Source organism: Labrus mixtus, chromosome 10, assembly GCF_963584025.1.
Source record: "Labrus mixtus chromosome 10, fLabMix1.1, whole genome shotgun sequence".
NCBI classification, from domain to species: domain Eukaryota; kingdom Metazoa; phylum Chordata; class Actinopteri; order Labriformes; family Labridae; genus Labrus; species Labrus mixtus.
Genome location: NC_083621.1, coordinates 11831826 through 11903914, shown reverse-complemented (window position 1 = coordinate 11903914; position 72089 = coordinate 11831826). Strand labels below are relative to the sequence as shown.

At 40.1% G+C, this 72089-nt stretch overlaps 3 protein-coding genes across 4 annotated transcripts; all 3 read right to left on the bottom strand.

Moving 5' to 3' along the window:
• Positions 1-14070: 14070 nt before the first annotated feature.
• Positions 14071-58392, bottom strand: ccdc88b (coiled-coil domain containing 88B). 2 transcript variants are annotated; one of them, XM_061048270.1, is made up of 27 exons: positions 58163-58392; positions 55228-55376; positions 53712-53820; positions 47460-47529; positions 47203-47261; positions 45702-45785; positions 44711-44851; positions 43000-43145; positions 42087-42168; positions 40606-40764; positions 38741-38887; positions 38280-38445; positions 37951-38066; positions 37441-37509; positions 36061-36765; positions 35569-35748; positions 32657-32997; positions 32235-32394; positions 31300-31698; positions 29207-29368; positions 28245-28522; positions 27894-28037; positions 24766-24952; positions 22203-22348; positions 19084-19191; positions 16433-16587; positions 14071-14572 (listed from the first exon to the last, which is right to left on the bottom strand). In XM_061048270.1, exons 1-27 carry the CDS (start codon positions 58220-58222, stop codon positions 14211-14213), a joined length of 4884 nt encoding a protein of 1627 aa, XP_060904253.1. In that variant the 5' UTR covers positions 58223-58392; the 3' UTR covers positions 14071-14210. The 2 variants fall into 2 exon arrangements, with proteins under 2 accessions (XP_060904253.1, XP_060904255.1); XM_061048272.1 differs by lacking the exons at positions 47460-47529; positions 53712-53820; positions 55228-55376; positions 58163-58392 and adding an exon at positions 47403-47459.
• A 1352-nt stretch (positions 58393-59744) lies between these two features.
• rom1b (retinal outer segment membrane protein 1b) lies at positions 59745-65726 on the bottom strand. The gene is made up of 5 exons (XM_061048269.1): positions 64953-65726; positions 63550-63792; positions 63128-63315; positions 62352-62598; positions 59745-60929 (listed from the first exon to the last, which is right to left on the bottom strand). Exons 1-5 carry the CDS (start codon positions 65100-65102, stop codon positions 60663-60665), a joined length of 1095 nt encoding a protein of 364 aa, XP_060904252.1. The 5' UTR covers positions 65103-65726; the 3' UTR covers positions 59745-60662.
• A 2204-nt stretch (positions 65727-67930) lies between these two features.
• LOC132981520 (uncharacterized) lies at positions 67931-71615 on the bottom strand. The gene is made up of 4 exons (XM_061047465.1): positions 71484-71615; positions 70684-70750; positions 70436-70543; positions 67931-69164 (listed from the first exon to the last, which is right to left on the bottom strand). Exons 3-4 carry the CDS (start codon positions 70457-70459, stop codon positions 68550-68552), a joined length of 639 nt encoding a protein of 212 aa, XP_060903448.1. The 5' UTR covers positions 70460-70543; positions 70684-70750; positions 71484-71615; the 3' UTR covers positions 67931-68549.
• Between the last annotated feature and the right edge of the window lie 474 nt (positions 71616-72089).

Genomic DNA, 72089 nt, shown 5'->3' with positions numbered 1-72089 from the left:
TGTACCCTTATACTGAGATGGTTATTATTAGCTTGTTATTGAACTGAATGAGATTTAATATGGAAAACTATCTGATTCTCACAACTGAAGATTCATTGGATATATAAAGTTTATGTTATAATTTACAATATAGCAAATATATTAAAATTCCATATATAATCATGAAATGGTAATGAACTACATTTTACTGTTAAGCATTATATTAGCTAAAATCTTAGCTAGCTTTGAATTACTAGCTCAGTATTTCATTTATCATAAATGACTACCTGAAATAAAAGATAAAATAGAATATCAAGTTGGGTTCATTCTGCAACATAAGTACTTTTATTTTGATGCTCGTTTCTTCTCTTTTTTTTCTTTTCTTTTGACCTTTGGTGTCACTACATTGACTCAGTTACACAACTAGTAACTTCATTACTTATTCATATGGAATATGTTTGTACCCACTTGATGATTTATATATCAGTATTAACTCTTATAGCTCTGGTTTTGTTCTCCACACTCTGAGTAATAATCTCTAACTCTTCAGCCACCTTGTGTTGCACAGCTCGTCTCACAGGTCTACTCTGTGTGTCTGCTGTGAGGGATGAGCAGGTTGTGTGTAATTGTCAATGACCTGCATCTCTCTCTCTCTCTCTGAAGCTCCGTGAGTCTGAGGTGGGATACATTCAGGTGATCATTCTCTTCAGGTTCATTACATGCAACAGCTTTCACAATTTTTCTCGCCTCATTTTTTTACACTCGTTCTTTATAAGATATCGACTTTGGTTGTAATACTTCTGATCTTTTCTTCAGTCAAATATTGAATTAATAATTTTGTATTTAGTATCACATAGTAATGCTAGTATTTATACTTAAGTGGAGAACCATGATGCCTCTACTGCCAACAATATCATTTTACAGTTTTTTTCTTTAGCTTCCCTTTTTTGGGACGACCGCAGCACCTGTTCACTTTTCAACAGCATCAACCGTCCCCCCTTACTCTCCTTTATTTTATTTTATTTCCATGCTGTCCAAATCCCATCTACCCAGGCTGCCTGTCGGCCTGTCAGAACCCCACCATATGTGTATTTATGCCAGCACCATCGTGCTATTCCCTGCAGCGCATTTGCATGAGTTTTTAATTGTTTGTTGCAGGATGTAAGCGTCACGTGTCAGAGGGACTCGGGCGGTGATTTGTGTGAAGTGAATTGAGTGTTTAGCAAGACTCCGTCCCACCCCTAGACTCTCATCTGCCAACAAACATCTTTATTGATTCCAAACAATATGTCACAGAGGCACAGACGCACGGGGAGGAGGAGGTGGGACAAAGGAAGGAGAGAGGCATTAGAGGAAAAAATGAACTACAAAGAATATCAACAGGAAATTGGGGGGAAAAGACGTCTTTTTTGTTTTAAAGCATCATCTGTCGCAAAGGGGTTTGTCTTTTCCTCATCTGAACCCTTTGATTCCCTCCCTGTCTGGGTCTTCCTCCTCCTCCGCCTCTAAATCTCGTGCTGTTTTACTCTACAGGATGGTGGAAAAAATAAACAGATGGAGGAGGGAGGGATAAAGGGATGGCAGAGGAAGGATGTAGGAGTTCAAACTGAGAGAGGGGGAGGAGAAAAAGGTGGGGACAAGAGGATGCAGAGCCGGCGGGAGGATGGAGAGATGGTGGTAAAAGAGGGATGAAGCGCCTGATGAACTCATCTAAAGGCGCTCAGGGTTTTTTTTTTTAATAAGCAGCAGACTGTGAAGCAACTCGGACCAGTCACTCTGAGTAATGAGAGAGAGGGAGGAGAGAGAGAGGGACATAGGATGAGAGGATGAAAAGACAACGAGACTCATTATCCTCCAACCAGTTTTCATCACTGTCCTGTCAGTAACATCTCTCTCTCTCTCTCTCTCTCAGGCCCCCGATTCTTTTTGAGATGACAGATGAAGACCAATTACGCTAACCGTTTCGTTAACTTGAGGGGTGATTCCTTGCCATCTTCCAGAACACACACTGATAATCCTGTTGGCCCTGGAAATTACTCGCTGAACACACCTCTAAGTGTGTGCAGCCTTAATCTCTTCACTACTTTGTGTGGGAAGAGTGTGAAAAGTGTGTGTTTGTGTTGAAAAATGTCCACCGCTTGTTAGGTTGACAGTATTTGCTGGCCGTACATTCTCCAGTGTTTGATGAAGAATTATTTCAGACTGATGACTGCTGGTGCTGACTTGGTTCTTTGCAGTCTAATAGCTTCTTGCCTTGTCAACATTTTCTTGGCTCTTAAACGTATTTGTTGTTGTTCTGTCTGAGTTTCCTCCAGCAGGGAGACAGAAAATAAACTTCACATCGCTAGTTTCTACCTTTCCTGCATTACTCTGCATTGCATTGTTCTAGCCTAAGTGGCTTTTATTCAACCTGTCTTTCTCGGTGGGTGCACTGTTTCCGGTTTGGCAGAATTGTTTTATATATGGCATAATGGGAAAAATCAGTGCTTTTGCAATTTTTGCCTCAAGCTGTTTTCCTTATTGCAGCAAGAACTCTCTATGTGGTTGTCGTCATACTGTGTTTCAGCTGTTCGTTGTGCTGTTCTGGCAGGTCAGTTAACTGTAGTGTGACAGGCTCACTTGCTTGTGTGCAGGGTGTTTTGAGTTTCTACATAAGTTCCCAGAAACCTCCGTCTGAGTTTGGTGAAGATTTACTAAATTATAAAGTGCTTACTTTAGTGGGATGTGGGACGACACTTGATGTTACACTTAGGGACTCCATGATAAACTCACACAGGTGATTGTCACTGACTTTATTGTCCTTTATAACTTACTGTTCTACCTTTATATTAAATGTCTTTCCTGTGACATTTATGCTTGTTTACATTTATCCCTGTGTAAACACCTCAGTTCAGTGCAACAAATAGTTGCCATTACGTGCAGGCTATTCTGCTTACAATCCCATTGTTTAGCTTGTTGCATTTCACAGATGCAATTATTAAGGCTGTGTGTGTTAAGCTGTAAATAATCAGCAAAAAGGTGATAAATACCTTTATGTGTGTTCACTAAAGAAAAGACAACTGAGTGTCTGTTTTAGAAGAAGTTGTGCATAAGGGAGTGATTTTTGACATTGCTCTCCTCAAGACTGTCTGTATGTGGATGGTATATAGTGTGAAATGTACTGACTTTTAATATTTGTTTCACCTGTAACTGTAGGATGGGAAAATAAACTTACGATATTTTTGCTACTTCCCTTTGAGGATCCAATGCCCTATAGACCATTCTCACTTCTTTAGCTAGGTAAAATATTGCCAAAGAGGTGGAGTATGCAAAGTTGAAAATTCAGATACTGAGCTTGATACTGGAAGCTTCCTGTGAAATATGTGGTTAGTAACTTCGATTTACAGATAATAACATGCAGAAATGTGAATGCACAGAGAGAGAGGGAGAGAGATAGAAGCTCAAGGTGCCATTTCCCCCAGTAGTCTAATCAGATAGCAGCATAAATAGAAGCTGGTCCATACCTGTATCAGTCCTAACTACAAGCTTTGTCAAAAAGGAAAATCTATTCTTATAAGCACAGAGTGTGTCTGCCTCCCAGACCCTGACTGGTAGATGATTCCAAAAGAGAGGGGCCTGATATCGAAGGCTCTACTTCCCATAGTACATTTAGAGACTGTAGGTACCATAAGCAGGCCTTTATTCTGGGAGCGTAATGTTTTCGAAGGGTAATACGGCACTATTAGCTCTTTAAGATAAGCTGGTGCTGATGAGCCATGTGTGGACCGGCAGAGCTAAGCAGGTAATAATTACCTTTTTTGTCAAAAGGGACAGAAGGACTTATTACAGTTCTGCTAAAGACACAGTTTCAGATTTCCCATTCTTCCCATTTATGTGACAATTAGTGAATTATAAGTCTGTACGACCCCCCAATAAAAAAATTAAAAAAAATGTCAGGACCAAAAAAGTCAAATTCTGTAGCATAAATTTGAATACAATGTTTAGAAAATCAATTAGTACACCATTAAGAAGGGACTCAATAACACCTATCAGCAGTCATCTTCACTCCTTCATTTGCCTTCCTGTTGCAAACATTTCTCCGGCCTCTAGTCTGGGAATGTGCAGTTTAGGGATTTGATCTGCCTGAAGGGGCCTCTCAAACCTGCAGGCTGTTAGCAGTGTTACAGCCCGATGTTGAGGTTCAGGTCGTCACAAGTTTAAGATGGGAACCTGTGCTCAGAGCTAAGCATTGAATCAATCGCTTTATAAAAGTCAGTGACACAATAAGGAATTATACCAGCTGGATCCTGTTAGTAAAAAGTGCACTGAGCTGCAAAGTACATAGTGTTTAGGGCACAATTAATCACGATTACTTAATCACATTTAATCACAATAATAAAAACGCCGCTATAAAGAGGGCACATATTAGACAAAATGCCAATTAGCAGTGGCAGTCACTCTCGAGGGATGTGAGTTTTTCAAGTTAAAAAAAAAAAATGTGAAGAGCCTCATGGACTAACTTTTATTTCTACCTATTAAAAGCCTGACATGATACGTCAAACCAACCACATGCTGTTTGGAAATAAACGACTGTAAACTAATGATGGTCATAAACAAATTGAACTCTCCATTAATTGTTAAGGACTCCTCCACCATGAGCTGTGATCATGTTCTGATAGTTTTAATCATGCCAAAGGATTGTAATCAGCAGGTGGAGCTTCCTTAAATGGCATCAAATTGCAGCTGTTCTCTTTTTCTCTGAGGACTTTAAGGACTTTGTTGTTGGAAAAAGTCGAGGGAACAATTTTACTGTAAAGTCACCATTAAAGTGGTCTTCTTATCACAAAAAGACATTGCCTTTACCTTGCTACACTAACATGAGTGTTACTTTTGTAAAACACAAGTCAGAACCTATCGCCTCTCAAATAAGCAGAAGTATAAACTGCTGTCTTGAAAAGTGACTCATCCTTTGTGTTTGCTCTTTATTTCAGTGTATTCATCCAGAGAGGAACTGCCAGCTTTCCCAGCAACGTTTTTTAATACATAACTTGATAGCTGGTTGGTATGGCAATGCAGAATACGAATACAAAATGATGATATTGTTGATTTTAACTGTTGATCCATTGCCTCTGGTTAAACGTATTAGCAACATGCTAGTTGCAGATGCTGCATTGGCTCATGTGTTTGACCTATGAGGTCTTATATTTTCCTTCTCTGCTGTGAGAGATGTGAATGTCTCTCTCTGCCAACTATGATTGTCCCCTCGCCCTGCGTTTCAAACAAAAGAAAAAAGGGCAGGGGCCTCGCATTCTTAAAACTATGATAAAGTTCCTCCAGTCAGGTCCTATTTATATGACGCTCCTTACATTTTTACACTTAAAGAGGCAGAACAGTGTAAGAAACTGTTACTGTGTTTATCATGTCGCACTGTGCTGAAATGTATGGAGACTTCTTTTATCAGAGGATTTTGTAAAACAGATGCAAAGGCTTTCGTTAAGTTCATAACGAGTACAAAAGTATGATACAGATAGTCCGTTTTCCACTGGAAAAAAAAAGGTAGAGGTTGCATTGAAAATCACATGCTTGAAAGCAAAAAAGTTATTTGAAACAACTGTAGTTTTACAAACTTTCCACCAATTTGCATTAAATGGAAACACACTGCAAAGCTCTCCCTCCAGAGTGTCGAGATAAAAGTCAGATCTCTGATGTTTGGATGAAATGTAGCTATACTGGGACACAACAACATCTCTAAGAGGCTTTTTTTCCCTCTTCCCCAAGAAGTCAAATACAATCTTAAAGAAATGCTGTAAATAGGTTAAGAAGCCATGTAGACAGAAAAGCCTTTATGCCTAGTTGCCAAACACATTTCATCATTATGCTGATGTCAGACAAATTATAGTGAAGTTAAATTTGTCTGGGTGTTGCTGGAGTCAGATCTCTTGGAACCCATTCAAGACCCCTGCTGAGCTCTGAACTGTGGAAAGTGTAGTATACAAACGTGTGTGCTTTCTGTGTTGATGTGTGTGTGTGTGTGTGTGTGTGTGTGTGTGTGTGCGCGACCAATAAGTATATGTCAAACCTTTGAGGTCTTTAGAGGTATTTTTCATCTTAGAATTGTAAGTCGGCTGTGGAAAGTGGGAGGAAAACAGCGGGCGGCACTCAGAGCCGATGAGGCTTCGGCAGTTAGGTGAGACGGGTGATGTGTATGGATGAGGCCATGACGGAGAGAGCGAGAGAAGAGGGAGGAGGGCGATGTTTACGGGTGGGGAAGGAGGGTGAGGGGTGTAGGGTGGCGAGGCCAGTAAACTGCTTGTGAAATGAAAATGGCTCTTTAGCAGAATCCAGGACACTTGGGCGCTGCGCTGGATCAATGTCTCTGATTTACTGTCTGAAAGCCTGTCAGAGAGAAAGAGAGGCAGAGGGGGGAGACAGAGGACGGGGGCGGGAGGGGGGGCGGGGGGCTGTGCAGGGAGAAGTTAGGGAGAAGAGGTAGAAGAGTCCTTTAATGGAAGGAGAAAGAAGAGGGCCGGGGAAAGGTAAGGATGGAGAGGGAAATTGTCCATCAGAGTGACAGTGCGTGGAGGCAGAATCAGAGGGATTGCTCCTCGAGTCCTCACGGCCGAGATACAAAATCAATCTGTCAGAGCGATGGCGAAGGGCAATCTTGTTTTGTGCAGGGAATTGGTGCGGCCATTTGGGGTAAAATCAATAGGGGACACATGGTGCTTCTTAAATCCTTACTATTCCACAGAGGCCAGCTGTATTGACAAACAGGGAAGCGAACGTATGCAGTACACAAATCTTTAACTTGACCTGTCTGAAAAGAATCTGTATTCTGTTGGTGGCCAGAGCATCAGTGGAATCAAGAAGAGGTGATGCTTTCTGCTGCGCACTCAGGACATTCATGCAAATGATACAAAGACTCCTTTTATAAGTCTTCTACTGATATTGATCATCTATCTCTCTATCTATCTATCTCTCTCTCTATCTATCTATCTATCTATCTATCTATCTATCTCTCTCTATCTCTCTCTATCTATCTCTCTCTCTATCTATCTATCTATCTATCTATCTATCTCTCTATCTATCTATCTATCTATCTATCTCTCTATCTATCTCTCTCTCTATCTATCTATCTATCTATCTATCTATCTCTCTATCTATCTCTCTCTCTATCTATCTATCTATCTATCTATCTATCTATCTCTCTCTATCTCTCTATCTATCTCTCTCTCTATCTATCTATCTATCTATCTATCTATCTATCTATCTATCTCTCTATCTATCTCTCTCTCTATCTATCTCTCTCTCTATCTATCTATCTCTCTATCTATCTCTCTATCTATCTCTCTATCTATCTATCTATCTCTCTATCTCTCTATCTATCTCTCTATCTATCTATCTATCTCTATCTATCTATCTATCTCTCTCTATCTATCTATCTCTCTATCTATCTCTCTCTCTATCTATCTCTCTCTCTATCTATCTATCTATCTCTCTATCTATCTATCTATCTATCTATCTATCTCTATCTATCTCTCTATCTATCTCTCTATCTCTCTATCTCTCTATCTATCTCTATCTCTCTATCTCTCTATCTATCTCTCTATCTATCTATCTCTCTATCTATATCTCTCTCTATCTCTCTATCTATCTATCTGTCTATCTCTCTATCTATCTCTCTATCTATCTATCTCTCTATCTATCTATCTATCTCTATCTATCTCTCTATCTATCTATCTCTCTATCTATCTATCTGTCTGTCTGTCTCTCTATCTCTCTATCTCTCTATCTGTCTGTCTGTCTATCTATCTATCTATCTCTCTATCTATCTATCTATCTATCTCTCTATCTATCTCTATCTCTCTATCTATCTCTCTATCTATCTATCTGTCTGTCTATCTATCTATCTCTCTATCTCTCTATCTATCTCTATCTCTCTATCTATCTCTCTATCTATCTCTCTATCTATCTCTATCTCTCTATCTATCTCTCTATCTATCTATCTATCTCTCTATCTATCTCTCTATCTATCTCTCTATCTATCTATCTATCTATCTATCTATCTATCTCTCTATCTCTCTATCTCTCTATCTATCTCTCTCTCTATCTATCTCTCTATCTATCTCTCTATCTATCTATCTATCTCTCTATCTCTCTATCTATCTCTATCTCTCTATCTATCTCTCTATCTATCTCTCTATCTATCTCTATCTCTCTATCTATCTCTCTATCTATCTATCTCTCTCTCTATCTATCTCTCTATCTATCTATCTATCTATCTATCTATCTATCTATCTATCTGACAATGTGTGACAGTCTACATTGTGTCTACACTGCATGAGTGTGTGGCTGATTGTTTCCTCCTGTTAGAATCTCCTCGTCTGAGTGGGTTAAACACACACACACACACACACACACACACACACACACACAGACACACACACACAGACACACACACACAGACACACACACACACACACACACACACACACACACACACACACACACACACACACACACACTCACAGGTGGAGCTCTGGGGCTGAGGATGACAGGCCGGACGTCTCGACAAGAGTGTTTTCCCGCACCCTCGGGACATATGGGAGTCTGGGTGGGTAGGGTGTGGGGGTTTATTTTATTTTTATTTTGAGTGTTTAATGTATTAAAAGGGGCCGGGGTAATGAATTATAATCTTTAATGCAGAAACCGATCGATACCACCAAGAGAATAAATCAGCTTTTACTGAGAGCGTCAAAGCCCCTTAATACACTCGGGGAGAGAAAGGAAGTGCATGGGGGGGGGGGGGGGGGGGGGGGGGAGGAGGAGGAGGAGGAGGGAGAGAGGCAGTAGGGACAAACTGTAAGGAGAGGAGAAACAATCCCGAGCAAGGCAGAGTAAGCGAGCATGAGTGTGGTGTAAAGAGGAAGGGGGGGGTCGGCGGCAGAGGGAGGGAAGTTATAGATGAACAGACTCACCTTTGGGCTAACCTCATTGAGTAAAAGCCCGTTGAAAGCACCGGGATTTTGACAGTTTTGTGAGGAGGCGAGGTTGCAGGGTCAGCCGGTGTGTGCTCACACATTCCACTTGTTATTTTTCCACCCAGTTGTATTGTGCTCCCTCTCAATGATCCCCTCCCCAACTTCTGTCGCCTGGAGCAAAACATAATTAATTGAATTACACCACCGCATCTCGATCAAAGATCACCTCGCTGCTCTGTTGTCTTACTGCCTGCCCATGCGGAGGGCCTCTGCTGGGAGGAAAAGCCTAACAACAATCTATGAATTCCAACTTTTTATTAACACAAAGTGAAGTTTCAATGGTGTGCACTGATTCTAAATCAGCAAGACTGCAGAACCAAGACCGAAGGGAGGGAAAAAAAACACTTTGATTTGGATTCAGTTGATAGATGAAGTGATTCATCTCAGAGGCCGGGACCAGGTCTGAACAAAATCTAATGCAGCACTAAGTATTTAGGATGCCTTGCCTGTTCAGTTAGTGGACTAAGTGGTTTAAGCGAAGTCTTGGTCGCTGGAGGCTCTTTAGGAAGACATAGTCATTAAAATTTGATAGCTCAGGCTAGGAGGTAAATGGGAAGAGAGGGGGAATGGGGAAAGATGTACAGGAGAGAGTTTAGGTTGGAAAAAAGGGAGAGAAGGCATAATGAAGAGGAAATAGAAAGAGCAGCTCTCAGACAGAAAGAGTCCTATTGGGAGAGAAAGCCAAAAACATTGAAAATTCGGGTTGAAAAGGTGATGTTATCTGATACCGTTACACCCCTCAGGTACTTAATAATTAAGCAGCTGAGAAGACTCTCGAGATCCAACTGTGATGTCAACCAAGGCAACCATCCATCATTCATCGCTTCGGGGATCAGGGGTGAAGATGGCACTTAATCACTCATTTTGTGCCAGACTTTTCTCTCAATATTTTTTCTCCAAGGTTTTTCTCTGACTGCTTCTTGTTTTGCTTCCAGGGAGAGGGCACTCTTTTATTTATCCTTCTGAATAAACAAAGGTCAGACTGCAAGCAAATCACATTTCTGTGTTTTTGGTTCGTCCTCCTTTTCGAATGCCCCTCTTATAGTATTTCTCAATATCGCACTGGGGTCAATAAATGAAGAAAACAACAACCTGTGAATCCTCTTGCTGTCTGTGCATCCACAAGGTTCCTCCTTTGAGAATTTAAAGCCTTACCCTTCACTTTTTGTCAGCGGGTGCTGTCTGTTTGTGTGCCTGAGGGCGTGTGATTGTTGCATGCACTCATAATAAGCCACTGAGTGACTGGCAGAACCAATATCTAGCTATCGCTTTGCCCTGCGCTCACTCAGGCGGCTCGGTGTGCAGCCCCCGTCATGCATCTCAATTCCACAAACACAATGTTTGGAGCCGAGAGAAAAGGGCCTGCTTTTTGATTAATGTCACCATGACAACTACATAATTCATGAATTGTATTAGCGGTCCATTTGTCATTTGCAAATCATAATTCAGGATGTGTGTTTGGGGAGGGCTGGCTGCAGGGTACGAGCGACGGCCTGTTATCCTCATTGTTGTCTTCTGCACACACACACTCACTAGAAAACAAACCCCTGCTGGAAATGCTGACATATCTCCATCCTAATCTGGGGAGCAGGGCCTCTTTGCAGGCTGCCTGACTCATAAGAGGACCCTTTTAGCTTCATGATAAACTCTCAGGTCTGCTCATTTGGGAAGCTGCATGCTAATCCCCCCCCGCCCCCCATCTGTCTGTCTGTCTGTATGCTGAAAGCAGCTCGGCTCTACACTGACACCATTTGGTGCAGCAGTGAAAGGAGTGAAGGATTCTCATTAAAGCACTCACTTGAGCAGATTATTTGCCATTTGATCAATGACTAGGTTTACACAGGAATCCTAAAATGAAATTGGATTTTCGACCATATGTGAGCCAGATGGCAGAGTTTGTCCATGTTCATCCCGCTAAGCACAGATCAGATCTGAGGGTTACAAAGAGGTTTATCATTAGATTTATGTATTTATTTTGCTCTCTGCGTAAATCCGACCCTCAGAGTGACACTTCACGCTAGGTTGCAGATGGCTTGATCATTTCTTGGATTCTTTACTTCAGTACTAAATCTTAAATACATTTTCACATTTACTAGGAATCTGAATTCCTATTTTTATGCCCTACATTCACCTTGATTCAGCGCTGATATTCCACATTTTATGATTGCCTGATATCCAACAGTTTACTCTTTTTGCCTTTAAGCATGAATTACATAAAAGTGATCAATTGAGAAAGTTTGAGTGAGAGAACTTAGATAAGAGACGACCAGAAGGACGGGTAGGAGCACTGAACATGTGAAGTTAATCTATGAAAGGTTTATTGAAGACAAGATAAACAACGTATCGCTCCACAGTTAAATGCTGGAGTGAAATTTACATCAAAGTGTTTTTACGTTTTCCAGTTCTGCTCCATTTCAATATTACTTCCTTTGTTTAATTACACATACCAACCTTCATATTTTAAAATATGACTGTCCTCCTAAAATGTAAATTGATAGTCCTATATTTCTGATGGCTTCATCTATAATAGACTGTTTGCAAGCACACAGCAGAACTGTTATTAAATAATCATAGGCAAACACTCCACACTACGAAGAATGAAAATGAAGTCCAAAAAGAAAACTAAAGCTTTATATTTACAGTTCCTTTGATTCTGAGCATTTTGTCCTTGACAAGGACATACATAATGATAAAGACGTTTCTATGGAGTGGAAGCTTGCCTGTTAACTTGCTAAATTGCTTTAGCCACAGTTACTACAGTTTATGTTGCACTGCTAAATCAGTTTGCCGATTGGCATATAGTTAAACATTATGTCGACTAACTGCAGTAGTTTTATGTCTGAAGTTAGTGACATCCAGTTTTTCACCCCATTGGGGATGTGATTATTCTATAAAAACAGACAAGATGTTTGGCTGAAAGGCTGAATATGCTTCTAACTGGGTAAAGAGCCCAGAACTAAGCTTTTTCAATCTGCCTTTTTCTGTCTGGTAGACATGAGGTGCAATAATAACTCTTCGATGTGCTAGCAACAGAATAAAACACGAGCATTTAAGCACTGGGTTGCATATTATGGCTCCTCTTTTTCCCCTCAAGTGGGCCTGTTTTGAAGAGTGAGACATTTGACTCTGTCTGTGTAGAATCATTATTCCTTTGTGCAAAGAAAAAAGAAAGGAGCTGAAAATACAAATAAGCCACAGTAGTAAAAAAAAAAAAATACATCTGAACATATTCTGTGTTCTTATCAACACTTTGGTGTAGTCTGTTTAATTTGAAGTTGTCTGATAATGTTGCACAGAATTTTGTGAGTGAAGGGGCTCCATAGAGACACAGTTCATTCCTCCACATCTTGCACACACTAGAAATCATTTACTGGAGAGTTTATTTATTCATGTATTCTAAACTACTTGAAGGAAAACCTTTTTACTTAAAAAGCCGGACATACAAAACCATTACAAGTGTTTGCCAGGAGCATGTTGTATAAAACTGTTTTTTGAATTGAGTGAACTGCAGTTTTTTTTCTCAGGCTGCTGCCATGTCTGCACTCCGAGTGTTGATTGTCTGGAAGGCAGGGAAGATCTCAGTCTAATAGGCCCATGCATGTTTTATTACAGTTTTTCTCAGTCGCTTTGGTACATTTCTCGAATCATCCTCGACATTTGCGAAACAGTAAGTGCATTTCTCAAAACAATTCGTACAAATAGCAAAACACCATGGATTACCTGCAAAAGCCAGTCTCTTGCTCAAAATCCTTAGTTCATCTCTCAAAAGGAAATATCTGTGTCAATGAACATGTCAGTGCCATCAGAATGACAAGTCATTGTGTACAGATAAGACAGTCAAATTGCTTAGTCATGTTGTCAATATAACAGTGTACTCTGGAGGGGTGTTCTGATATAAACTAGTCTGATGACAGTTATTGTAAATTGTAAGTTACACCTTAGTGAATGTGGGAGATTGATTGCAAGAGACTGGACAAGATTCACATTTGCGCTTTTACTGTTTGTACTGTAATTTGTTGACAGACCATGTCATTGCGATACAGAAAGGAAAAGACAGCACTGCATAGTACAAAGAAAAAAACACAATTAGAAATGTGAACGTAGGACAATCTCCTTAGGGAAAACTGTACATGCAGTGCTGTAGGAATTACAGTGCAGTCTTCCTACACCTCCTGACGTTCCTGTCTGTTGGGCCACAAATTCTCATCCACATCACGACGACTATCTTCTCTTGCGATGCAGCGTGGAAAGAATCTTTTAGAGTGTCTTGACCAGCCTCTGCGGGCATCTGCTGTGATGTCATCACACGCTGCATCCATGGCAGCCAGAAGGGTCGTCTGTGTATGTGGCTGGCGATCATATACTTTCCATCTCCATGCTGAGAAATATTCCTCTATGGGGTTAAGGAATGGGGAGTAGGGGGAGAGGAAGTCCATCAGCATCCTGTTGTGGGTCGCAAACCATTGCCTGATAATGTTGGAGCGATGGAGATTCACCTGGGAGCAATTTACCAATTCAGGACAGATTTAGAAAAAAAGTCTAATGGAAATGTATAGAACTATGCTTGACATATTATGACAACTTGTTCAACCATTTTGCATGTAAAGACTTATGCGATGAACTAATGCCTAAATAATGTGGGGGGTGAGACTATTCAACAGAGACCCATTATAATACATTTTGATCAACGTGACATAAGCCATTGATAATGTAGGAAACAGCAGAATTGTACATAATCATTTGCATGGATGTACCAAAGCATTTGCAACTTGTTCAAAGAAATGAGAAATCTGCTTTTTTAATGTGCACAAGTGACACAATGATGTGAAGATTGAACAAGTAGTTTTGAGAATTTCAATTCTGATCTGAGAAATGTACCAAAGCGACTGAGAAAAACTGTAAGAAGAGAATTAGCTGTATCTTCAGTGATTGTAGATGTTACGGCCACTCTCCAGGCTCAGCTGTACTTTACAGTCCAATTTTTATTCAGCTTGACATTTCACTTGTGTCCCCAAAGACGTCTCTCAATGCTGTGCACGTAGCTTTGCAAAAACACACAACCACTTTAAAATATTTAAACATAAGTATTTATTTTTCTTTTTATAAAAAATACAAAAAAACCATCTTATTTTTATCATTTATCATTTTTTCAAGATAATACCACTAAGAGTATTGTAAGGGTGGTGATTTGTGTACGACCATTGATCTTCCTCATTCGACTTTCTCCTGCTCACCTCTGCTCTCACCCTCCTCAACACTCTGCTGGTTGGTCAGTGCTGCGTCCCCTGCCTGTTCTGTGTTTGCTTGGCCTCGCTCTCCCTCCCACAGGACAGTGGAGGTGTTCTGGTTGGAACGCAGGCGGGGAGGAGTTTTGTTATCACCTGGACTGAATGACTGAGAAACTCCAGAGCCTCCTCTGGTCAGCCCGAGCCCCCAGCCGTGACGTGATCCCAGTTTACGACGGCCCCCAGAGCCGGAGCGCATGGTTGGGGTCCCGGGAACGGAGATTTCTGGATCTGCTTGTGACAGAGCTCTTCTCATCGGAGAGGGAGATACTGGAGCACTGCGGGGGTCTGAAACAGCAGGTAAGTTCAGGGTAAAGAAACGGTTTTCATAAATCTTTCTTTGCACTTAGGGACTCTGACAGTGGATGGTGTAGCGATAAATGAAGGGTACAGATGACAGATCAGGATTGTTATTAATGAGAGGTTAGTGGTTCAACTCCAGGCTCCCTCTGTTTGCTGTGCAAATCGTTTGAGCTAAACTTTGAACTTCTAAAATGGGCTCCTAACTGCCCGACGGCTCCCTCAACCACAGGCCGGGGATCGTGTGAACTGCTTCATGGGAAAAATGATGAACACTTGCTGAAGCGAACATTATAAACCTTCATTAAAAACCCTCGTTTAGCATTCATAAATAGTATTCAATCACTCTTTAAAAGCTGAAGTGTTGAGTATATATTCATATACCCGTAAACTGTAATCCACCTCCAATTCTTCAAGTAATAGTTTTTTCATAATACAATTGCTAACCCATTTATGGATTTTTTTTTTTGGAGAGATTTTTTTCACTTTGCATTTATGAAAAAAACTTCATCTTCAATTTCAACTGAATTGTCCCACAGGAAAATAAGTTTAGCAGCAGGTGTAAAATTAAAAGGAGCGTGGATTTAAAGAGTCGTGGGGAAAACAGCACTAGCATTTCTGAAAAAGCAACGCAAAAAACATTAAACTTATTGAAGATCATCTTTATACAACAGCAACAGTGCTGAGTGGGTTTAATATCTGACTGCCGCGTTTCAATAGAATCAGTGCAAGGTTTGATTGAACTTTAAAATATTGCATTTCAAATGTGAAACATTAAGACAGTGGTTGAGTTGCATAAATAAGGTGATGGATTTTATATTGAAGAATGCCACCTAATTAATTTAAATGTAAATTATATTACATCTAAAACAAAAAAATAACAACTAATGAAATGATAAATAAATTCAGACCTAGAGTCTTAGGTTAGTGAGATCTTTTTTAACTCGTGTGCCAGAACCAGGGTCTGTTCAGAGCATGTGGAATAACAGCTACAGCCAAACGACTGACCTGAGAGCAGTGGTTAAGGTCAAGTTAACCTTCCATTAGGCTTAGGTTGAGTTCAGGGTTAAATGTCGGCGTGATGGTTTGAGAAATGTCACCAAACAAAAGATTGGAAGTAGTGTAGTGTGTGCTAAATGTGTATGCTTGCTCACAATCTGTGTGTAAAACCAGCTTTATGTAATTTATTAAGAGTAATTACCCTGGGATTTTCGTTCATTTTGCTTGTGCATGTTTGCTACATGCATCATATTCTGGATGACACACATGCTGTGTGGTGGAGGAATGGAGTTTTTCTATTTGGTATACAGGCTCAATAAAACCACCAGCGCCCTTGCTAAGTAACAGACAGAGCTCGGTTCTCCCAGATGACACACAGCTTAAGAAAGCAGGGTTTTAGGGAGATGAAAGAAAAAAAAACACAAAGGAATGAAAAATAAAATTAAATGGGGACAATAATAGTATCATTAAGAGTGCAAAAAGATCAGAATGCAGGTTGAGGCCTGAATCTTGGCTTTGTAAACGCCTGCACCCCCCCCCACCCCCTCCTCCCTTATCCATTAAATTCATTCAGCCGTCGCGGTGCATAAAAAGAGAATGAAGCCTCCCAAATTTTTCCCTTTCAACATGTGGTTAGCAGAGAAAACCTGCCTCAATAAGTCTTGGTGCTCTGCAGGGGGAGATCCAAGCAGTATCAATGCTGACCACACTTGGTAGTCATGAGATGATTTGTATGCATGCCTGTAGCCTCGCTTGATGGGGTGAGCATGTGAGCATATCTTTGAGAAAACCAGTCGGCTGCTGTTTGTGAGAGGTAGTGTGCTAGTCTGTGTGTATGTGTGGTCTCACCAGGCTGAGGTGTGTGTGTGTCGGATGTAAATTCAGGGCTGTCCGCCAGGTTTTCCACGCTGCCCGCGGCGGTGGAGAGGGCACGTCCCTCTTTCCCTCCTCCTCCGCGGGGTTTGATTAGCTTCTTCATCCTGTCTGCAATCCAGTTAGATTTCCTACGAGGGCACAGAGGATAGAGACCATTTACAAAGAGGGATGAGGTGGGAGAGTGTGTGTGTGTGTGTGTGTGTGTGTGTGTGTGTGTGTGTGTGTGTGTGTGTGTGTGTGTGTGTGTGTGTGTGTGTGCATTTGTGAACACACGAACAAAAGCAAAATGCCCTGATTTGTAAGAGAACAGTAGGAGGATGCCAAGTGTCACAACAGATGATTCTTATTCACAAAAATGCATTGTGCATTATGCTGTTTGTTTTCTGATGTGAAAAGTAAAATGAGAACAAAATATTCCTTAAGGTTCCAGCTGTCATTTGTTATGCCAAAGGAACGGCTTTGTACCATGACATCAAAATAATCCATTTAGAAATGTTATAATTAAAGTGTCAGAGCCATGCTAACTTGTGGCACTGTCAGAGAGAGAAAAGCACTTTTTTGACACAAGAACAATAAAACCATAACAATAGTTAGTTTTCAATTATTATTATTTTTACTTTCCCGCTGTCCGATCAAAACAGGTACATGTCCTCTCATAACTTTGGCTTTAAGGATAATAGAGAGCAAACAAAAGGAAAGAAAACTCTTCTTTTGACAAAGACAATCAGCCATGTAGGAATTTAAATAATACATCTCTGATACCATGATGAATTTATATCAAGTAAAAATACAGTTTTCATTAAAAGAGTAAAACATGTATTGCTCTGTAACCTCAAATCCTGCTTTAAAACCCAAACAGCTTCAAGACAAACTCAGTACACAAAGTTCAACTGTGGGCATGCCACAATGTTTCAGGCTCGACCTCACAACAATGGCATGTGACGCTAAGTAAGCTTGAGGGAGCCCGTCTCTAAACAAAACCAAAACAGAAGAGACGGAAAAAAAACATGTTTTCTGTGTCTCTGAAAAAAATCTGGTAGAAAAGCCTCTTCTAAAAAATATTTGGATAAAAAAATCATTGTGTCATCTAAATATTTCTCTGCAGGTCAAAATCTCAGCAGACTGTCGTTTCAAAGAGCTTATACAGAGTCCAACAAAATGTTGTAAAAATTGGAAACAATAATAATAAAATTGAAAACTGAACAACAAAGTACAGCGTTGATTTTTTTTGTCTGTCTTAGGAGCTCTCTCAGTTCATAAATGCCAGCTGTCATCAGAGCAAAACATTCTGCAGTTAGTATTTCTAAACCAACAAAATGTCTTTTTTTGACAAAAAAGGCACATGGCTGCTTAAGTGCGTTTGTTGTCAAAAACCACGTACTATACTACTAGTACATACTGATTTGGCCAAAATGCAGTATGCAGTATGCGAACAACTGCGAGATCCGCAGTATGCCAAAAATACCAGGATGTCATACTGATTCGGGAAAAATGTACAGTATGCATCGTACCAGTCTACCTCGCGTACTGTTTCCCACAATGCAAAGTGCCAGGTCAGAGATCAAAATGCCGGAGCGCAGCTGTTTGAACTCGTAGGTGGTGGTTTCTGAATATCTTGCCACATTATGGGCATGAACCAATAACAAATATGACATGTTCATATATTTATATGTCTTACCACCTCGGATTTTCCTGCTTTGTAGACTGTACAGTGCATGTGCCACAGCTGGACAAGCAGCTGCAATTACAGGGTGCTTGGCTTGCTCTATTACTACATATTATTCACAGCTGAGTAAAAGTTAAACCTGAATATCTGAAAAGTATACTACAATTTTAATAGCATGCCAATCATATTTCAACCCAGGGCATTGTGTATAAATGACAGAATATATGAGAGATTGCAGACCTGTTTTATTTTAATTCTGTTAATTACCTCCAGGGCTATTGTTTACATCCGCATTCCAGGACCGGAAACCAGTTTAACCGTGCCAAGCATACTGCAAAATAACCGACGACTGGCAGTCATACTACATACTACTGTTGAACTCAGTATGCAGTATACAGTATATACTGCATACTTAGATAATAGTATGTAGTACACGGTTTCAAAAACAGCCAGTGTTAACTAAACATGAGGTCAACCTTTAAAACTACAAAATACAAAAGTCCTGAAAAGTCATTTGTTTGAAAGAATTTGATGTTTACTTTTTGTTGAAACAACATTTTGACTTAATCTGGGGTTAGAGTGCTCTTTGTAATATTTATACAAACTTAATGGACTGGACAAAATGTGACTTTTTTCAAATCTGTAATTACAGCATAATGCTATACAATTATGAGCACCGAGTTGAACTCCTCTCTAACACACAAATGGTCATAATTTGTGTTGTGAATAACTCAGACCAGAACCAAAGTTGACTTAAAAAACAAATTTAAAACTGTTATCTGTCTAAACTTAAAGCAAACCATATTACTCCTACTACCTTAATTTCTACAGTTTGGTGTCCATTTGATGTATTGTGCTGTATTGTTATAAAAGTAGGAACATGGTGTCATATTTGAAGGCACAGGTGTGATGAACTGATAAGGTGGAAATGGAAAGGTGTAACATTTATATACAGTACTTGGCTTTGCTGGCAGGAGGTTGCATGCTGGGCTCGAGGACTCTATACTGATCCATAATCTTCTCCACCAACTTCTGCTTCTCCCGACGGAGCTCGCTCAGCTTCTCCCTGAAGGAAAAACATCAGAAGAGACAGAACAGAACAGCTCAGAGTAGTATGAAGAAAAATGAGTTGGAAAGGGTTTGATTTGTTTCATAGATTTATTATCCCAGTGAGTAGCTTGGACATGTGATGTAACATCTCTGATAGTGTATAAATAATCCCATTTCTCTAAAGTCACTACTAAGAAATGGATCCCGCTGTGATGTGAGAACCAGATTCTTTTTTAAACCAGCAGGAGGAGGCTGTGTGTGGATGGTAATGTTGGTGTGGTGCTGGGTGACCAGAGGGTTCAGGATTTGAGCTGCAGCGTGGACAAACAAAGACCGTTGAAAAAAAAAAATCTCAGCAAGCCTGTGCTGATTAAAAAATGCTCTGAGGAAAAATACCGAACACAAAGTCACTACTGACAGCATCAGCTGACCGTTGGTCACTGACACACTGCTGTGAGCAGAGAAGATCACAAAGGTTATGAGGGATGAATGACAGCCAGTATAAAAGCTAGCAGCTTTGACATTTTAGTCAGCTATTCTGTCCATTTACGGCAGTTATATGTTACTTTGTAAATAATTCATGTTAACAGCATATGTCTATAGATTGCATTGACAGTTGTCCACTAAAATATCGCTACAGCTATGAGGTGGATTGTGATGAAATGTTGATGTAGACTTTCACGTCTTTGCCTTTAGCAGCTCCGTATCAAATCTGTTAAAATAAGTTTAGCACTTGATAAGCACTGTTAAAGGCCACTTTGATTTACTCTATGAGAGCTCATGACCCCTCTTTACACATCGGCTCACGGAAGTTACAACATTTCTTGCAACATTAGTTTGAAAGGGCAAAGCCACTGCATCATTTCCTTGGCATAAACAAAAGTGATTTTTGTAAATCAAATGATCTACACTGTCTTTTGCACTTTCCATGACTTTGCTTGGTTCCCTTTCCCAAGACACTTCTTCTAGGAAAATTAAAAAAAAAAACAAGAGAAAACAGACATGGAGAAATTAAATCTACAATTTCAAAATCAGATCCCCACTGGACGTGCTACTGCTATTCTGTGCTTTGTGGTTCACGACTAAATCCCATGACATACTGTAGGCTTATATGAGGCACATTAATTAAACTGTCATGTTAACCTCATAACCTGAAAAATACAGATATGACCTTCAGTTAAATAAGTTTACTTTGTGGAAACTTTTAATAGCCTGTTTTTCACTGGCTATGAAATAACAACATCCATCCCAGTTCCCCCAGAAACTCTATTTGGACTTGTATCCTGTTGTTAGCTTGGATTACATTCTCATTTTTAATAAACCACACCACAGTTTACTTGGCTGAGGACGGACTCCTGTGTTTTCTGCTCAAATATCCTGAGCTGCAGGAGTAAACACTCCAGTTTAGAAAAAACGCTCTAAAAATGCAGAATACACCTTCAGTCTTTAACTTCAGACCTTAAGATGATAAAAGATAATCTAATAAATCAGCAGGAAGAAGAGTGATCTGAGAGTGTGAGAGTTTTCAGTCGAAGCTTTTAGAGAGAGTAAAATCTCTTCTTATTCTAAGTATTTTTAACAGTCCTGTTAAGTTCTCAATGACCTCACCATCAGACGGTTTCACTTTGTGTACATATTTTTTCCTGAAGCTGTTGCAGGTCAGTTTTAGAGCAGGAGTTGAGTTTCAAAATTTTGACAATTTGCTAAAATTCTTCAGAAAATCAAAAAGCTTTAAGTCCCATACACACTTGGTAGAGTACACTCCCATACACTCTGTTTATAAATGCAAGCGATTTGATGCAAGTAGCTCTTGGCCACTTTCATTTTTTCAAAGTAGCTCTCAGGTGAAGAAAGGTTGGAGACCCCTGGGACGTGTTTTTAATGGTAAATATAAGTCCTTCAATAGTTGAAGTAGAGGTCCTGACTTTATCCATCCTTAGAAATATACATATATATATATATATATATATATATATATATATATATATATATATATATATATATATATATGTATATATATAAATATATATACATATATATATATATTTATATATATATATGTATATATATAAATATACTGTATACAGCATTCCTCTGATTATCTAGGCATGCAATAGGTGATTGCTTTGTGTAAGTTTGTAAATGTAGAGTAGATCTCTGTGGGTTTTAACCAGTGGCTGTTAAACATGAATTTGACACAGAGTCCCCCTTGTTTCACAGGTGTATAGGCTGTGGACTTCGCATGTCAGGGTGCTGAACTAAAGTATGTGCTGTGAATCACTGAGATGTGAAGTGCTAAAAGCAAATGTTTTCCCAGTTGAATAAGTGAAAACTGTGTTGACACAAATATGAATGAAAGCTTAATCTTAACCTACGGAAATAAATTTGTAGCGTGGGAGAAATTCTGGCTCATTAGAAGTAAGAGATGAAACCAGCTTGTGATCACTGTTATCTCTGGATTCATCTGTTAGCAGTCTGTGAGTCATTAAAAAGGACGACTGCTGAGTGCTGTTGGACTGTGAAATGATGTACTTGCAGTCTCAAACCTTTACATATTCAACTCAGTGCCTTTATGTGCTGGACAAGATTACAGACTGTGGTACAACCGGGTTTATGTCTAAAGGGAGACAAACCAGATGACTGTCCCTGTTGTCACAGTGATGATTGATTGATCATAAAACAGTAAAAAGAGAGTACTTAGCTAACAAGTTGCCATCCGACGGGAACTTTGATGTTTCTAAGGACGTAACAGTTCACACATGCTTTTGCTTTGACGTGTCCAGTATGAAAAAGAAAATGTAACCGTGTGTAAAAAAGCTTCTTCAGGCTGAACATGAGGGGAGGAGAAAGCCAGAAACTCTATTTGTTGAGGTAAAACTGTAGGTGAGAATGGTTGCTTCAGAGTTGTCTCATTAAATGACCTAAAGTCAAAATAATCTCAAATTTAGAACCAAGAGTAGATAAACTGTCTGAAGCAGGGCCCTGATTTGGGTTTGTGAGTGTGTAAGTGTAAGTGTATGTACTGACTGGGACTCCCTCTGCTGTGAATAGTGCTGGTCCCGGCGCTCCAGACTCTGCTCCAGTAAGGCCCGGTTCTCTTTCAGCAGGCTCTGGTTCTGGTCCGCTAAATGTCGGTTTTCCTCCTCCATGTTCCCCTTCAGCTGGTTTAACAGCTAAAATCACAACATCAAAATATTTGCAATCAATAAAAATAGTTTGGGAAGATAAAAAAATATACATTTGTATTTACATTTGTAGGTATATATACAGTATATATATATATATATATATATATATATATATATATATATATATATATATATATATAGATAGATATATATATATCAGCATATCAAGTGTGAGCAATCAACTACACAATCCACTAAATATGATGCATCCCACAACAGTGTACTGTATGTGTTTGTACACACATTCACAGCAGAAAATGCAAACGTTGTTTAATATAACCGGACATAGATTTTAAGACAAAAAGGTGAATAACTGCAACCTGCATCCTTGTAAATGACCAGTGAAGTGTCTGACGTAACTAGGACAGAGATGATATACTGCTCCTTTAAGTTTATAACGTACACATCTGGAGAGAATTTGTATCTGAAGGAGATTTAGGAGTCCCCTCAAGTTGAATGTTTATCTTAAGGTGTTGTGTAATAGAATTGACAAATATGGATGTGTTACATGATGGTTTTTATGACCCATGACGAAAAGCAGATGGTTTTGGGTGCATATAGGCGATTGTCTCTGTCTCTTCGGGGGAGATCATTATTTGGCTTCGTGATCCTCCTGGTCAGACGTGACCAGTGACTCTGTTTCTTGCTTAAATAAAAATTATACTCTTTGAAAGCAAGTCAGTCTCAACGGCGAATTTCTTCATCATCAAACATATCAACAACAAGGAAATCCACATCACCAGTGACATCAACCTGCTGCTCAAGATCACAGCCTGAGCATTCACAGATTCCCTGTTTCATGCAGAGTTCACAATCAGGGGGAACACACAAGAAAACAACTAGACAGGGAAAAAAGTAAAGATTGATTAAGTCAAGAAAACTTAAAAAAAAAAAACATCCTTCAAACCACAAACTTTTTTATTTTAAACCCGAAAATGTTCAACTATTATGCAAGATTAAACAGTAGTGAAACCTTCCAGTGAACATTCTTCCTAATTTTCTAGTTGTGAATCTGTTTCCAATTATTTTCGCCTTTGTAGCCACTGTGCTGTCCAATTTAGACCCATCAGTAGTAGCAGCTGCTGCAACAGGTTAATTGTGAGAGTGTACAGCTCCAAACTGAACTTTGGATCAAACAGAAGCCCGGCCGCCCCTCTACATCTCCACTTTCCCTCTGCAGACAGCCTAATGAGAAGCCCGGGTGTCTGATTCTCTGCATTTAAACCTAACTTCTTACCGTGCAGCATTTTCAGGTACTCAGTGAGGTGTCCAGTGTGAAACATGGAAATACTGATGTTAAACATTTTTAAAAAATTTTGCATGTAGAAACAGCTGTTCACAGGTAACAAAATTCACCAACTAGCACCTCTATACAGTAGCTCGCTGTTTTTTTCTCCTTTGAATAATAATTAATTGTGAACTTCAGATTTATGGTTTCATTGAAGATCATGTGCAGAACTACGTCTTGGCCCGGTGCAGAAACTTGAAAGTTGATTATCTAAAAAACAATCTGGAACATTAAGTAATGTAGAAATATTTTAAAATGATAATTAATGAATTGAACAGATGCTGGTAGGTGGAATTTGTTTCATTTATACAGAGCCTGACTAGCATTTTCCAGTTTTCAGCCAACATGGCTCAGCTTCATTTTTACCACAGACATGAGAGCTGTAATCATTTCCTAATCCAAGTCAATTTCCCCACATATTAAACTATTAACTTCAACAAATAAACCTTAGTATTGACCTAACTGAACATCACAGACATGGTGATACTAGTAGATACAGACAACTGGCTGGTCCTCTTATATCTTGATTTCTGTGGTTTTATTTGTTTATCTACTGTTTTACGTTTTATGATGATGATCCTGAAGCTGTTTTTGCACAACAACAAAAACGACTCATGACTGTTTTTTGATTAGCTGGAAGCTGCAACATGTAACATCAGCTGATCTACTTTATAAACCCTGAAAGTCAATTTCCTCCTGTTCCGTCCCTAAAACAATTAGAGACGTTCTTGTATGTTTTCAATATTCAGCGCTTGTTTGATAGCAATCGGAAGAAGATGATGATGATGCTACTTGGTATTCATTTGCTGTTTACACCAATAAATCTTTTTTTTTCGGGGGTGTCAGGCTGAAATCAGCCACTGAAATGTCCTCACTCATGATATGAACCAGTGTAAAGTTTAAATAACGTAATCTAACAACTGCAATTAATTCATAATAGATTGTGCTTAACTGCCCACTAATGCTGTGATTTTTGTATTCATAAGGGAGATACATTTGAGTGTCTCCACTTTGAAGCATGTACACCACTAGCTGGCAGCTTGAATACAGAAACCCTTTGTGTTTTTTTTGCAGGTGTATAGAAAAACACTTTGTGTGAGTGTCGGGTGAATACCTGGAACTGGCTGGTGAGGCGGGCGTTGCTGAGGTCCAGACTCTGATTTGTTGCCCTCAGGGCACTGAGTTCCCCCTCGAGCCGCGTTCGTTCCAGCTGGGAGGTGCTAAGCTCCCCCCTGAGCACCGAGCCCTGAGCCAGAAGCTCAGCCTGGGATGCCAACCACTCTTTCTGCTGGGCCTGCAGCCTGTAACACACACACACACCCCCCCCCCCCCCCCCCCCCACACACACACACACACACACACACACACACACACACACAGACCATCGTTGCCTCTGTAATTTGTCTTGTAAAGTGCTGTGTATCATTGTTTGATGAACTGAAGCTCATTTTTATAATATCACATGATGAGTTCTTAAAAAGGCATATAACAATCATCACATAAAGCACAGATATATATTTTTTCTATTTTTTGGTATTACATTTTATAATAACAAACTAATCAGAGCCCATGTTAATATCTTAAGATGTCTTGATTTTACCTACCAACACACTAAAATAAGATCACATCATCAGAGATAAAAATAAATGTTATTGTTGCACCTCCAGATGCTTTTAAAAAAATTTCTTACAAACCTGAGGTTTTATTTTTTTCTCAGGAACCAAGCTGTGAACACACCATTGATGTATCTTCACCTTTAAAGTTCAATCACTGAACACTTTCTTATTTACACATCCAGCAGTTACAAAACAACATTACCATTCACTTGTAGTTGTGTTTAATTGGGAGTCCAATATTCCCTCTCTGTTATCTGTTTTTGGTGTCTCACCTCTCCTGAGGGAAATGTCTGCTCTCTAGCTACTAAGCACATCACTTTGTTCACCAGCAGACAGTAAACTTTGGAGAGCTGGTGCTGTGCAGAGACTTTTTTACAGCTTTAAAACTAAAAACATCTTTAAGAACTATGAGAGTGAACTGAAACAGTAAAGCTGGGCGAGCTAAAATATGAGCCCAAACTCACAATTAAACACAAAAAGTGACCTCTTCAAACTTTCATATTATAATTTGAGACCAGAAGTGAACTGATTTACTGTCTGTTCAGCTGAATTTAGCCATGATAGGTGACCGGCCAGTCTTCCCAAATTTACCCGATTCTGAGCTGATCTCAGACTCAAATGCATCGCAAGTTTCATGCCAAGAGCATAGCTACACATACATTCACACAACAGCAACATACACGTACACGTATGATCTGTGATCCGTGATCTCACTCCTTCACAGATCTACAGAAACACTAGATCTAACCACAGCAGGCTCATGTGAGGCGATGTCACTGTTAGTCACTGCAGTGAGCCTCTTGCGCTTCATAAAAATAGAGTTACAAAGAGAGAGCTATCCCAGCTTATGTTTCGCATCTGAGTTGTCCAAGTGTCCAGTATGTGTGCTCCCCCACCCCCCTCTCCGTTCCCTTCACCGGGGAGTAGAGGGGTCCAGTAGGTTGAAATATTATTTAATATTCATGTAATATTATTTTTTAAGGTGGGACACTTAAATGATAAAACGACAACGATGTGATTAAAAAAGACCTGCCGAGATAGTAAAACTTTGCAGGAAATGTTTATGCACATCAAAACTCTGTTCACTCCATTAAATACTCTTCACCGAGGCATTGATAAAGAGAGAGGCCAGGTCACTAATTATAGTTATTTGTTGAGTAATTCATAGTGAAGCAGAACATTTCTGTTTCTCTTATTTGACTCATTAATAAGTTATAATAAACACCTGGGGATAAAGAGAGTGTTAATGATGGATTTAGTTAAGGATATGACCTTAATGCAGAAAATACAATTCCTGTATTACTTTAATTGATTATTACATTTCACCATAAATGATTGAATAAAAATATACAAGAATAGAGGAAATAAAGGGTGTGACAGTCAAAACTTGTCAATTATAGTTCTGTAAAGACAAAACATCGGAACTGGCAGGTAAGGTCTTGAAAAAAATGGAAATCAGCCAAAGAAATTGAAATTGGTGTATCTCTTTCTGATACATTTGTTTGATTATGGCTGTTTAAAGACAGGGTTGGTAATTTTCTCCAGATACACTTTTTTAAATTTTGGTTGAAATTGTCTTTAGGCTCTGACAGATATTAATCTGTAGCAGTTGTAGGCATGTAAAAACTTCGACTAATGATTGCCATGAGGTATCAATCTGATGAACCAATCACGCCTCCCTGTCTCCCTGCTTGTTCTCTACCCCTTGCGTGCACTAGCCCACACTCAAAGCGCGTCACTGATGACAGAGTATAAACTGTGAGTCTGTCGTTGGCCTTTGTGAGTTAATACATGTTTTAAACATGTGTTATGATAAAGTTTAGTGTTTTTACTTGGCGCTGAATGAGACATGAGACGACGTAGTTTCTAAACGATGCAAACGATGAGCTGAGCTCCGCTTCTGGAGCAACAGCACTCATGCATTTAAGTGAGGGGCGTGGCTTTTGAGGGCGTAAAGAGGGGAGGGGGTGGGTGTAGACGGACCACTGAGGATATGCTACTTTCAAAATCATGCTATTTTTTCCAAAATAACAAACCCTGCCTTTAATAAATATGGCTGATACTTGAGTATTGAAATTGCTGCCTATAAATATTTGCGATAACCATGGTTTCTTAACGGATTTAGTTAAATTATTAGAAAAAACATGTCTAAGAATACTTTTTAGATGCAACTGCATTCGTTTTCCTATTATCTTATTTGAGCACTTTCAGTCATGTGTCTTCTGACAAAAATGTATCAGAGGAAATCCTGACTTCTAGCTTGGTAACTGTCACTTCAGACAGTAAGACAGTTATCAGTGAAAAAAAGGAAAAGGGGGAATTGATTTGTTGAGTCCAAAAACCTTGGGATTCCTGAGAAGGGAACCCTAAGGGATCCCATGGTTTTGCCAAAAACATGTTTTTAATGAATTGTGTCTTATATTTCTCTGCTGACATTTTATGCCCCAAATCCTTGAATCAGAATCAAAGAATGCATTCCTTTCATGCATATGTATTCAAACTCTTTCCTGGATTTCTCTCCATACTCAGATAACATGCATAAGAAGAGAGGAGCAGAGAAAGTTAATGAGATTTCATGAATGCTGTGCTGAAGAGCTGACTTGGGAGTACATTTTTGTTTTTTCACCTGTCACTGTCTTCTTTCAGCCTCTCCAGCTCTCTTTCTCTCTCCTGTCTCCTTTGGGCCTCTGCTTCCATCTCCTCTCTCTCCGTCTTTATCTCCTGCTCTCGCTCCTCAAGCTGGATTTTACAGTCCAGGAGCTCCTTGTACCTTCAGATTACATACACAGCATTGATCTCATGAAAAAAATATCGTTTTTTTTAAATGTCTGACAAACAGAAAAGTGTTTCTTTGAAGGATTCACGTTGTGTTTGTGGATTTGTTTGTTGGTCCTGGGTAAATTTGTATTTCAAAAAAGTTTAAAATTCTCTTCAGTCACTATGTTATCTTTTCTCATTTATAAAATAGTTGTTGTACCTTGCCTCCAGCTCCCTGTGCTGGCCCTCCAGACTGCGGTTGTTACTCCTCAGCTCTGAGTGTTTGTCCAGCAGCTCCTCCAGCTCCACCTCCTGCCTCTGTTGTAGCACCGTCATCCGCTCATGGTCCCTCCTCAGAGCCTCCATCCTAGCCACTGAATCTTCCCGCTCCCGTGCCCACACCTTGGACTCGGCCTCCAGAGCCGCACAACGGGCCTCACTCTCACTGTAGCGAGCCAGCACTGCTGCATGCTGGGAACTCAGGGAAGCTTGCTCCACCTGTTTGTGTGTTGGTGGTATAAAACACAGGTGGGCTAACAGAAAGCTATCAACTAAAGAAACACACAGATTTAACTAAATGTTTTCACTATTATACTTACCTGCACTACGCTAGCACTAAAGAGATCTTTAACAGATAGATCTATAAATAAAAACATGTTGCATACGTATTCATAGTGGTCAAGAAGAAAGCACAAACAAGACTCAGAGAGAGATCTTAGTTTTACATGTTTGCATGCAAAGTTTTGTCACTAAACACAAAGTCCAACTGTTGGGAACATCAAAAGTTTAATTGTCGTCTTACTCAGAGTTAGCACTGATGTTGGTGCCAGTAAAGTTAAGAGATCACCAGAAAAATTGTAATTTATCTTAAGGGAACGTGAATATCTAGACCAAAGTTTGTAGGAATGCGAAACAAAATTACGTAACTGCAAAGACCACTTCACTGTCATGTCAAAGATAGTTAACCTCCTTAGAATCTAGAGGTCAGGTTACAAAGAAGCTCAATGTCCCTAAATGCTGTGTGTTAATTCATTGTAAAGGTCTAATGATCAAATGTGCTTAATGTTAGGTGGGACCAATCATACGAAACATCTCAAGAGGTAAATACTAGGTCAACCTTTTTAATCTAAGTTGAATAAAAACATTTTCCAGTCTTAATAATGATTGTGTGTGTTAGGTCACCTGTAGCTCAGTGTTCAGTGTCTGTAGCCTTGTGCAGGAGTCCTGCAGGCTGAGGGAGTGCCGGCGCAGAGCCTCCAGCTGCTCCTTAAGGTGCCCACAAGCCTCCTGGGACTGAGACAACCGGGACAGTAGAGCCTCCTGTGCTGCCACTGCCACTGCTTTCTGAGGGATGTAAACATCATACTGAAATAGTATCTACAGCCACGAACAGGAGCTCCTAAATCAGAGGCAATATTTCCTTTGGCATCTCAAACCATACAAAGTATTCATACTGTTTGCACTTCGACCCAATCTGCAGCTGACCTTTCAAAGCCTTTCTCCCAGTCAGGTAGCAGCTGTATGACATTTGTGTCAATCTATAAATACAGAGATCCAATTCATCCTGTGTGTTGCTTGCAGAATTATTATGGCTTAAAATAGATTGCACCGATGCACATCTGTCATTTATCCTTACAGCAAGATTTCAGGAAGTGAAAGCTATACACAGGCATTTGTAATTCAATCAGCTAATCTGCACACACATTGGTGACTCTTGATTGGTGCAATCTGTTCTCATATATTAAGCAGTTTGCTGATTAGCTATTGTGATGAATAGATTAGAAATGAACAGACACGTTTGTATTTTGCAAAATGACAGAAGGTATCAATTTTGCTGTCACACAAAGGTTCAGCTGTACTAAAATATGTGGATTTATTTGACAATTTTTTTTCTCATTCTGGTACAGCAAAGATACTCTTAATGTGTGAGTCATCTGAAGGTCTGAAGTTCAGTTTTGTTGTGGTAAAGGCTCGCAGCTCTTTTTTCTTGCATTTTGGATTCTTCCACATTTCTGTCAGCACTGGTACCTGACTGAATCACACTGCTTCACAGGGGATTTTTACTTTGATAGATTTCCTGCTTCACAATTCTCCCTGCTGGTGTCAGAAGTAGAGAGGAAACATTTACACTAACTCCAGTGCTGTATCAAAGTATCATTTTAGGGTACATGTTTTTCTGTTGATGCCTACTTCTATTTCTGAGCCACAACATTTCAACGGGAATTTTTGTAAGTGTGATTTCTTTTTTTTCAACGGGAAATGTTATAGTTGTTTTCTCTAGTCTTTTTTTAGGAATCTTTGGTGATTTGTTATTTTGAAGAATGAGATTATAGATGAAAGATGTAGTCCTCTTAACGCCTCAAATGGTTTAATTAAAATAACAGTCTGAGGCCGTAAGAGGTCAAATTATAAAGTATTTTAAATAAGCAAAGATAAGAAAAAAGTCTAAAAATGAATATAAGTATATGAAGCAGGATTTTCTTCTCTTGACTTTCCTTTCAGATTAATCCTCCCATGACCCCGCAGATTTATCATGACCCTTTTGTGACAGTTTGGACTAGACTACAGTGAAAACCTGCTCCACTTCAGACAGCTATGACTTTAAAATTTGTTGAAATTTGTCGAAATAATCTACTACACCTTTACACTTCTAAGGGCCCCTTTGACTTTTAATCCATAACTGACTATTTTTCAGACTTTTTCTTGTTGTGAGTGTGATTTTTCTGTAGTTAAATGAATCGACAAGTGTAGCTGCACCTAAGTACGGATGGGACCAGGAGTTGGACCATTCAGGTCTCAGGGCCTTGCATCATCTTTCCTAATCTGAACCTCTAAATCATGACAGTGTTAATGCATTAGCTTCCCTACTGAAAGAAAAGTCCCGACCTTGCCGATGCTTGAGATGTCCCTTCCTGCTTCATGTAAGAGTTTATTCCTGGTTCTATGTGTGTATGTGTTTGAGAGAGAAAGAGTAAAAGCTCCAGTACCAGAGCAGCAGACGAGATAAGGAAGATTAACAGTAGCCGAGGTGACATTATAAAAACTGATGAGCAGAGATAAAGCAGTAGTTCTGGAAATAAAGTGCTGCACTCAGAGACGCACAGGCCTGTTAATCATTACCATCCCTAGAGCAAGAATTTCAACATATATAGATATAGATCATCTTCATTACACAGAAATTGAACTGAACTACACAGATATCCTGTAAATGAGATTCAAAGCTCACACGTATACAAAAATCCTTCCCAGGAATATAGTCAAACACAGATACACACCTCTTTTTCCAGCTCTGTCAACCTCTCACTCAGTTTCCTCTCAGCCTCTCCTAAGGCATCATCATGACTAACAGAAAGGTTGTGACCTTTGCCAGCGTTAGGGGATTGATCCAAATGTGACGTCTCTTTGGCGTGTGTCTGACTACCGTGTGTTGTGTTTGAGGAGTCTGAATTTGGATTAGACATAGCGTCAACCTCTGCACTTCCTCTGCTCTTCTCCAACTGGAGAAGACTTTCGCTTTTCTTCAGGCTCTGTGAGAGCGCCTGGATTCTCTCCTGTGATTGGTCTAGTGAATCAGTCGTCCTCTTAAGTTCAGCCTCTGCTTTTTGTAGTTTCTGATTTTGACGCTCCACTTCAGCAGATAGTTTCTGAGAATGTTCCTGCTCCTTGGATAGATCCTGGGTAGAAAGAGATACAAAGCAACAGTGCAGGCTCAATCTGTAGATAAAATAAAACAGTGATGAACAATCTGTGTACTTGATGAATCATGAGAACAAATGTAAATGTAACTTTATTAGGAACAAGAACAATCTCTATAAAATGAATTGAATCCATGAGAGTGTCAGCCTGATTACCTTTACAAAGGGCAATGGGATTTCTCAATTGTATTATTGATTTTTTGTAGAAAGGCAGCACTGTGGCAAACAAAAGTTTATGAGACGTATTATTCTTGTTAAGTAAGATAAACTTAGTGAATGCACATCGCTTGTCTGTTTGACGCATACCTTGTAGATGAAATCACAAGAAGTTAGAAGCTACTTCATGAAACTTCATGAAAGTCACATGACTTCATGTCATGTCAGTTTTTTGGGTTTTAGTTCCTCTACATCTTTACAGAAATGATTAGCATGGCTAAACACTAATCGTGTCACACACACCCACACACACATGTACACACACACACACACACACACACACACACACACACACACACCTGTGATAGCGATGTCATCTTGGCCTGAGCATCTGAATACTGCTCCTGCATGTGCTGTTGGCCTTCCTCCATACTGCTCAATCGAGTGCCGAGCTCTTTCTCCAGGTCCTGCAGCCGAGTGCAGAGCTCCTTTGACTCAGACAGCTGCTGACACACATGTCTACACACACACACACACACACACACACACACACACACACACACACACACACACACACACACACACACACACACACACACACACACACACACACACACACACCAGCAGCCAGAGTAGAGGTCAGACATAGCTTGAGTGAAGATAACAGTTGACACAATAGATAAATGCATAGTGCAGCCAAGTAGCTCTCTCTAAAGCCTTGTAAAGTTAATTGCATACCTGAGCTCTTGATGGAGGTAAAGTGTGTGTGCACTGTGTGTACCTGTGTTCAGCATCCAGAGCTCGAGCTCTCTGGTTGCTGTGCTCAAGGGCCATGGTTGTACTCTCCAGCTGCTGCCTCAACCTCGCTGCCTCCCTCTCTCTCTGCCTCCCCTCTTTCCTGTGGCCGTCCAGCTCCGTCTGACAGACCTCCTTCTCCTGCTCCAGCCGGGACGCCTCCAGCAGAGCCTGGTCTCGCGTCCGAGCCAGAGCTTGAGCCTCCAATGTGGCCTCGCAGAGCTCTTTCTCAAGCTCCTCCTCCCGTCGACGAGAGAGCTCCAGACTCCGACCTTGACGCTCCAGCTCAGACCTGAGAGTCTGAAGACTGAGCTCTAAATTGTCACCCTGGCAAAAGAGACAATTAAATTAAACAGGCTTATCAACAAATTTAAAGCACACAATGCACAAAGGGGAATGTGTTAATTCATCTCATTCAAGGTAACAAACACAAAAGAAACAAAGGTCTGAAAGGTTTGTGATAAAGATAGGCAACATTTGAAGACATTGTGTCAACGAAAACAAACAAAAAGGTTTCTATTGGGCAGTAGGGTTTTTTTCAGTCAAGACACAGTTAATGTGTTTGATCATTTACATGTTACCTGCTGAGAAAGGGAGAGAGAGAGACAGGTAGAGAGAGAGCGAGAGAGAGAGAGAGAGAGAGAGAGAGCATGTCAGTGTCACAAGTGTTACACGGTGTGTTCAAGTTCAGCATCTGTATGATATAATTGTGTGTAAATTGGGAACCATAACAGCGCATTTGGTTATGTTGGATTTCTTTCTAAAGCAGCAACATACTCTTTACCTAAACCACCCAAAAAAGTGCATGTAGATTAGAGATGATGTCTCTTTTGGCTTCCTCAAAGATTTTCCCCACACCAAATCAGCGGCATGCAGCATATGTTGATCAGAAACCTGGCTCAGCTTCAATGTTGCAGATGTTACCCATGTAGTGTGCACCAATGCTTTTGAACTGTGTGATGGTAACAAACTGTTTGGCCGCTTTCCTCTTTAGCCCAGAGAACGGGACGTCCAATGGGAACGGGATTTCCAAACAGAAAGTAAATTCTGACTGGACAGGATAGTTTTCACCTCAACCTCAATGTGAAAGGAGCCTGGACCCAGAGAATCCAGCGACATTTCTCATTTATGTACAGTTTCCTCTTTGCATGGTAAAGTTTCAACCAGTATTTGTGAATGCAGGGATGAACTGTGTACACAGACAATGTTTTCTTGAAGTGTTCCTGAGCCCACTACAGAATCAAGTCTGTTTTGAATGCAGGGCCGTCTGAGGGCCTGAATGTCATGGCCACCCAGTGTGGGTTTTTGGTCTTGTTCACTGCATACAGAGATTTCTTCAGATTCTCTGAATCTTTTGATCATATTCTGTACTGTAAATGATGAATTCCACAGATACTTTGCATTTTTATGATAAAAAATATTCAAGTGGCAAGTGTTGCCTTTGTGCTATTTTAACCAACTGTGGTGTTTTAATGTTTTGCAAACCATCACATTATGTTTTAATTGACCTTTTTATGAACTACAAGGCTGTAGGAGTAGGACTCTAAACTTTGTGGTTTTGGTAGCAAGTATCTTTGGCAAGTTGTACCAAATCAACTCAACACTTTGTCTTAATATAGAATAGTTATAACTAGACACCACAAGGAGCAAAGAAAGAGAAAAAGGATGTGGATATGTTGTAATTTCTTATTTGGCTTTTATTTACCCCTAAAGCTGAAAGAGCTAGAGTGCACTTTATGTTTCATTTAACACACACTTTTATAATCTCCATAAATTTTCCCTTGCTTCGCATTCTGGTGGTCAGAATACAAAGTCGGCCTCAAACATAACTGGAAACTACTCAGTTTTTATAAAGTAAATCACCGGGTAATGAAATGAAACACCTTTGATCTGGTGCTGACTGTACATCGATGTACATCAGGAGTTATTTTATCCGTCCAATCTAGAAAGCAGACTACTTCCTTTTCAATTACACTTCTAAATAGTGATTTATTGTCAAGGTGATTAGACATTAAAGGAATACTCTGTTCTTCTACAAATCAAAATAGTTATATCTATACTATATATTATATTGTTAAATGTTCTTCATCAAACAACATTGTGGTGGTTCACTAAGAAATATCATCAGATTCCAACAGTTGTTGTTTCCTTCTATTCGATGCCCGTAACTAACTGTGTACATAAAAGATATATGCAGGAATGTGTGGGTTGTAGAGAAATCTGTAACAGCAGCAACAAAGAATTGAGCTGCACGGTAGAAGAGGAGGCTGGGTAATACAGTTGGATATTCTAATATGAGAAGAAGGATTATGTACTCTGTCTGAAACGGGGGTATTCATGAATCCCTTTTATGGTATTTCTTTCATGCTGACTTAGCACAGTTCTTTTCCTTGGCTTGCAATTTCTCTGATGGCTTCTTTTAGATGTATACATCCTGCAATGAAGTGTCTGAAAAGGAGGATTCTCATCTGTGTAAATGCTCTGAAATTGTACCCAAACCATGACCTCTGATAGCTCTTTTGGAAATGATTCTTGTCAGTCTATAATATAGAAGACTCAATGCTGGGACAATAATGACATGTTAAGCAGCTGGAATCATCTGATCCAAGTCCTGCACAACTATTTCTCTGTGCAATGATATAATAAGATTTCAGATATGAATGCAAGATGAGATAAATGTATTTGGAAAGACCCTCTACCTAATGTAGTCTATCTAATGTACCAACGTTTTTCAAAAGGGATGTGATACATCATCCTCCCTGAAGTAAAATGACATCTGCTGTGGTCATGAAAATATTTGGTGTCACAGCTGCATGGTGTGTGTTTCTTTCTGTGTGTGTGTGTGTGTGTGTGTGTGTGTGTGTGTGTGTGTGTGCTGGTGCATGTATATTCTTTAACCTTGCGCTGGGCGGTGCGCAGGGCGTCCACTGTGCTGCGTAGCGCGTCTCTGTCTCTCTCCAGTGCAGCCCGCTCTCCCTCCAGTGTAGCGATGACTGTGGTCTGCATCCTGTGCAGATCCACTTGACTCCGCAGGCGGCACAACTCCTCCTCCATAACCAGACCGTCCGACTGTAGAGCCTGAGGGGTGATGGTAGGAACTTTAGCTGTCTATGTATTATTATGGACTTCTGCATCTATCCATGCCTAAATCTGTACGTCCATCCATCCACCAAACTATCAAACCATCTGTTCGTTCAAGCATCCAACCATAACTAATCCATCCATCTCCTTGCAGTTTCATCCCTTTATATGTATTCATACACACATCCACCAGTCCCTTCATCCAACCACTTGGTGATCCATCTGTCCAACACTTCATTCATTCATTCTTTAATCCATCCACCCTTCTATTCACCCTATCTATACATACATCCATCCGTCCATCCATACCTCTATTTGTCTGCGGGCGTCTCCCAGACTCTCTGCAGCTTTCCTTAGATGCTGCAGTTCAGCCTCCAGGACAAACAGTCTCTGCTCAGCCTCCCAGGTTTTCCTGCTTTGCTCCCCCAGTTTGGAGCGCAGGTCCTGGGCCAACATCACCTGCCGGTCAGCCTCGTCCTGGGCCTCCTGGAGCCGGTTTGTTAGAAGCTCCACATTGGCACCAGACAGGGAACACACAGTCTGCTGTGCATCCGAAGCCTCTGTATTATCTTCTAAACTTCCAGGATGCTTTTGGATCTCTGAGCTTGTTGTTACTGCAGCCTGCTCTTTCTTTCTTTCTCTTTCTTTCTCCTGCTTCTCTCTGTCTTTCTGCCCTCCCTCTGCCTCTCCTCTCCTTTTGGTCTCTTCATCCTCATCACACAGTTCTCCTTTTCCTCCTTGAACATTAAAAACCTCTTCCCCAACTCCTGCTTCCCTATTGGTCCCAATAATTTCTCCTCTCCTTTCCCCCTCCTCCATCACCCTCACCCTTCCTACACCCTGTCCCCTACAGGATTCAGAGCCCTTCACTCCTCTCTCCACCATCTCCTCCTCTTCCCTGCCATGACTCTTCACTGTTTCCTCCTTCCTCTTATCTTCAAGGTTTTTCAGTTTAATCACCAGCTGCTCCAGACGCTGCTTCAAAGTGGCATTTTCATTCTTCAAGTTTTGACACTGAAAAGTGCAAAAGGAAGATAATGGATGTGCAACGTCAATGCTTCTCAAACTTTCTCTATTTTTGCTTTCTTTTCTCCTTTTTTTTGGTCCTTCTATTTATTACACATGACTGGTCTTTAAACAATTGAAATTAACAGGACTGAAACTACGTCTCGGTCTTACACACACTGCATCCAGATTCAATTCAAGGTGTTGAAGGTTGAATAAGTAAGAAAAGGAGAAAAAGCAACAACTGTCTCCAGAGAAACCAGATATTAATTACATTGATTTTCATTGGTTATGAAAAATGACCCACAGAGGCACTCTTCAATATGAATAAACACTGAAAACTCTAAAAGGTCCAGACTGGCCAGTGTGACCAACACAATAAGAAGCAGCCTTCATGAATACAATCCAAAATATATGTGATACAGTGTGAAAAATATGTAATCTATACAGTATTTAAACCACATTGCAAAAACTTTTTTACATTCACTTTTAGATTGATCAATGGTACACCCTTATTTTAAAGATGTGCATCCATGCAAAAATGTTTGTTTTTTGGAGAAAAAAATTACGCATCATCTCAGCAGTAATGTTTCACTTTTGAGCAAAACAAACTACCAAGAAAGTTTACTATCATGAGTATATTTTGACAGAGATGTTACGTTAGTTTTTTTCCTCTCAGCTCACCTCTTTGAGCGTGTTCTGATGCTCCATCTCCAGGCAATCCTGCTCATCCTTTGCATCTGGCAATTCAGCCTGAAGCCAGAGAAGACGGATGTTTAGCTCCTCCAACTGTTGCTTCTTGCTTATCCTGTTTCATTTAAATCTACACGCTGTGAGCTCAGATAGTGAGACTCTTCATGTCTGACTGTAGTGATGCCTGGATGACTTGAAATGTTATTCGACTAGTATATGCATTAAATATTCCTGGCAGAAATGTTCCTTTCTAGCACGCTGATCATATAAAATATATACCACATCAGGAGCATGTGGTGGAAACTGTTTTATTTATGCTGCACATCATATTCTGCTTCTGAACTAAACACAGTCTTCTCCCTCTTACTGATCTCCCATACTGTTTCATTAATTAAAGTATGTTCCTAATCCTGATGACCTGCCTTAACCTTAAACCAGAGCGAGCTGAACTGTCTGAGCTTATTTTTCTGGGTCATATTGATCAAACCCCTGAACTCTGACCTCCTGCTGGGCCTGCAGCTCCTCCAGTCGTCTCCTCAGCTCTGCATTCTCCTGCTCGGCTCCCAGCAGCCTCAGCGTTGAAGCCTCACCCACCTCCACACTCAGCGGCTTCTGATCTGAGGCAGAGGGAAATAAAAAATAAAGCGGGAACAGAGGGTAAAGAAAGAAGCAGGCATACCAATGAAGAAAAGGAGAACTGTATATATGAAGAGATTCACTCAGTTATTGTTGATTGATAACCTGTGGGGCTGTACTACCTCAACATATTTTCTCTTATCAGTTAATTAAATGTCTTAAATGACAAGGTGCAAAAAGACAGGATCACTAACCAATCAGCTCGCTCAGCTCTTCGTCAGAGTCCAGTTCTGATTGGAAGAAACGTTGGTGAACCGGAGCAGAAACACTGTTGCCTCTACTGCCGAGCCTCAGGTCGGCTTCAAGACTCATATTCATCTCTAACAGCTCATCAACTCGCTGCCTTTCAGTGTCACGGTCCTAAGCACACACACATTTAGACATTAGATAAGATATTTGCGATTAAATCCCACTCCTTTGTATTTCATTTTTAGTATTTTATTTTATTTAATAGGGATTAACATTGTTTTAATACACAACATGTAACTGATGTGCTGCACAGACAGTTTATAGCTATTGCTAATTTCCAACCCTTACAAACTCATACCTAGATCCTACTGCCAAACTTTCTAAGCGGACATGCATGCGGAAAAAATTGAGCCAAAAGAAATTTCATATTTTAACAAATTGTAAGACAGAATAAAATAACACCCACTGCTTCAACATCTATGATTCTCTGACGCAGCAGAAGATTGTCCCTCTCAAGCTCCCGTAGTGAGGAGCAGCGTGCCCTTGCGTCTGCCAGCTGTTCTTCCAAAAGAGATTTGGTCTCCTGCAGTGCGGCACAAAGCTGCTGTTGCTCCTGCAGGGGGCGCCGTGCACAGACAGACAGCAAACATGAAAAACGAGAAATCAGACTTCAATCAGACTAACCCAAATTCAGACATTTAAGGCCCCTGAAATTAATTTGTATTTTGCTGCTGCAGCTTTGAGCACTGAGAGCAAACCCAAAGTCAGATTTTGGGAGGGGCCACCGGGGGCCAACATGAATCACGATCACTAAGCAACATTTAGAAAAGTTACAGTGGCTTCCTTATTTTCCCTACCAGTACATGTCCCTCGCATTGAGTTTTTTAAAACTATAGTTACATACTTTTATAATTCTTCAAAATGTTGTTTATAACCAGAGATATTGTCCTATTTCCTTTTTCTATACACTGTCGTTAGTTATTAAGTCTAAGTCCATGTATGGCAAGGCGTGTTGAGTTTGAATAAAGGATCCCAAATCTCCAGGCTAGTTATTCCTCTCTGCTCCGCATTTTATGCTAAGCTAACAAGCTGCATCAACAGAGCAGGTTGTTAGGATTCCACTTAACAAGACAAATAAATCCCCTAGCAGCAAAATAAGCCATGACATACAAAATAAAATATATACATTGAACAGTGTTTTCCATGTTTAATTCCAGGTCATGCCATTTAAAAAAATTTAAATGAATGATTATTGATTGACCCATCGTTTTTAAGCCGTTAAAAACCTTTTACAAAAAAAATAATTACAGGGATCAGTAAATGTTGCAGCTTTACTACAACAAGGCCAGACAGAGCAAAAAAGACAACAACAAGGGGCTCATTTAATCATCAGCAACATTTTATACAGAATGTTTTAATGCCTTAAGTGTAGGGCCTAACTTTTTCTTATATTCTTTATACTCCAAATAAAGTTTGAATACATCTTTGTAGAAATGGCAGCCTAAACTATGAGGGAAAATATTCAATATGTCAATGAGGTTTTTTTTTAGTGGGTCTTGATTTTCTACAGATTCAACATTTACTACTCTGGTTTCGCCGACCACACAGGAGTTCGCAGTGAATATGGGAAATTTATTTCAAAAGCCAAACATAAGAAACACTCATCCTGCCAGCTAATTTGCCTCGTCACAGGGATGCAGCAGGAGGGCGGAATAAATAAAAAAAAGACTGAGAAGGTGATAGTGAGGAAACTGTGGGCTGTTTTACAAGGATATGAGCACATTTTCTGCCTGCGAACAGTTACACTACCTCAGAATAAATCTCATTTAGCTGTAAAAGCGCCAATAACTAAAGCCAAACTCCTGCTCTTTGTCAATGAAGCAGCCCAGGGCAGTAACTCCTGATTACATCACATAGTATAATCTCATTCTCTGGGCTTCAGAGTTATTCACACTCACTCACCATTGAAACGCTCAGGGCTGTTAGAGCCAATATATTGCTTCTGAGATTACCTGTATTTCTTTTTGAAAAAGAACAGCAACTCAGAGGATAAAAGATGGGATTTTATTGATGTGACCTTAGCTGTTGCTGTGTAATAGTGTGTGTTTGTGTATTGACATGCATACAGAGCCCTTTACATATGTTTGTTTTTTCCTGTATGGGAGATTCCCACATGCAGCTCGCAGACAATTTTCTCAAATTTTATTTTATTGTGTGGATAGATGTCGCTGAGCTTCATGTTTTCTGTCAGGTGCAAGCAAGTGACTTGATCAATAGTATGTGTCGTGACTTGTGAGTTTGCAGTGTGTGTGTGTGTGTGTGTGTTTGTACCTTCAGCTGAGTGCGTGTTAGCTCCAGGCTGCGCAATCTGTGTTTACAGCTATGAAGCTCAGTTTGCAGATGCTCAGTCCGCGCAGCTCGCTCTCGGGCGCAGTCCAGCTCGTCCCTAAGCGAACGCATGCCCCTCACCTCCCCCTGCAAAGAACGGTTCTGCAGAGACACACACACACAGACACATTCATTCATATACCAGTGGGGATGAGGTCAAAGAAGGTTGTGATCAGATCTGGGATGTGCCGTGAAGCAAATGTTGACACAGCCTAATTCAGAAAGAAGGAAAGGAGTGTGTGTGCATGCGTGTGTGTGTGTGTGTTGTGTGTGTCATAGAAAGACAAACAATTTCCTTCTTCTTTTCTACCAGATCTTATTGTTAAAGGAGCAACGTGTAACTCCGACATGTAGTGTTTTAAACTGGTACTGTAGTCCAAATTCAAAACATTGGATAGAGCTGTCTCCCTCCACCCCCTCCTCCCTAGAGTCGGTGTGCATTCAGGTCGCCATGTCCCAGACACTAAAGCTTCAGTGTTTAACAAGCTCAGCATCGGTCATGAAACCTTTGTGCGTTCTTATCGCATCTCAAATATTTCTCCTAGTTTTACATTTTAAAAAGTGAAGTGAAAAATGTTGAGGCTTTTGAGGCCGGGTACAATCAGTTAAACCAGTTCACATGCCCACTTTCATTGCTGGAACACCTGTTGGTTTGCCGTTCACCTGGCAAACCGAGGGGTCTCTAAAACGGCCACGTGGGGGTGCCTTAAAACCGCCTACAATCTCTGGTTAAAACAAATATGAACCAATCAGGACTGCTGTGTTGTTTTAAAAAAAAAAGCCAGCACTTCAATGAGGCATGTTTCCTTATGATATATTGAGGTAATTTAATTTTATGATTATTTTAGTATATATCTTAAAAATTGGTCCTTTAACACAATACTAAGACTATGTTTAGATGAAGGTCATGATTTTGTAGTTGTAGTTGAAATGAAGATTACCCCCACATTTGAATGCCCCCAATCCTCAAATCTTAAAACTTTGAGGACTTCATTATATTCGATAACAAAATCTGTCAGTGTATTTGTCTGTAAGATTAGTCCTCCTGAGTAAATGAATAGGGGAGGCTTATTCGACCTGGAAGTATCTTAACCTAACATGACCCAGACCATGTGTTTATTTTCTTCCACACTCTGAAAATCTAAACTCTCAAGTTCAGCAGTGTTCCTCTGGACAAAACTGTATTTGGCAGCAATGTGTGCAGTCTAATTTTGCTAAATACATAACCTTAAAAGGAATCGACTTATTGGCTGTTAAGCGCCACCTGTGTTTCATGCTGTTGGCTGTGTTGCAGTGTTTTCAGGCCTAATGTGCAGTCTATCACAGCTTTTGCCAAACTAGTTAGGTTTAATGTGTGTTAAAGTGTTCCTGTGCATCCACAGCAGGGATGTCTCTGGCAGTACAGAGTCAAGCTGTGTGTGTACCTCTTTCTGAAGTTTCTTGAGCTGTTCCTCCATGGTTTGAATCTCCTGAGTGTAATCCAATATCTGATCCCCCTTATCTTCCCTAAAAGAACAAGTCAGACATAAAACAAGAAGTTAAATAACCCAATTTTGAAAACCAATTGCTAGCTTTTTATATTTGAACCATATATATTGAATATATATATTATATACTTTATTAATCCCTGAGGGAAATTCTGGTTCTACACTCTGTTGTACCATGCTTCACACACACATAGGCCTGAAATACACACATGCACAAACAGGACCTGTGGACATGCATTAGTGGAGAAATGTTAGAGTGGGGCTGCTACACAGTGTTACACAGGGAGCGCGCCAGAGCTGTTGGGGGTGAAGTGCCTTGCTCATTGGTACATGGGCAGGACTCGGGAAGTGACCTGGCACCTCTCCAGCTACCAGACCAACTTCCATATTGTCTGGTTCGCATCTGAACCGCAGACCCTCCGGTTCCCAACCCAAGTCCCTACAGACTGAGCTGCTGTGCTGCCGCCCAAAATAATATATATACATATATATATATATATATATAAATATATATATATATATATATATAAAATAAAAAATACATCATAAGATAAGAGCAGCATTGTGTTAGCTAGAATTGGTAACAAACAAATACAGAAAACATAGCTGGCCAACCATGAGCTTTATTATTTACGTGTAATAGATTGTGTGAATCTGATTCCAGCAGTAAGTACTTCATTCGTTCTCAACAACAACTGCGGAAAAAGTCACAGATTGTTTATTTAACGTGTGTCAAACTAAATTGCCCATTTTTCCTGTTGACCTTTCTCTTAGCGTCTTCAAAGGTTCTCTTGAGTATCTTTTTTTTTGTCAGGCACACACACACACACACACATACACACACACTCACAGTTGTTGTTTGAGGCGGCGGAGTTTGGCCTTGCTGTCTGCCAGCTGCAGTGCCAGACCTTGGGGTGGCTCCTCGCTGCGACCTCCCAGGGGCTCCATGCTTGAATCCACATGGGCCTCCCGTTCTCGACACAGCTCGGCCATCCTCTGAGAGAAAGAGAGAAAGAGGGAGAGAAAGAAGGAGAGAGAGAGAGAGAGAGAAGGACGAAGAGGAAGGACCACAGAAGGATTTGGAGAGAGAATGAGAGATGAATTATAGGAAAGAAGAGCAGATTAAAAAGTAAAACTAACAAACGATAGAGACAAATGTAAACCTCTTGAACAGACAGTTTGGTATAGTGAGAAATAATGCCTCTTTATTTAATACTGACTGCAGGTACAATGTCATTTAAGTATTTGAACACCTCTTGGGTTTAAAATAATTTGGGTTTTTTTTCTACAAAAAGAATGTACAATGACTTTCTTCTGCTTGTAATTCCCCTCCTTGTCACCAGAGCAATACAAATCCACCTATGTGGTTACACAATTCAATAAAGGAGAGCAAGGAGAGCCTATCTTTCATCAGATTTAGATTTGAGTTTGGGAAATGATTTAATTGAAATCCAATATGGTATGCTGCTCTGTCTGATCTCATATCACGCTTGTAGCTAAAGGTTTAAATGATGTTGCAAAAATCGTTGTGGCAAAAACCAGGCTCTTGATCTTCATGGTTCAAGAAATAAAGAATAAACCCTGCTCCTCTAAGTACGTCTAAAAATACTTCCGATAAAGTCCGTACGGACAGTGGAGGGGAGCACATCTAGTTATATTTCATTCATTTCTATTCATTTTTCATAAACATTCATGGACCACAGAAGTTGCTCATATATAAACCTCAAATCCCACAGTATATTGTGGTTTCAGAAAGTGAATCTATCCTGCAGCCTGCCGAATTAAGACACTACTTTAATATCAGTTTGAAGTGTGACTGAATAAAAGCTACAAACTGAATATGAGATCTGAGTAGAAATGAAATAATGATCAAATGTGTGACACGATTAAGCCCTGATGAAGCACATGCTGCCTTTACTTATGCATGACCTTATTTCTAGTTAATCAATTGTTTATAATGTCTTGAAAAATACATAGAATTTTCCAATTCTCATGTTGGTGCAATGGGAAACATTGTACAAGTCTTATACATAAATGTCAAACATAGTTTTATGCACCAAAGGACCCAAGCAGGAGTTTTTCTTTATGGTGTGTGTCTTACACCACAATGAGTAAGACTCAAAAGATTAATTTTTAAATCACTGAGGCACAAAAAAACATCCGTTAAAAGTCACATGATGCACACTATGTCCTTGGTATGACATCATCAGTCTGAAAATATGAAGACTGTAAAACATAAATGTTGAATAATAGCAACATTAAGTGTCTCTGTGTGTCCAATTAAGCCATTTCTAATCAGCTGTGTAAATCAATAGGTCCGTTAGGGTTAAATTACTTGCTGTCATTATCACCATATCATTGTTTGCTTTTTTTAACCTCAATTTCGATTACAGCATCAACACCACCCCAATGTGCGTGGGAGAAAAATGTGCTACCTTTGTGCAGAGCCGGGGTAGGTTTTTCAATAAAGGGATGTCAATGTTCATATCAAACACTTAGAAAAGAAAAAAAACATAATGTCAAACTATATTCCTCTCATTGTGTGTATAGTATATATTTACCTCCAAGTGTGTATCCCTCTGTGCCAGCAGGCTTTGGATCTGTTTGGCCATTGAGCTGAACACCAGCTGTAAATCTGAACCTTCAACCTCCACCAGCTCCTCCCACCTCAGCGGCAGCACCATGTGAGGATCCTGAGTCACCTGCAGCAAGGACAGTGTCTCAGGTCTCTGTAATAAGATCGATGTGGTTCTGGGACACAAAATCGCAGATCTGGGGACAAACTATGCAAGCAGTGTGAAGGCTGTTTGAATATCAAGCAGGAATGACTACAATACAGACTAAAGGCGATTTCAACAGGGATCTTTCTGTTCAGGAAGTTTGTCCAAAATTCCCTGACTAATACATACTGTAGAAAGCTAATGCTCAGGTGGACAGGTCTCTATCTGGCCTCGGACGAACGGCACATGAACAGCAAGCTGCGTGTGCATCCATCCACACAGAAAGACCACCTCTCACCTGCGGTTTATGAGGATGAAAAACCTGTGCGCATATAGGCTGATGGGCTGCATGCTGTTACTGTAATTCAGACACGCTGGTACGTAATATGCTGTTTTTATAATGCAGGCAATTATTCACGGGAGGTATCTTCAAAACAGGACAATTTGGCATTTTGGCTTCATTGGAGAGGAAGCACGGAATGACAGAAAAGGGGATGAGGAGAGACGGGGGTGTGACAGAGGTGGAGGTGGGGAGGTGGACAGAAAGGGTGAAGGATCCATCCCACGGTGGCAGCAAGGGGCACCCAGAGGTCCTTCAAAGGCTGCCAGCAGAATAACAAGCAGCTAATTTTCACATTTCCTTGAAGCGCCAATAGAACCTCTAATAGGTTCACTCTCTCTCTGCCTACAGGCCAGACAGCAGAGACATTCTTTGCTAAATCATACATAGCACCGCTTAGATTTGTCTCCTCTGGATAAAATGTGGTCGGTCTGTGAATTCATTTTATACTTCTAGATCCCTTGATTTGATGAGTTTTGCATTTGAACATACCTGCTGAATACAGCTGGCGATGGCTGCTTGGGTCTCGATGTCCAGAGACTGGATCTGCTGAATGAACGTCTCCTTCTGCTCACACTGCAGGCAAAGAAGTGTCAGAGTTTGTACATGTGTGTGTTCATTCAAAATATATCGCTGTCACACACGACATTGGCTGAATTTGACCGACAATTAAAGCAAGCAACTTATCGTGAAAACATAAGAATTCATGAATAAATTATTCATTACAGTAGTTTGTAAAAAGTAAAAATAAAGATGCTAAATATTAAACAGATCTTTCCCTTGAATTTAGATACCTCCAGTCTTACATAAATAAAAACTAGTAACCATTGTTTTTTCATGGCTCTGAAAAAAAAAAGACATTTCTTTTTGGTTGTTGTTTCACAATGATTTCACATTATGTAAACTGAACAATCCTTGATTACTTAAGAATAAAAAAGGAAGATTGATAGATAATAAAAAATGATCATTAAAGCCGACAGCAGTGAAGAAAGGGCCTTCACACCTTTTACACGTTAGGGTGTCAGAGCTTCAGGTGTTTTCAAACACAGTAGACAACGGCTCTAAATTGTCATGTGTTCAGGTCACAACATGAAGTGAGAGCACACAGTGTTAATTCTATTTTCACATACTGAAGCATGTCAAACCAAGCTTGCTGACGCTTACCAGAATATGGTGCAAAGACAAAGATGCTATATTGGTATGTATACGTTTTCAGATGAGGACTATAATCAGACATGTAACGTTTGGGCCCGTTTGGACACGTGCGTGTTTGAGTCACCATCTACCTAAGTCATGACGAGACATCAAACTTTATCACTTTAATTTGCTCAGGTTGGAAGCTCAATAATATTGTTTTAGTTTGATTTGGGAGTTCAAGTTGCAAATGACAGATGCAAAAACAAAGCTCTATCATTTAAATATTTTCTTTGTTTTAAATGTTGCTGATCCACCTCAAAAAAATGGTTAATTAGGTTTCTGACAAAAGAAAAGTCAGACTGGCTTTAATCCTGTTCATGTTTTTGTTTTTTTACTATTGTTGAACAAAACAAAAACAGTCTTTAGCTACATTGTTAGGCATTTGAGTCTGGCGCTTAATGTGTGCAAGACAACACAAGAAGAAGTGATAGATGAACTGTTTGATGGGTAAAAAGGGGAACATTGATATTTTAAGATCATCACCACTGCTGAGCAGATGATCTTAATTTGGCCTGTGGGTGGTGCCAAAGGAAAAATCAGAGTTGGTGCTTAATCTGGGTTTATTAATTTTACAACAGAATATTTTGGACAATTCAGACTAGGATTAAAGGTGTCAATCTTGTATCTACTTTCCTCCATGTTAATAATAGTGATAGATTTTTTTTCCATGAACCAAGTGAAGAAAGGGAGTTCAGATATTGGACTACTAAATACTGCAAGATACTGAGTGTCCGCTGGTTCACCAGTGTAATTATCAACATACAAAGAGCGGGCTGTCATGTAGGAGTGTGTTCACCTGCACAGCAGATCCCAGTAAAAGCAGCAGCAGTCGCCTGAGCTCTTCCACGGCTGCCTCTGAGGACACAGAAATAACTGTCATCGTCATCATTATCATCATCATCATCTCCACCGTCCCCACCACCATCCTCCCTATCATTATCACCTTAATGTGTTTCACTGATAGCAGAGATATGGACTCATATAACGTATAATTACTTTCTTGCTGCTGCCTGAGAGACACGGCGCTGATAGCATCGTGTTGTTATCTTGTACCTGTTAGGGGGTCCTGCCCCAGGATGGCAACATTCGGGAGAGGCATCAGTATCAACTGCTGCAAGTCTTCCTGAAGAAAAGAATATATTTGAAGGGTTAAGTGAAAAAATTTCCTCTAGTGATCAGCTTGCCGGGCCTGTCTGTCTGCCCACAGCAAGCTTGGATAAACAAAAACAGAAAAAGTTTCCACCAGCATCCTATAGCTTGTGGTGTAAACAAAAAGATGATTCCTGATAAGACTAACTTCTCAGTTGTTCCTCCAGATCAAAGACGTTATGTGCAGATTAGATTCAATATAATGTAACACCTGCTCGGTGTTCTTTAAATGCAAATACATAGAAACAGATCAGATGATTGAAAAAATAATTCTGTAACAAAATCCCTTGGCTGTTTCTATTGTTGCCCTCATACGACTATACACATAATGTTGGTAATGACGCAGTAATGTCTCAAAGTCATACACAACCAAAAAGCATTACTAGAAATGGTAAGTGTTATTTGTGATGCTGCTTTTTCCCATTATTTTCCAACACAATGGAGTCCTTTGTAAGCGTACCAAAGGATCTGAGGATCTGAAAATATCAAGTGACTGAATTAATTTAATTGAAACAGTCTTTAAATATTATAAGAAGGTCTTTGGCCATTTTGATAGTCGTGTTTTTTTTTTTAATCAATTTTGCATGCTGCACTAAAAAAAAAAGCTTTAAAATTGCAAGGAATTACTTTACATTAGCTGTTATGGTCGCTTATGCTGTGTTCAAACCTAGATTTTGAAAACTTGTGACCTCCTTTAAAAAAAAAAAAAGAGAACAATAGAAAGTTGCTCAAAGTCAGATTTTTAAACTCTGGGTAAATCCATCAACCCAGTCCACATGAAGGAGTCCTCGTCTGCAGAAACACAAAAACGCTCCCAGATCCTGAACCACAAACTGTAAATGATAAACAATGAACCAAAGGGCATCGTAACAGAGTCAGACTGTTCAGAAGATATGTGGCTTCTTAAAAATGGGTCAAATATTTACATTGGTAATTATGGGTGAATGAATTGGTCATAATCTTTTACTTCTCCTTTTTGGAAGCATCGACTGAAGACCAGCAGCTTGTCTCCTAAAGGTGCAGGCCGGGGGAACAGCCCACTATCACAAAGATAAAGGCAGTGCCCCCTTCTCCTTTCTGAACAATCTTTGTCTAAACATTCATTCATTCCTACGCTTGCCTTGTTTTCTTTGTCACTTACTAACTTTCACAGTCTTTGCAGACCCTGTCTAAAGTAAATCAGTTTCCACCATCTCTGCTCACCTGCTCACTATTTTCCTGATAAGACGAGCAATTTTTCTACGAGTTCCTCACCATGTCTGGTGTGAAACTGGCCTGCTTTTGAGGCTTCATTCTGCTTTCCTGACCTTACGCCTGACCCGTGGTTTTATGATTCACTGCTTCACGATTTATTGGATTAGTCTGCCTGATCTGGCTGCCTACCTGGTTTAACCCTTGTCTGCCTTTTGACCAAAATAAAATTAAACTTTAGTTTCACCTGCCTGTCTGTGACTCATGCTTTAGCCTTATTTCTGAGCAGTTGCATTATGGTATGTGTTTCATGGCATATCTGCTGCTGACAGTGTTTTTGCTACAGTCTGGCTAAATAAGGCTGTATAGTCAGATTTTTGTAGTTAGGTCCTGTGCTACAAAGCATCTTCGTTATGTTGTAGCATTAATGGAGAAGATTTAGAACCAGCAGAGGGACCACCAACACTCTGGCCAGTTTGTTTCACTGAGTTATAATTTTGATAGAAGATTGGACAAATCTCTTGGCATATTCTAAATTCTGCTGAATCAATCTGGATTGCCGAAGCCTCATACATTCCCCGTCCAGAAACCTGGCTTTACTGGCAGCAAGAAAAACAATTATTTGTCATGTGGACTCGCAGCTCCTCCTACATTATCGTCTGGTAAAAAAAACCCATAGTAGCAGGCAAATTACTTTGTTAAAGAAAATCCAGCTGGGACATCTTCCTGATATTTTATCACTTTATTTACTTTTGCACTAAACTAAGAATGACTGGATCAATGTATCTGTTAATTAAAATGTTTCTGTCAAAGAGCCACACATTTTGTTGGCTAGCTTCTTTACCAACTGCTCGGAAAGTCTGTTCAAATCCTGTCACAATCCATTGATGCAAAAGCACACAAAAGTCACAACTACAGCTCTCCCTACAACTGACTGCAATTAATTAACTATACGATATAAAAGGAAAGGTACCAATAGAGGTTGTCCTCCCCTTCAGCAGATCCATCATGTGTGATTTGGGCGTCAGTGGCGTTTGCAGCCAACCCGAAGTCTCTACTCCTTCAGGTCATGTAGGATATTAGCCACTGCAGCTCTGTGTTGGTCATCATGCAGCTCATGGTTTACAGTGCCAAACAGACTTCTGCATGAGATTAGCTGGACTAGAAAATTATATAAAAGCTGCTTGTCGTTGGAGATCTCACGTCTTCTCATTAACAGTCGCCTTGCCAGCTTCATACCGCCAAAATACACACAAGATTCTAATCGCTCAGATTCCCTCCTGCATTAGATTTCTGCATCATCACTTGGTAAAATGCTTACATCAGAGATTAATAACACTTGTAATACATGCTGCTTTTATCTGTGCTGTAAAATCATTATATTGCAGTTTCTCTTCATAATAGTTTCTATAGGAAGTGTAACTCCCTGCAATGACATCGTAAAATAATATCATTGAAATAGACTTTCATCGTGCTGCCTGCTGCAGTGGTGTGGAGATTTAAAAACCATCTGTAATATTTACTCTTCAGTCAATATTTCCACTGTATTCTGTTTGAGTTACTGCTTTTAATGTTATACGTAGAAAGTATTGGTTTCAATGCTTCTGTCTGCTGTCTCTCGTTTTCTTCATCTTTGCCTTTGGTATTGCCTTTATGCTAATGAGCACACCATATTCAATATTCAATTTTTATGTTAATTCAAACATCATTTACTGGATGTTCAGTAGCCTTTAAAATGTCACCGTTTACAGAGAACAGAGATCTTTAAATGAAGAGGGTCAATGAATTAGTAGGCAGGAGAAATTAGCACTTAAAACCCCATTAACAGAAAAGTGTCTTCATTCAGGGGCATTAAAGGATTTCACATTTTACACAGAATAAAACTGTTAAAATAACAGAAAAGACAGAAGAGTAGAAAAAAAGAACATATGTAGAATAGAATAGAATAGAATGAAAATTACAAAAGTTTAGAACAGAGTTGAACAATCAGGATACAACTGAAGATACAAAAGGATGGTAACAAAGACCATGATTAAAAACATGTAAAGTATTTAACTGAACAACATCAGATAGAACAGAAGAAAATGTATTCGAACTGAGAAGAAAATTATACAAGAAATATAAAGGATCTAACCGAATAGACTGAATACATACGACAAAAAAAGAATGAAGAATGAACATAACAAACAGGCAAAAAAGAAACTGTAGCAAACAAACTAAATATAAAAACAAAAAAAAACTGAAACAGAACAAATGGAATAGAATAGAATAGAATAGAATAGAACTGAATGGAATAGAATAGAATGGAATAGAATAGAATAGAATGGAATAGAATAGAATAGAATAGAATAGAATAGAACGGAACGGAACGGAATAGAATAGAATAGAATAGAATAGAATAGAATAGAATAGAATAGAATAGAATAGAACGGAATGGAATAGAATAGAATAGAATGGAATGGAATAGAATAGAATAGAATGGAATGGAATAGAATAGAACAGAACGGAATGGAATAGAATAGAATAGAATGGAATAGAATAGAATAGAATGGAATAGAATAGAACTGAATGGAAAGGAATGGAATAAAATAGAATGGTATGAACACAATAGACTGGAAAGCACAAACAGTGTGAAGTCAAACAGACTAGAACAAACAGAATACAGTGAATACAGAAACAGCATATAATTTAATCAATAAAAGAAAAGAAAACGCAGAAATGAGGAGAAGGAATAACAGAGCAAACAAACAGAACAGAACACATGACATTAAAGTAGCTGTGTTGAAGTGGCTGAGGTCACAGCCACACGTGGAAGCTGTGCATCGTTGCTGTGGCTTACACTTCCCACACACACAAAGTCATCTGTCTTACATACACACACCCATACACACGCACACACACACACACGCAAACACACACACACACACACACACACACACACACACGCACACACACACACCAACACAAACACATACACAGCAAAATTGCACCAAAAAAAGTCAGCAAGAAGTAAAACTGTGACCAATGTGAAACTAAACATCCGCAGCTACAGTGGAGACTATTCTAAGTGCACTCTGAATTACACCGACTGATATGAGCTTCCCAATTATCACCAGTGTTTTGTGCTGCTGTGAGCTTTCAAGGGACATTAGCGATTCACTGAAAATGAGGAAGTGAAACCTTGACGACTCGTGTTCCTGTGTTGTGTGACAAGCTAAGCAGTGCATGTTCAGTCCACCTGACTGCTGCTTAGGGAGGTTTCCTCTGCTGAGAACAGAGGCCTTTGAATCATCCTGTGGGGAACAATTGTGTCATTTCCTCTAATGGCAGGCTTCTACAATGCACATTATGCAATGCATGGTACTGCAGCTTGATAGACTTGTATTACTCAAAACACCACTGCAGAAAAGAAAAAAAATCTGCCATATTTCTCACCCCATTTACTCAATAATAAGCAAAGACATGTCTTTTGAGGATGGGCTTTTGTTTTGTTTCATCTTCTCTTTTATGTAAATGCTCCATCACCCCTCGCACCCACTTCAAACTTTCTACCATTTCCTCGCGTAAAGTATTTGTGTGGTGAGCCTGATGGTTGAGTTCCATCTTGTTCACTACCTTACAGCTAGACAACTGTTTCTCCAGCCCTCCTCCATCAGCCCCTCTCCCCTGACATTTGGTGTTGCCCTGAGTTATGTTTAAGAAGAATATTTCAGCCCTTCTATTTATAATGTTGTTTCAAAACATTTTTACAAGAAATACTTGAGAAGGCCGATGGGTCTATTCAAATATTTTTGCTAAAACACATCAGATGGAGCTAAGGTCAGTTCCATCTGATTGTGAGTATTAACTCTCTATGGCATGACCTGCTTAAAAACAACAGCTCGACAAGGTATCAAGATATCTGATTAGTTGTGTTAGGGCTTTAATTATGCAGGTATGAAACTACAGTAAAAATGACTCAGGTACCAATTCATTTTCTGTATTGACTGTCTTGGTAAGACTAGAGAAGAGACAATAGCACATTCATATCTGTACGCTAAATAGAAGACTTGCTCTGTTAAAGTTGATAACCCATATACCTATCATTAGACTCAAAAGGAGGGAAAGAGCTAGCTTTCTGCAAAGGTAAAATAACAAAAACAAATAAAATGCAAAACTGAGCACATCATTTAACACCTTACATCATGTTTCCTTCATCCCTATCTAAACTGAAAAGTAAAGTTGAGAAGTTGAGGCTTTTCGATGTGCTATTTCTCATACTATGACAAAATGAATGAAGAATAACAACAAAATAAATAAAGAACTTGACTAGGCAAATTTGAAGGTGCTGCTAAGTGATTTTTTGTCAGATTCATGCCAACGGTTTCCAGTCTTGGTGCTAAGATAAGATAAGATAAGATAAGATAAGATAAGATAAGATAAGATAAGATAAGCTAAGCTAAGCTAAGTGACCTTTAGCTTTGTCTACATAACCTCAATGCAGGCAGATACGAGAGTCGTTTAAAAGTACACAGAGGTTCAGGTTACATGCTAATGGTCATTTGTATTAGTTCATATAATTCCAAAAGTGTTTAATGTTGAGCTATAGAGGCCATAAGAGGTTTATGTTAGCTACTTAGCCAGGCGGCAAATTGCTACAAAAATGAGGCAAGACAATTTTCTCAGGTATTGAGAGGGCACAAGAATTCCAGATAACACAGAAAACGTTAAAAGAGAAATTGTATTTATTTTCATTAAGACTACAAATTCCCTTAAATCCTGTGTCATTTATCATAAAAACATTGTGTGTAGACTGAAAAGCTCATGATGCATTGAGTGGGTTGATCTACTTGAGAGAGATAATGTCTTGAGACATCCTGTTCATGCTTTGTTTTTCTCTCAGACCATCACTCCTGATTTCCCTGCTGATGAGCTGATCTAAAACCTGGGTCTCCCCCACCTCCCCCCTGTGACAACACCCCCTACCTGGTAGAAGGCTCTGAGGTGTCGATTTAAAATCGAAAAGTTCTGTACTCTCAGCATGTGGTCACTTCTCTCGCTGTTGTACAGCCGCTCCACTTTGGGGTTCTGGTCTCTGAGACAAACAGAAAAGAGACACAGCGTTGATTAACTGCAGCTTAAACAAACAGCCCAGCACCACATCGGTCCAGATGCATCCTTATACAACAGTGCATAAGCAGCGAGTGAATAAAATTTTAATGAGCCTGAGACACGAGCAGAGCGAATCGACATGCAATTATTTAGTGGAATAACGTGGCTTAGGTCGCGCCAAATTAATCAGCTGTTCTGCAAATGCATCTCATCTTGCCAGTTGAGAAAGAAAAGATTTTTTTCTACTGAAAATTGAACATGAAGATAAGGAATCCAGCAGAGATTACTAACTGGCTGGTCCATGCAGTGTGCAGAACACCACATCATGATACACTGTAATTAGTTGTAAGTATGTATGGATTACACATTTATGCCATCCTTTCACACAGGTTGCAGAACAATGTGAGATTACGAAAGGTAAGGTGATGAATGTTAATCACATTAAGCAACAGATCTAAGAGTCTACAGCCATGCTAGAGGCAGTGAGCGGCTTGAACTATAGGCACAGCCGTGCTTTCAGCTCAATGTTTATGCCAACATGATTACAATGCTGATCCATGCATACTGATGTCAAGACAGTTTGTTACCAAACTCAACATCTTTGATTAATCTATTCTGTTAGCTTTAACATTTGCATTAAACAAAACGGTAATGTCATTTGTTTTGTGCAGATTTGGTCAGAAAATAGATTTTCACAAAGAAAAACTTTGGCGGGATGATAGTAAGGATTCTTAAAGAAATAAACATTTCTCCCCTAGGTATTTATGAATTATGTACCACATGTGGTGACATCCACCCAGTGTTTGGATATATTTATTTTGTATAATAATAATGTTTGAGACATTTTATGAAAAACAGAACATGTAAACTTCATTGATGTATTAGAGGAGAAAGGGTTCTTAAAATGTGTTTTCATCCCATCAAGACCATAAATGCTTGTACAATTTTTATTTAGAAATTGAGCAAGAAGATAATGAGAAGGTTTAATCCGTACCAAAGTCATGGATAGTGAGTCAGACTGAAAGTCCTAGTTACAAGTCGCTGCACGGTTAAAATAATGTACATCTTACCCGTAATGGTTTGTCCATCAGGACTGACCTTTAATTTGGAGGAATTTTGGTTTGTCTTTTTGGTATTTCGGTTTCCCCCGTTTATTTTGCAGAAGTTATTGTCTTAAAAATATCCAAGGACGCTTTTTGCATCTAACTAGGATTTTTACATCACTGTCACAAGATTACAACTTCAGACTTTTTCCTTACGTTAATGAAAGGCTATAAATTTTGTTATTGTATGTTTTTTAAATAATTATTATTTCGTTTGGTTGTCAGTTCTACTGCATACAGTGCATGGCAGCAAGGCAATGAAGCAATAAAAAACTGATCAATCTTACATGATCCTCATGACCTCATTGAGGAAAATCCCATTGGTCAGCCTCATGTAGCGGTCCCTGGTACTCTGGGTTATTGAGTTTACTTCCATGTATTGGCTGTAGAGAGGGACGCCATCCTCTCTCTCAACCATCTTCTCAAACAGCTGAACCTGTGAGAGACAGGGAGGAATCCTGTAGTGAGTTTTGATATTAGGGGAAAATGTGTAGCAGGAGGTGGTAGAAGAGGAGGAAGGCAGAGACAGGAGCAGAGAAAGTACACGGAGAGACAGAGACAGAGAGCGAGAGATAGAGAGAGACAGGGAGAGAGACAGAGAGACACAAAGAGAGAGAGAGAGAGAGAGAGAGAGAGAGAGAAAGAGACACAGGGAGAGAGAGAGAGACACACAGGGAGAGAGACAGGGAGAGAGAGAGACACAGGGAGAGAGACAGAGATAGAGAGAGAGAGAGAGATAGAGAGAGAGGCACAGGGAGGGAGAGAGAGAGAGACAGACACAGGGAGAGAGACAGAGAGAGAGAGAGAGAGACACAGGGAGAGAGAGAGAGAGACAGGGAGAGAGACAGAGAGAGAGAGAGAGAGAGACAGGGAGAGAGACAGAGAGAGAGAGAGACACACACAGGGAGAGAGAGAGAGAGAGAGACACAGGGAGAGAGACAGAGAGAGAGAGAGAGAGACACACAGGGAGAGAGACAGAGAGAGAGAGACACAGGGAGAGAGACAGAGGGAGAGAGACAGAGAGAGAGAGAGAGAGAGAGACACAGGGAGAGAGAGAGAGAGAGAGACAGGGAGAGAGACAGAGAGAGAGAGAGAGAGACACAGGGAGAGAGACAGAGAGAGAGAGAGAGAGAGAGAGAGACACACAGGGAGAGAGACAGAGAGAGAGAGACACAGGGAGAGAGACACAGGGAGAGAGACAGAGAGAGAGAGAGAGACACACAGGGAGAGAGAGAGAGAGAGAGAGACAGGGAGAGAGAGAGAGAGAGAGACAGGGAGAGAGAGAGAGAGACAGAGAGAGAGAGAGAGAGACACAGGGAGAGAGACAGAGAGAGAGAGAGACACAGGGAGAGAGACAGAGAGAGAGAGAGAGAGAGACAGGGAGAGAGACAGAGAGAGAGAGAGAGAGAGACACAGGGAGAGAGACAGAGAGAGAGAGAGAGAGAGAGACACAGGGAGAGAGACAGAGAGAGAGAGAGAGACAGGGAGAGAGACAGAGAGAGAGAGAGAGAGAGACACAGGGAGAGAGGGAGAGAGACAGGGAGAGAGACAGAGAGAGAGAGAGAGAGAGACAGGGAGAGAGACAGAGAGAGAGAGACACACACACAGGGAGAGAGAGAGAGAGAGAGAGACACACACAGGGAGAGAGAGAGAGAGAGAGAGAGACAGGGAGAGAGACAGAGAGAGAGAGAGAGACACACAGGGAGAGAGACAGAGAGAGAGAGACACAGGGAGAGAGACAGAGGGAGAGAGACAGAGAGAGAGAGAGAGAGAGACACAGGGAGAGAGAGAGAGAGAGACAGGGAGAGAGACAGAGAGAGAGAGAGAGAGACACAGGGAGAGAGACAGAGAGAGAGAGAGAGAGAGACACACAGGGAGAGAGACAGAGAGAGAGAGACACAGGGAGAGAGACACAGGGAGAGAGACAGAGAGAGAGAGAGAGAGACACACACAGGGAGAGAGAGAGACAGGGAGAGAGAGAGAGAGAGAGAGAGAGAGAGAGAGAGAGAGAGAGACAGGGAGAGAGAGAGAGAGAGAGAGAGAGAGAGAGAGAGACAGGGAGAGAGACAGAGAGAGAGAGAGAGAGAGACAGGGAGAGAGACAGAGAGAGAGAGAGAGAGAGAGAGAGAGAGAGACACACACAGGGAGAGAGACAGAGAGAGAAAGCGGGGGAGATAGAGTATTGCAAACATTTCTACAGTGCAGGAAGCCACTTGAGTCGGAGCACCTGTCTGGACAGGTGGGATCTATGCTCTCACACTGGGAAGCACTTCACAGTGACAGGCAACCAGGCAGGACCGCTGCCAAGGTTTCTCTCCCTCCTAAGAAGAGCCAGGCCAATGCAAACTGCAATATAATGAGGCTTATTCCCACCTGTACTTCCTAAAAACTGCACAGTCTGTAAACAGAGCAACCAGCTCGACTAGGTTCATCTGATTAGGTGAGGAAGAGCAGCTGAAGACCCTGTGAGAGTGTAAACTGGGCAGCAGAACAGAGCTGTTAGACTAGATGTCCTTCATCATGTTAAGCACGGCGAAAGCCCTCATGTGCATAACTAACTGCCCAGCTGAAGTGTCCTTCAGCCACTAAACCTCGGCTGGCTTCAGGCTGTTGAACCTGACCTCTGACCCCTCTTTAGTGGAGGATAACAATACAGAGAATATCCCCTGCAAGGTTCAGCACAGTGTGACATTATATTGTAAACAATGTTCATTGACCACAAGGGGATATAAATCCCCCTGGGCGGATTCATCTACCATGTTGAAAACCCAGCAGAAAATTCAGCCTGTTCGAAACACAACAAATCCTACAGACTAAACCCTCCTTGAATTCTTTTCAAATCAGAGACAGCCCAAGGACACGGAAGTTGCAATGCCGGGAGGAAAAAAGTAGTCATTGAGAGACAAGGGAAGCTACCAAAAGGAGAAGTAGGGTGTTTGTTTTGTTCTAAACAACGCCAAGAAAGTATCAATTCTGAATTGAGCACGTTATTTAGCCACTCGTATGTTTGTGTAGGTATATAACAGGAAGGTACTGCTTTTAATGTCACCTTACTTTTCATTCCTAAAACAAGCTAATAAAAAGTTTAGTGCAGCAGTGTCTTTGGCAGGTTGCTAAACAGTTTCTTCAGAATATGTTTTCTTTTTTTTTTTTCTCCTCTCTTTGCTTCTAAAAATGATGACCTTTCCTTTAACTGGGAGTGATAAATGATAAATGACGTACCCATTGCACCAACGCACTCTCCATGAATTCCTCTATTATCTCCATAATGTTAGAGTCCATTGTGGTGTTAGGGGAGCAGCGGAACACTACAGAAGCTAATTAAAAGTATTTTCAACGCTGTGTATATAATGAATCAAAGAGAGAGAGAGAGAGAGAATCCATCATGTAGCGTCAAGTGAAGTAGTTTGACATTTCTGCGGCCCTTCCCCTGCCTCCCCTCCGCCTCGCTGCTGTCTCTTCCTCTCTCTGACTGTTTGTCAGTTAGTTTCATTGCAAAACCACACCGGAATTTTCAAACAGCACATGTTGCGCTTTTTGTAAGGCGACATTATTACACGCCCTCCACACATCAGTTAATATTCTCAGAGATCATAAATACTGAAGAAGTGTTCCTAAAATGGCCCAAAAAAATAGCATCGGGTTGTGTATGCAAAGAACCTATGCCTTTTTAATCAGGATATGAAGATTTAATGTGATCAAAGCCTGAAAAAAAAAATCGCTCTATAGGCCTACGAAATGTTTGACTTTTGTTTTTCAAAATATAAATCCACGTTGATGTAGCCTAAATGAATTTTTTTTTTTTTTTTTTTTTTACAGAAAGGTGATTTCCATAAGAAACCAAGACACCCATCGCACCAACGCACTCTCTAAAGAATACTTACGTAGCATAACTTACAGCAGGGGTGGCCCCCATCAACCCTCAACGTGGCCCTCAGGTCAATTTTTACACATCAATTATTTGGAAACATGAAGAAAACGTGACAAAATCTGCCATGAAATCATGAAAACCAGAAATATGTCCATAATAATAATTGATCACTGATATATGTTGAAGTTAAATTGGAGATTAAATTGACTGTAATCGTTTTTGTGCACTACAATTTGGCCCTCTGGCAGTGAGAATCAAATGAATGTGGCCCTTGCTGTGACCAAAGTTGCCCATCCCTGACTTACAGGTACCCGGAAAAATGACAGAGGATTTGAGTGGACGTTGCTAAAGCTGCTTCTCCCAATTCAAGTACTGTGTAACAGCGACCTCTGGTGGTGGACATTTAAACTACGCCTACTTGTTCGGCTCTTACATGACATCATTATTTTCGTGACAACAACAGTGGGGGAAGTGTTACTAAGCAGCTCTAATTTTACTTTGGCGCTTCACTTCCTGTATAGTGAAAGCTCTTCTGTTTTTTTTAGTTCTCAGTATCTGCAGTAGACCTAACAGTATTTCTCATATATGGACTCATCATAGTTAAGGGGTAGGGTTACACATTTATATATCTTTTTTAAGCATAGCGTCTGTGTCTATTTCTACTGAAGGTGTTTTGTGGTGGCTCACAGATGCGAACACATATGACTACAATACAGAAGGTCATAAATAATCACTGCAATTATTTTTTATCTCCAGTTGTGGTCTTAATGTGTTTAAACATATGTATCATATGAACAATGGGTTTGTTTTTTTTTAACCTGAAATCCAGATTTCAACTACACTCCTCTATCACACTTCCATACATGTTTATGATCAGTGTTAATCTGCTTCTTATGAATACAATAACACATTCATGGACCTTATTCTGTGACTTTTATTTAAGAACAATGAGCACACAGTATAGATTGGTTCCTAAAGGACAGATTATTGTGATACAGCCTTGTGAATAAAAAGCATTTTAACACTGTTTTACTTTATAATATAACTAACAACATGTTGTGTAAGTGTGCAGCTGCCTCTGTCCTTGTATGGCAGAGTGTGTTCCTGTTCACTGTCAGTGATGCTTGTGCAGCAGTTTCTGGGATTAACTACACCAGGATTATCAGATTGTTTCAGAGCTGCGCAATAGACAAGATGACAGCTTCATATAGGGCACCACACTCTCTCTCACACACACACACACACACACACACACACACACACACACACACACACACACACACACACTTTTAATCCAACACTCCTTGCTCAACTCAGATAAACCAGAATGTGTTCCTGCATTATGTACAAAAGAAAGCCAACACTAAAAAGCAGTTAAAAACGTCTACCTTTAATATATAATTCATATGCGGTGCCATTTTAACACACTCCTAAGCATTTCCATTCCAGTTTAGTACAACAGCTGTTAGATGAATAATACAGTGCAAATGGGATAAACTTTACAATCAAGTGATTTCAAATTCGCAAAACTTGAACCAACTGGCATAATCTGTTAAAAAATATGTATTTTTTTGTGAACACTAAATCTTTTCACTCTTCTAGTTACAACAAAAAGTATTACTCATGAGGCCCAGCACCAAGGAGATGTTTGTTTTGGTGTCTGTGCAGAGCCTGTTAGGATTTCATGCCTTGTTTTGGCCTTGTGTGAGGGGGGTCACTGCTGGAGAGTAAATCAAGCCTAACATGTCAAAACCAAACAGGTGTTTTACCCGCTCCCAAACAAGAAACCTAGGACCATTCCTCATCTCGTATAACCCTCCCTCCTCAGCTCATGTTTCAGTAACTTCCCCTCTAGCTGTCAGCCGTAGTAGAAGCAGCCTTCTCACTGGTGTTATCAGCAGCTTTCTCTGGGTCTTCAGCTTCAGATGGCTCTTGTGTAGCGCTGGGGTTAACTTGGCCAAACTTTAGCAAGATGAGCGCCTTTGCTTTGAGGTCCTCAAAGGTTTCCTTTAGACCCTTCTCCAGGATATAGCCCTGACTGTCCTCTGCTGGATCTTCCAGAGCCATGGCGCCTTCCACAGCTGTCTGCAGGTAGCGCAGGCTCAGAACTACGGACATCTGGACAGAAATAAACAATGAAGGTTTAAAAAAAACTTCAAAATCATTGCAAGGGTGCAGTGTTGTCACCAAATAAGATGGTCAATTAGCTTAAAGGGCTGATGTCGAAAACACTGTCTATAGGCCACTAATACGAATAAAGCTATCAATATAACTTTCATTAACCTGATAGCTTTAAAGGATGTTCATATTTTAACACACTGCTCTTCACTCTGTGTATGCTTCCCTTCTGCATGTGCTGTCTGAGCTTCTGCAAAGACAAACATTCCCTAACCTTGTCATAAAGTCCTCTATTTTTTTTTTTTTTTTTTTTTACAAGTGATTGTAGTTCATTTTAATCATGGGAGAATAAACATGATCATATCAGGCATTACGTTATGCCACAGGGTGAAATGCATGGAGATAAGACAAAGTCAATTTCAGACAATGTCAAAAACATTCACACTTTGAAGGCTGAATGAGTTAAGGAAACGACTGACAGCGCTTAGCGTGAGTGTGTGTGTGTGTGTGTGTGTGTGTGTGTGTGTGTGTGTGTGTGTGTGTGTGTGTGTGTCACAGAGGGGAAAGTTTTATTCTTATTCATTCTCATTGATTTTCTATTCTGGACATCTTTTGTAGACATGTTAAAAAAAAACATAAGAACAATGATTTCGGAACATTTAAATCAATATATCAGAGATTATGTAAATTCTGCAATTTTCAACTTTACTAAAGGAAAAACTTGACATCCAAACAATGATGAGTAAAGATGCAGCCAAAATAAAGCAACATATCAGTTTTGCCCTAGTCAGTGCTGTACAACACATTTATAGTTTTATCACGATCCTCCTTTTTCCTCTTTTGTTTGATCTCAGGCTGCAACGGTGCTATGGTGGACCAGATGAAAACTCCATATTGGTTTACTGAATGTTTTTTTAAGGAGGTGTTCACACATCCAGTTGTCTCTTCAGGTAGGTGCATAGGGTGACAAACTGCCTTGAAAAGAAAAATCCCGCACACTACTCTTGCTCAGTATCACCAAATTTAAAAAGCAAAATCACAACGTTTCGGTCCCTCTGGTACCTTTGTCAAGTGTGTTGATTGGTTTACTGCATGTAAAAGTGTCTGATTAGCAGTGTCCTGTTAAACATGTGTATAAACTTCCTTTTGCAGCCTGAGGTTCTGCTTTATTTCTATAGAATGTGAAAGCAATACTTATATTTGTCGAGGGATTTAAAGTACGTGTTCATAACAAGAAAGCGATGATCAATGTCAAAGTGTGAAATCAATGTGTGGCATTGAGATTTTCTTCCGTTTCAGTTGTCATGGCAGTCTGTAGCCTACATCAGTAGACAACTGTTAGTTCAATTGTTTGGATAGTTTCTTCTATTTTACTTCATTAAAATGATTGAGCTGTTGTTTTCACTCCATCCTGTAACCTACCTGTATCAAGATGACTGACAGCACTCCAGGACCAGTTGAGTTCATCAGGCCCATGTAGTAGTCAATCAGGGCCTGCCTGCAGCCACGGCTGTGCAGGTTGAGCTCCTCTGATTGGTAGTCGTAGCTGTGGTGGGCGCTGTTATCGGTCAGTTGGTTCTGGAGGCAGGGGCGAGGGGAGCGCGGGTTACAGCAGCTGAAAGGAACGCCGTCCAACAGGTAACGTCCGTCCACGTTACTCCGGATACGACTGAAGAGAGACGAGAGAGGGGGGACAAGTGATGGGAACAGATTATAAGGGGATTTTAATCATTCTATTGGAGGTTAACGCATACCATTTCAAATTCAGAGAGATTAATGGCCTTAATTAAGCTTAAACTCCACTCTACACTCATGATAAATGATCAGTGCTTCTATTGAAGTGTCATCATGTCATAACCTTTCTGTTAACTCATCCCTTTCTCTTGTTTCATCTTTGACTAACCTTTCTGTGCTCAGTTCATGATCAACCTTTCCATCTATTCTGCCTTTCTCTTCAAAAGCAAAGGCCAAATCTATTTTTAAAACACTCTTCCACTACCTTCACATCATTCTTTTTTCCCTAGCATTCCCCTCTCTTTTCTTTACTATATTGTCTGACCTTTTTAAATGTGAAGTCTAATTATTGGTCATTCATTAAGTGCTCAATTTCCATCTTATCTCTGTCCTGTGAACCATCATCAGTCTAGTGTCTCCAGTATGCTCTTTTCCTTGTTGTGTTTGCATTGTGATGCACTCACTCTTTGACATCCTTGGAGGTGAAATCCAGATATCTGTTGCTCACCCACTGAACCTCGAACCAGTCTCTGAAATTGCTGTTTCCACAACACTGAAACTCCATCTGCAGACGATCAATGGTCTCTTTCTGAAAACAGCGGCCCGGCACATCTGTGTCCTTGTAGAAGCGAATGCCATTCCTCAGGCCGACCTTACAGCAGAGATAGAGACAGAGAGAGAGAGAGAGAGAGAAAAGAAAATGAGAAAGAATAGGGGGATTTCACTGCACTGTATGACATGCAGCTCTTTTCTGTCTTTTTAAAAAAAAAAGTTGTTTAGTTTAGTTTAGTTGTTTGTTTTTGCTCGAGGTACAGAAAACCCCACTTTTACTTAAGAGACACTCATTCTAACACCCTCCAATTACTACCAAGCCAATCGATCCCACCTTCAGGGACTCCTCCAGGTGCCCCTGCAGGGCATAGCTGAGCACCACCACAGCGAAGAGCAGAAAAGACAGCAGCGTGGCTACAACAAACCAAGCCAGCAGGAAAGCTTTCCATCGGGGGAAGCGGCTTGGGTCCAACGAGTCCTGACACACACGAGTGGCAACCCAGTTGGTGCCGATGGAGGCCAGGCCCACCAGCATCAGGATGTTGGGCACCACATGGATCTCTGTGTTGTCCATCACCTCAAGAAAACAAGACCACAGTCAAAAAGGGAACATATCATCATATCATCAGCCAACCGGAGGTCACTTTCTCTTCTCACTCTCCTGCATTCAATTAGCCTTATCTGTTCTGAAGAGGACCTCGCCAGCCAAGTGCTTCAATTAGCTGCTGATGCAAAAGCTACTATGGAAGCATAGTGACAAATGTAATTCATTGCCCTGCTCATAGAAAAAGTCAATTATGACTGGGTTTATTATTGGATGACTTTTCGAAATTCTGTCAGCCGTAAAAAGCAACTTTGTTGTTTTAAAATTAGCATTTAAAACGCCTTCACCTTCTAACATTATCATCCTGTTATCTATCCAACCAGAAAACATAATTACAGAAATAATAGGAAGTCATTTTCACTCTCTGTTGAACAATAATTCTTGGTGATGATCTGTAAAAGTTCAGTAAGTAAAGTGCAAACCAACTGTCTAAATGATGCATTTGTCCAAAAGTATGAACAAAGACTAAACTATTGTAAATGCTGTCCGTAAGATCTTTAATCCTCCTGACACTATTATGTTGTTGAGAACAGCTCAAGTGTTTCCTGCTATTTATTCCCTCTGATGCATCTCTACACTAAAGCAATGACACTTTTTGCAGCACAAATAAAAGATTATGAAGCCTGGTTCTCTGACAGGACATCAATAAATATCTGAAGGCATGTCTTCATGGCCTGAAGCTTTTCCTGTGCAGTCTGCTGCATATCAATGCGTCCAACCTTTTCAGATCAATCAGTAATCAATCCAAACCAATGAGCACTTGATGTGAACAAACGCATCAATGTGTTAGAGGTCATTACTTCCACCTGCTTGTCGAGTGACCCCAATTCAGTACACAATTAACTTCAGTTACATGCAGATTTTAATATAAGCCTTTCATGAATCTGCTCGAATGTCACTGTGTATATTTACACAAGTGTTGTAGCTGTGTGTCGTGTGTTTGTATTGGTGGATTAAGATGTAGAGATACGTATGAATCAAAGGCAGCATACAGCACACAGTCAAAAATCATAACTTGAAGAGCAAAAGAGCATGTTATATTTTTGTAATTAAGGCCAGTGTTTTAACTTCGAGACTTTAGCCTTTCAGCTGATGTTGCATGTATTTGCATGTGTTTATTTCCCTCTCTCTACCTCGGCCCTGCGGAGCAGCTCTGTCTTAATGTAAACACCCAGACAGAAGACGAAGGTCCCACACATCACAGCCAGCCAGGAGAGCAGCCACAGGCCCTGCGCCAGATGCACCCGCCGCTGCTGGGTGAACTTCATCTCCAACAGCACCATGGCTCACAACTGTTCACAGACCAACACAAAGACCAGAGAGCAAACAAAGATAATAGATGGCTGGAGAGATGAGAGTGAGTTCAGTTAAATCTGCTCGAAAATGTGACTGTCAGTCCAGAGGTTGCCAGCTGCATGTAGGAGACACTCAGGTCAGAGGCTGGTGGTTTTAATGGAGCAGAAATACAGTTGTCAGTCCAGTCCTTGAACGTATTGTTTGTTTAGTTATTAGCAGGTTGAGCTCATCTAAGTTGTTCCAGGTGGAAGCGATAAGCAGGTAGATCCCCTCTACAATGAAGGACACCGTCGACTTCGGATGGATAATCCAAAAACGTTTCACTTGTTTGCTGAAAGCGTTCCAAAAATATAATCCAAATATGTGCAGGTAAAAACATGTATTTAAAAAAAAAAAGAGAAGAAGAGAGAGATTACTTATTCCAGAGAAGACAGGTTTGTCCCTCAAGTTAATTGCTGAAACCCCAGTAGTCCCCCCCCCTTCAAGAAGAAACCAATGATTTATTCCTTTTGATGGGATGTTTCCTTTTGATGGCACCCCTCTGTAATATGTATGTAAGGCCCCCCCCCCCTAAACCGCTTCAGCCATGGTTGGAGGACAGAAAGACTGGCCAAAGTTGAGAGTTTGGAGCCATAATCCCCAAAGAGAGTCCCTGGGATCCTATTAAAGTCCAGGGACCAATAGGAAAGCAGGCCAGTGTCTGATCAGCAAACTTGTTCCGACGGACACATAGTAAGGGAGGGACTATTAGACAATTATGACAGGTGGACTTACCTGGAATTCCTCTAGCCCAACCTATGAATGACAGACAAATATCCTTTGCCCTTAAATACAGCCAATTGAAGCAAATGAAGAAGTACAAAAATGTACCCTTAGTTAAGTCTTGCAATCAAAATCTTATTGAAGAATCAGAATCAGAAATATCTTATAAATCCCTGGGGGAAATTCAGGAAAGCAAGAATACAGAAACATTAATAGCTACATTTACTCATGTTTTCGACGTAAATATACTAATTCAGCTGAAAAATGACCCCTTTTTAAATTAAATTCTTATCACACAGGTAACACAGTTTGATTGTCAATTTTTGATTGTACTGTGGATGGTGGAAGTGGAGCTCGTTCATGTTTGGTAGTGTCTTCAATAGGCTATACTATTGCTCCCAACCCAGGGGTTGGCCCCTCCAAAAGCTCACAAGTTAAATCTTAGGGGCCATGATTGAACTATTGAGAGTACAGAAGAAAGGTCTGAAACCCCGTCAGTGCTTCTTTTGGATTCTATTGTTGTAGAACATCGTTATTTTTAATTGAATAATGCAGAGGGTAATGTGTGTGTGTGTGTGTGTGTGTGTGTGTGTGTGTGTGTGTGTGTGTGTGTGTGTGTGTGTGTGTGTGTGTGTGTGTGTGTGTGTGTGTGTGTGTGTGTGTTTGTATGTTTTATTAGTTCAGTTGTATCTTTGCTCTTTAAAGGTTCTGTGGAAAATAATTTTCCTTTGGGGACAATAAAGTCTAAAGTCTTGAACATCAAGCAAAGTGAAAGTAAGACAGAATGGGATTATGGATGCAATGCTGTAGGGAGAGAGGTTGGTTGGGCAGGATCAATAGGATTAACTGTTATTAAAAGTATTTATGACCGCTTGAGTCAATTTGAAGCCAGCCTCATGTTAGCAGCACTTACAACACATCACTTTCACTTATATCTACACATTTGAATGATCTTTTAAAGCACCTAGTAGTCACATGTAAAGTGGGAATGATTTAAAGGATTGCTTATGTTGAATTAATGAGCAAACTTGTTTAGCCCTCTAGTGGCAGAGATGGAAATGATGGTCCAGTCAGAGTCATATCTCAACATTTGGTGTCCCTGTTGGCAATATTTTTACTTGCAAACCATGAATAATGGACAGATGTAATCTGAGCTGGTGCATTAATTTAACATAAATATCTTTATTGGTAGAACAGCTGTAATGACACGTTTATATTTTAAATGAATGTAGAACAACATTATTCATAATTGCACAATGCAGAGGGTGAAGTATACACATAATGAAACACTGGGTTCATACAGATTACGATAACATTCAGATGTAGATGCTGCACCGGATACAGTTTGCATTCCCTTATTACCTTTAACATAATTACAGCTTCAGACACATAACTATTAACACTTCAGAATGGAAGGGCCTCCCCATTAAACATTTCATATATATACACAAACACAGAGTCATTATTTATTTACAAAAGTATATCCTTGTAGATTACTAAAATTATACATATATTCAAAAATTATGTGTCAATTAAAGCTTTAAATATTTTTTTATTATAACTTCATATAAATTAAGAGCAGCCTTTGTTGGCTTTTCAGAATATCAACAACCAGTCTGTTCAACATCGTTCATAAAGTAGTGAGGGAACAGTGCGGTGGGAAAAATATCAAGAGGTATTCTGCTTGGATGAAATATGACTAACAAGAGAAGAAATCAAATTTCTTTCACTGAAAAAGAAAACGATTAGGAACTCAGAGAAGTGTGTGAAAGCAGAGCAGTCAGGTTTTATGAGCCGAGTGAGACCCTCTTAGCCCTGCACTGTCATGGTTTTGAAAATGGGTTTGAATTCATTCTTCAAGAACATCAGTCTTTGTCATCCAACAAGCATTTTCTTTAAGTTCGCCCATCAATGGAACATTCTTCTCATAAGAAAATCTGATTTAAGAGAAAACCCCTTGAAAAGAGACAGAGGCTTCAGCTGTCAAATAATGCTGTAAGCCAGTGACCTCAGACCTGTTATAAACTGAATCCATCATGACTTATTCTTTAAGGTTTTTGTCTTCGTTTGTTCTGTTTTTAAATTTTGTGTGACTGTGTTTATTTATTTTATAATGAAAATGTTTGGATGAGTTTGTTCTATTTACATTTCTTCAAACTGACTCCTCTTGAGGCGTTAAGGCCTTTTTCATCCTAACTATTGACAACAGTGTTGGGAGGAGGGTTACACCGTAAAGGAATAGACATAGAAAAAAGCAAAACATATTAATGACTTCTTAATTGACAATGTATCTAAAAAGCTTACTTAAGTCTACACATGACATTCATCAGATCTTTAATTGCATGTTTTTATATTGTTACCCGTTGTTATTATCTATGCATTAACTGCGAGGCAAAAAGTGTTTGCCTCTTATATAGCAAACAATTTTTATCCAATCTACTTCTTCTAAAATCTTCCAATTTGCCAATTTTTATATTTTTACATCAAGCAGGGATTTCCTTTCCCTGTATGGCTTCTGGCTTTAAAATTTTATTTTCAGTACAATATATACAAGCTGTAAAAATGATTTTTCTCATCTTTAGCAGAACAGTTACTTTGTGGATAAAATAGATACATATATAGATGAAATATATGCCATGCTGTTGGGTGGCACTTTCAGTCTGCCACTTTGCCTATTTTGTCTGCTCCACCCGCCCACTACTGCCCACCCTAGTGCTCCTTTCCTCCACCTCCTTCTGGGCTTGCAGCTGCTGCATGAAGTCATCAAGGATCTGCTGAGCGGACGTGGACGTCACATCCACAATGTCCTGCTCCACAAGGGTTACTTTTACCCCTCCATTTCCCATCCAGCTGTCACCTCCCACATGGTCCTGCTGGAGCTTCGGTGGGGCGTCAGCATGGTTGGTGCTGATTTGAGGCTGCTGCTGACTTTGGGGATAAAGAGCTCGGGGTCTGGCAGCATAACTGGCAGCCATTTTCTTATAGATGGCAGTGCTGATGTCATTTACAGAGAAAGGCGGGCTGTACCTGGACTCGTCCTGGTCTGAGAGACTGCTTTCATTCCCTCCCTGTTTGAATGGTATGAAGGCTGTGACCCTCTGCAGACCTGCCTCTGATTTAGCCAGCCAATCCTGTGCTGCTGCGTCCTCTTTTGGAGTGTTTGACGGGTTGTCTGCTCGTGGTGGCTCACTAGAATGGTTGTTTGTGGCAGAGGTCGTCAGCAACTTCTGTGTGGTCTCAGCGGAATTAAAGTGCTTCTCCAATAACTCTTTTATCAAGCACGGCACCTGACGATAAAACACCAACACAAACATTACTCCTGAATGGATCCGCCCCCCTTATCTCCCACAGTGCTCTGTTTGACCTGCAGTGTCCTTCAATCTCTATTTCAACACAGTTTTAGTTAGATCAACTTGTCACATGGTTCCACAATCAATATCTGTTTAAAATATCATACATTTTACTAAATAGGTAGAATCACAGATTTGAATAAAGAGAAGAGAATAGGAAGAATGAAAAGATTTCAGCATGAACTTTTTGTCCCCAGATTTCCTACCTAACTGACTAAAACAATGTCATTGTATATAAACTCTTAAAGCTCCAGCTTGAGCAACTTTCACTGAAAAGTCATGCTCACACATTGATGCATCCCTGTGAAAAATGTAACTTTAAATCCGCTTGGTTTTTACTTCAGTGTAGGTTTTAATGCATATTTAATTTGAATATGCATCTTTACATTGTTGTTGTGTCGGTACTTTTACAGAAGTAAAAGATCCAAGCAGTTATACATCAAATATATTCAGAATATATTGCATATAGGAAGTAGGAATATGTTGTGAAGATTATATCATTTTAAAGTTCTGCTGATCTGCTTCAAAGCTGTGGACCTACAGTGGCTAAAGTTTGTTGTGGTAGTTTCATTCCCAATCTGTGCTGAGCTCTTTATTGACTGATTTATTCCCATACTTGATTCATGTCTTTGACTTAGATGATCCTCTTTTCATTCCTCCTCTTACCTCTGTTATATATTTATGTACATTTTGTAGGAGCCTTTCCAATGACACCTCATCTGTAATTGTTTTTTGCACATTTCAAGTGAAGTTGATTCTATATTTTGGGGCTCTTGTCCCTATGCTCTGATAGCCTCTTCAATAATTCATCTATGCGTTCACACAGAGTGGAGGAGCATTCTAGAAACACACACAATAGATTTCCTGGTGACCACTATTTTATCATCGTAGTGTAAAGCTAAAAAAAAAAACACACACACAATTGGAGGAGTAATTAAAAAAAAGGCTTAAACATGTTAGCAATTACAAATAAATGTATCTATATTTGTGCATTTGAATCATATTTTATGTGTTCATCCTATTAAATGTCATTCATCTAAATTATTCCTACCAAGAATTAGAGAAGACTAATACATTCCAATGGCGTATTTGGTCAACTGTTTGCTATCTACTATATTGACGACAAAAAAGTATATAAAGTATATATTTAAAAAAACAACTGTATGTGGAAGTGTGCAAAAATGTCCAGTAGATGGTGCTGTGCTCACATTAATGTTCTCCAGGGCAGCCATGGTCCTGTGGGCATCCTCCAACTCTGAGCTCAGCTGGGACACACGGTTCAGTAGGTACTTCCTCTCACTGCTCAGGCTCTCTGACTGCACTCATACAAAGCACATGATTGGGCGTCGTTTAAATGTGAATAGCTCAAAGTTTGTGAATGCATGGAGATAATATCTCTCGTTTGTTATTCTGCCAGTGGCTTTAACAATCTTATCTCTATGAAACTTTTTCTCACCGCTATGTGCAGGTGTTCCCCCAACAGACTATTGGCCTGTTTGGTCCCAGAGTGGGTCTCCAGAAGGCTGCAAGGAAGAGGAGTAAAAGAGAAAAAGAGGAACAGGAAAACATAAAACATCCCTGCCAGAATATGTATTATTACTGGGAATTCTACACTCGATAATCCTGTTATTATTTTTTATCTAGGGGTTAAAGACGGCTGTTTCTCTGGCCAAGTGTTCTACTGACTACAAAACAACTGACACCAAATGTTGGCCCGGTGTGAGTTGACTATTCACACCAGTTGTTCCAGTCTGTTGGAGAATGTGTGGTATGTGCCTGGTGGGCCACAGCATTTGTTTGGTGACAAATACAGGCCTGACCGGACTCTCACTGCTGAGTGAGAAGGGACAGAACAGATGTCGTGATTCCCTAAAGTCTCTGCTGACCAGCGGAAAAAAACAAGTCACCGCAGAAATAGAAGACACACAGAAAAGAACAGTGGGGGATGTGTGGCGTTTATCAGTATTTTCCATGGATCAATAGGAACTTTTATGTAAAGCTATAGGGTGACTTGATAGAATTGTATTGATTGCAGTTTGTTCCGGAGGCTATATGTGTGCACACATCACACCATTTCACTCACAGATTGAAGCGTTTGTCCTCTGTACTGTATGTACTGCATCACCCCACCATACATGGAACACGTGTTCTCCTGTCCACTGTAATCTTCACTATATTTTACGTGTTCAAGTTACTAGATGTGAGCAATGTCTATCATCACGCATGTTGAAGTGTGTTCTATTTATGATCCCAAACCTTTTATATTTCTCCTTGACATGGCTTAGCTCATCCCTGGTCCTCTGCAGCTCCACCTCCAAGCTCTCAATGCAAACCACGGTCTGCAGCAAGTTCTGGTGAAGATCTGAATTCTCCTCCTGCAGTGCCCTGAAAAGGAGAGGAATGATGGGAAGTTATTATTTTTTTTTTTAAACTTTAAACATATCCATAAACTTATCAAAGGAATGACTAAGAAATCTATCCTTTACCCTATTCACAGTCCACAATCCTTTGCTGTTTTAATGTATGACATAGATATACAGAAACTAGAAGATGAAATTCCAGTTCTTACAAAGCTGCATTCATTTGTCCATAAAGACCCCAAGGAACATGTATGATGATTCTCTCATGTGCCTCACATTTGGAGATGCATTTACAATGATTTCTTTTGTGCAGTAAAGATACATTTTGTTTTCCTTGAAACAGTGTTTATTTATAAAAAAAACAAGTATAAATACCTTGTAAAAAAAGATTGAAAATACTTCAAGAGATAGATGCTACTTAGTATACTAGTTATTTTCAGGTTGAATGTTTTAGAAATCTGAATACTCAAATAGATTAAATGATATGTGCACATGTCTAAGA

Bases quoted from the DNA above. Each gene is read 5' to 3' on its own strand.
- rom1b (XM_061048269.1), bottom strand. From the start codon at position 65,102: ATGGTGCTGTTGGAGATGAAGTTCACCCAGCAGCGGCGGGTGCATCTG. The intron at 63,316-63,549 runs GTGGGATCGATT...CTCTGCTGTAAG, and splicing joins ACCTGGAGGAGTCCCTGAAG to GTCGGCCTGAGGAATGGCAT. The intron at 62,599-63,127 runs GTGAGTGCATCA...GTCTCTCTTCAG, and splicing joins ACCTCCAAGGATGTCAAAGA to TCGTATCCGGAGTAACGTGG.
- LOC132981520 (XM_061047465.1), bottom strand. From the start codon at position 70,459: ATGGCTGCCCTGGAGAACATTAAT. The intron at 69,165-70,435 runs GTGAGCACAGCA...TTTTATCGTCAG, and splicing joins CTGCCCTGGAGAACATTAAT to GTGCCGTGCTTGATAAAAGA.
- ccdc88b (XM_061048270.1), bottom strand. From the start codon at position 58,222: ATGGACTCTAACATTATGGAGATAATAGAGGAATTCATGGAGAGTGCG. The intron at 38,446-38,740 runs GTGGGTGTTATT...GTGTGTGCTTAG, and splicing joins GAATCATAGATGTTGAAGCA to GACCGTGACACTGAAAGGCA. The intron at 29,369-31,299 runs GTGTGTATCTGT...TACATCCCTCAG, and splicing joins TGACAGAGCTGGAAAAAGAG to AAAGCAGTGGCAGTGGCAGC.